This window comes from Nicotiana sylvestris, chromosome 1, assembly GCF_000393655.2.
Source record: "Nicotiana sylvestris chromosome 1, ASM39365v2, whole genome shotgun sequence".
NCBI classification, from domain to species: Eukaryota; Viridiplantae; Streptophyta; class Magnoliopsida; order Solanales; family Solanaceae; genus Nicotiana; species Nicotiana sylvestris.
In genome coordinates, this window is record NC_091057.1 from 185,546,945 (window position 1) to 185,619,033 (window position 72,089).

The window sequence follows — 72,089 nt, forward strand, 5'->3', positions numbered from 1 at the left end:
GTCATTTACGATCAAACTTGCTTATTAAGATTACATGTATTCATAATTGCTGGTATAATTAAAATTGAGACGAATTTTTTGATTGCAAAAATACATCCTTAGTTATATATATTTTCTTATGTGGCTAGGAAAAAATAAATTTAGAGATTCATCATTCATGCATTCCAAGTTAATACTTTGATATGTAATGAATTATATCAGAAGCCAAGTTTTTTTTTTCTCTTTTTATTTTATCACACGTGCGTCTGTTCCTTTCAATATAGTAGGAACAATATAAGTTCTGTTGTAAATAGTGTATGGATGTATTTTCACGATGTAAATAGCATGAAGATAGATTTTCCTACAACATATCTATCTTTACACTATGCAAGATAGATTTAAAAGTTACCTTTTCTTGCCTATAAAAGCATGACAATTTATATTGGTAAAGAACACACCAAGAAAGAGAAAAAAAGAGTTCTGCTACATCTGTTCTTAATCTTGCTTTTCTTATTGTTATTTTATTTTGTTAAATTGCTTTATTTCATAATACGTTATAAGCACGATTACCACCTTCATTTTCACAGTCACATTCTAGTTGTGTTCGATTCTCCTTAAGGTATATCACTGTATATTCTTTTGGTTTATGGTAATAGATATGCACCAGTATGCTATTTATTAAAAGATTCATATATTGTTAAGCATTTATTTTAGTTGATCATGTTACTGAAGTTCTCTTACCTTTCTTATTGTTAAAGAAAATATAAGATATACATCTTAAGCGCGTTAAACTAAAAAAAACAATTTAATAAATATGTGTGAACTTGCGTAGAGCAAAACTTATCTTCAAGACATTTTTACAAAAATAAAATAGTGATAACCAAGGTGACAAAGTAATAATTGTGCATACTAGTTTAAATTACTTTACAATTGGTGGAAAGTAATATTTGAATACATTCACTCTTATTACCGTATATGGTCATTCCTCAAATCCCCGTTTATAATAAGTTGCTTTTCTTTTACCATACTGAATATATCTCTTTGTATTTATTCATATACTCCATAATTCTTATTTATTTGAATATCTTTACATTACTACAATAATGTCTGGTAAGAAATATGTGCTTGAAATGTTACCTGCTCTTTCCTCCTGCTTATACTACACAAGTATTAGCAGGATTGAAACACATGACGTAGTAAACAAAAAGTTTACTAATTAAGATAATTTTATTATATGGCATGACCGGTTAGGCCATCCTGGTTCTAATATGATGCGTAAAATAATTGAGAATTCACATGGACATTCAATAAAAAATCAGAAGATTCTTCAATTTAAGGAATTCTCTTGTGCTGCATGTTCTCAAGGAAAATTAATTATTAAACCATCAACTATTAAAGCTAGGATAGAATCCCCTGCATTTCTGGAACGTATACAGGGTGATATATTGCTATCAACTCGCAATATGGCATTACGAGATTCTTGGCTCAAATAATAAAGCTAAAAGTACAATTTCCAGATTATGCAATTAAGACAATTCGTCTTGATAATGCTGGTGAGTTTACATCCCAAGCCTTTAATGATTATTATATTTCAACTGGGATAACAATTGAGCATCTGATTGCTCATGTTCATACACAAAATGGTCTAGGATGACTGGAGATTTATTTACGGCAAGATTTTCTGATTGCCATTTTGATGAATCAATATACCCAATATTAGGGGGAGAAAATAAGTAGCTGAAAAAGGAGATAGTGTGGAATGCATTATCACTGTCTCATTTAGATCCTCGAACAAATCAATGTGAACAAGAGGTTCAAAAGATTATTCATTTGCAAAATATTGCAAATCAATTGTCAGATGCATTCACTGACCTACCAAGGGTGACTAAGTCACATATTCTAGCTGCTAATGCTCCAATTCAAGTTGATATCCCGGTAGGACAATTAATTAAAGCAAATGAGTCTAAGCCACGCTTGAAATGTGGTAGACCAATCGATTCTAAAGATAAAAATCCTCGAAGTAGAAAAGGAGCAAATGATCAAAGTGATCATAATACGGAGGTAGTGGCTCAAGAAGAGCCCCAAGACGTAACAAATGATAAGACCTTAGGGGAGGTCCAGGTACCTGAAAATAATGAGAATGAAGAGATATCAATAAGTTACGTTGTTGATACCCAATTTTTCTCTATGTATTTCTTTTACATACAAATACTTTCAAATATCATATACATACATATATAAGTATGCCCAAGTATTTTAGTACTTTTCCAATTTTTTAAAAGATTTTTAAATTGATTTATTGCTCAATAATTATTCCCAAAATTATCACTTTGGTGAATAACTTATTTTATTCTCATATTTATACCAAAATATAGGTAGGTTACTTTTCATATATTTTTACAAATTAATTTGGTATTTTAAAAGCTAAATTGCATATAATTGCAATTTTAGCCTGCTTTAAGATTTAATAGCATTTTATAATTATGAAACTGGTTCCAATATTTTTAAATTAATATTTATATACTATTAACGGATCCAGTGCTTTTAATTTGCTTTCAAAATCATTTTTTACTATTTTTATAAAATAAAAAGGGAAAACTGGCTATTTAAATTTTGGCCTCAGTTCGTTTCAATTGTAGCCCCATTACATTTCGATTTTAGCCTAAAATTGACCCAATTTCAAACTCAAATTCGGACCAGCCCAATTCCTTTTGACCCAACCCCTAACCCAACTCAAACGACCCAACCCGGTTCCCCACCTACCTTCTTAAATCTAGGTTGTTGATCATTCGGATCAACGACCACTATTCGCCCTACCATAATTAAACACAGGTGACTACCCTAATCCCTCATTCTCACCTGGCCTGCAGCCTTTGAATCCCAAACCCTCTCAAATCCTCTCAAAAACTCTCCGAAACCCTAGCCTCCTCCTACCCCTTTTTCAACCACCGGTCACCGGAATTTATGGCTTCTCAGGCCATAGATAGTTGGTACTCACCTATCTTCACCAATAAGCCAGGGTTGTTCGAAGCTTCGAGGCCTGACCTCGACGATTCCCTCTCCGATCTTCTCAGACCTTTGATTTCATGGCTCCTCCGGCCATGCTCCGGCATATTCAAGAGTCAGGAGCCTGATTCTTGACCTCTCTGGCTCAAGATCAGACTTGTTTCCAAGCCTTTCTCATTTCTAGGGTTTCTCCGAAACTCTAAGCTATTCAAGGTCCTTTCACCGTTATTTGCTTAGATCTATACTATATCTATTCTTTTCTTGCCATCTAAAGTGTTTTCCCCAAAGGTTTCTTTTCAAAATCCTTTCTCTTCGATTTTAGGGTTTCTGAAAGGATTTTTGGGAAAAATCTTTCTAATTTTTCTTCTTCTTTACGTTATGTGAGTTTGTCCATACCCTGCCGGTGTGATTACTCTTTATTACGCATGTATTGTCTTCTACCTTTTATTTTCTGCTATGCATGTTAATCCCTGCTTAGTTTTCTTTACTCTTTTACTATGTGTGTTTACCGTTAAGTTATTTGATCTTGTTTACTAGACTATGTTCATGTTCTTACTTGCTTCATCTACTTGTGTTCACGTTTGTATTATCTCCTTCTTCTGAACTTGTTTAGCTTCCGAGTTTTCTCAAATATGTTCTTCATGATTTTTCTTCCTTTGTCATTCAAACATGCTATCATATCTGTTTTGTTAAGACTCTAATACAAATGACTTGCTTTCTCACTTCCATGTCTGATTCAATTTTGAAACCCTAGGATTTGGGGGGTTTCCTTTGACGATTTTGATTTTTGTGTTCGAGTTAAGGCTCCACTTTGGGACCCTGAACTCTCAGACTCACTATGAGTCTGCAAATTGAACCTGTATCTTTTTGCTTATGATTCTGAACTTCTCTTCGATTAAACTCTCTTCTAAATAATTTGACAGCCTCTTCTTGATTCACATATTTGTGTGCTTTATATATGAGAACTCTTCTTTCAAAAGGTTTTACCAACTACTAATTGATTCCGAATTCCTTTAATGGTGTTTACTTGATTGTTACTGATTTTCCCTAATTGAACCTTTCTTTACCCTTTTTCTGACTTGGTTCATTCGAACAAAGCTTGCAGCTTTGATTTTACTGGTTGTTTGATTGATTCCTTTTCCTTATTTTTCACAAACCATGTACCATTGGACTTTTGCCTTAAATAAACCCTGTGTGTTTACCCTTATTATATTACTTTGGAACATGTTTTAATCAAATTCTTTCCTTAATTGTCTTATGCCCGTTCGAAATCAGAATCCCTTAACCAAAGGGAAACTTTATGGGATTGATTGCAAACTATTTCCTTACCTTTTCTTACTTGTTTTCTGCATTATAAAAGGGGACGACCCTTCTGCACTTGAACACACTTTGAATTGCACACTCTTACATACACACTCTCAATTACAATACTCTTTCAATTCTCTACTCTCTTTTGAGATCTTTTGTACTACTTGCTTACAATTTGGCTTACAAGACTTCTGCTTTCACTTATTTGTTTTCCTGAAACTGGAATGTCCTAATTTTGATTCCAGCATCATCCCTATGTGATTACTTTACAGCTGCTACACTCTTGGCTACTTTCCTGTTCATGTTCTGTATTGAATATGCTACTCTCTCTTTGCATCTGCTGTTTGTTGTGAATTCCCCATACCCCTACTCCCTTCTATGTGTTTGAGTTAAGGTTTATGGCCTGGTAGTATCCAAATTGCTGTTCAGGTCTGAACCTGATCCTCAATGGATCTTAACTCCCAAAATGTGGCCTAGTAGACTGGTTGGGGTGTGCCAGCACTCCTTATTGTTGGGTATGACCACCAGTTTACGCTGGACTTCCCCTAATTCCCCTCTATTGCACTTGCACTTACTCCTAGCCTCTAAGTTCTGCCATCCCCCTCCTATGAGCCTTGCTTGGGACTTTGAGTTCCCTCTGAGCTTGGACATTTGAGGGTTGGCCCTTCCACACTACACTATAATCTGATTCTGCAATGATATTTGGGGGTGTAAGCATTGCCTGGAGTTCTTGAAGCTCCTTGAAACTTTGACACATCCCAAATACGAGAAAGGATTTGGAAATCTAATCTTTGGAAGTTGGTTTATTTCATATTTCAGACCTGGGGTCTGAATTAGGCTCTCCTTGGTTAGAATCTTTAATTTCTGATATATTTCATATCTTTTTCTTATTCATTCTGGTCTGTAATAATCTTGTAATAAACTGCTGAGGTGTTAGTAAAAAGGGAGGGTCAGTCGTGCATGCAAAGGGGTAGATACCATGTTCATAGGAAATTACTGTACTTCTGAAATTCTGCATCTCATGTAGATACCATGTTCATAGGGAATTCCTATTCTTCTGAAATTCTGCATTTCATGTAGATACCATGCTCATAGGTTTTTCTACACTTCATATAGATACCATGTCTATAAGTCGTTTTTGAAATTTTGCATATCATGTAGGAAATATGCCTATAGGACTTCCTGCATTTTGCATATGCATCTGTCACTAGGCAAACTTGTTTATAAGATTTAAATAACTAATTGCATATAGATGACCTGCCTATAGGATTTCTGCATGACAATAACAGCGTTTAAAATCAGTAACACCTAGAAAGCATGCCTATAGGAGCTGACAACCAAACCTGAATCGTCAACTCGCTTATAAGCCTAAAATCAGTAGCAAAAATGTTTAACGCCTGCAGATCTTTTGTCCCTGTAATTGACAATTCTTTTTCTACAATCAGTTTACTTCTTTATTTCTGAAGCTAATAGATATCATGCCTATAGGTTCCGTTTAACACCTAGGCAAGCTTTAGGGTAAAAACTATAATTGCATTAGTCTTTGATAATTACAACCAGTAGGCAGGCCTAATTCGGACTTCTTATCTGAAAATATGTGATAAATCAGCCTACCTTAATGTTTAAGTTTAATTCAGACCTAATCAGTACGTGTAAGACATGCTAAACTATAAGATTTTCTCTGATTTAAGGAGGTTTATTTGAGCCATATCTGCTTACTTGCTTTCCCAATACTTGTTGTATATGTTTTGAATGTCGCCTTAGAATTTTATCCTTTTTAAAAAACTGCAAAAGCCCCAAATCCCTCCCCTTTAGGATTAGTAGTCCCATATGCCTCCGGGACTGAAACGATACTATTCCGCGCTTTAATACCTTAATGGGGTGGGAAGGGTAGATATAGAGATGATGACCGATGCGTTAATATCACGTGTGACCCCTCTTTTTTGAGGAGTGATTGCTGGGTATTGCATTGAAGTGATCCATATTAATCGTAAACCTAGGACCCCCCTCCCCTTATTTGCTTTCATCTCTTCTCGTGAAACCATTCAAATCTTTTTTTTCATAAATTTCTGTCCTCTCTACTTACCTTCAAAAGTTTTCAACCTAATTGCAATGTTGTATGCAAGTCCTTATTTGAGCCTTGATTGTTTACTTGTAAAGTCACAATTGTAACATGGTCGGGACCACACTAGTGGATCTTGAGGGGTGCCTAACACCTTCCCCTCGAGATAATTTCTAGCCCTTACCCGAACTCTGGTTTTTTCCAACTCAAACCTTTCTTAAAGTGTCCTAATGCACTATAATCATTAGGTGGAGACTCTTCAAAATTCCAAAACCCAATTCTCGAAAGGGAATAGAGTTGTCCTCCCAATGTCGTATACTCGATTTCGACCCATAGAAAAAGGGGGTGTCGACAACATGGCGACTCTGCTGGGGAACTTCTTTATGCTTTTACGATTGCATGTTGCTTGTGACTTTACCATCTCATTAATTGCTTTATTTACTGTCTTTTATTCTTTCACTATGAAACTGACTTGGCTCCTCATGTCTTTTCTTTCCTTTAACTGTTTTCCTTTACTGCTTTATTTCAATACTGTTGTGATTACTGCAATTATTGTAATCATTTATCTTATGAACGTGGAAATACATGTCAATTTGTTTCATTCTTGTAAACTGCATCTTCAACATCATATTCCACTCATGCCAAACAAATACCATAGCGACGCTTATAATGAGTGGTTGCGCTCTTCTAATATTATCATCCTTTAAAGTTGGCAAAGGCGTATTTGCGGTAAAACCAGTCGATCAGCGGTGCAGTCGACGGTTCCGTGCCTTTCCCTCTTGAGTTGTCCGCTCAAGGGTACCTATCTAATACCCCAATAGAAACCTTACTCAATTTAACTGTGCATGCACCATGGTCAAACCTAGCCGAGTCAGTTATATTGTCCACATAATGACTCATTAAGATAGCCTTGTCCGAAGTCCACTAGGTTTCCTTGAAACCCAAACGGACACCACCATATTCTGTACATTTATTTGGAGAACTAAATGCTTTTTATGCTGATTATTGGTATCAAATAGTCGAGTCCGATGGGGGTGAGGTCGTAACCCTTTTGTTTTGCAGAAAATGAATGACAAAGTACCTGACTTCGGTATGGTAAACATACATTCACTCTTGCAGACTTGGTGGAGAAACCTCCCATCGAGCAACCAAATCAACGAATGGAAGGAGAGAGTCATCAAGGCTAGTGAGAAGCTAGAATACCCGGAGTACAGCTTGCTGGAATTGGAAGGGAAAGTGAGGAAAAGAGTCATCGACTGTCAAAATGCTGAGGAAGGCAAAGGAGAATGTCTGGCGATAGCATTTTTTACTGGAAAATCTGCGCGAGCAGGAGGACTTGATCAACGAGAACATTAAACCTGAAGAAGGTCCTTCTGGGACCAAGTAGTTAGGAGTCTTTCTTTTCGCTTTTAATGTAATAAGGTCAATGGTCATTAGTGACATTTTTACTTTCCGCTATTTTAGTGTCGTTTTGGGATTCGTCTTATTTTTGTCAATAAAATGAGGCATTTAACATTATAAGTTCTCCAAATTAACTTGTCGCTAGGACTACCTCAGGCACAACAAGGCACCCAAATTAGGACACGATTTATATTCTTGCACAATATGTTTAAATATTGCAACATTTTTTCCTCATAATCCGCACTAACTTGTTACCTTTTTTGTTTTTCTTTTCTTTTATTATTCCCCTCCCCAAAGGTTAGTTCGTGCATTCTGGCACCATCATCATACAGTACAAGATCCAAGGGCCCTCCACCTCCTCCTCCTCCTCCGAGTCCTATCCGAAACAAGAACAAAGGTAGAATGGGAGATTCAAGCGCCAGAAAGGAAATTGAAAGAATTGAGATTCCTCAGGGTACCCCGATTTCTCAGGAAACTGCTGCCCAACTTGAGCAGAAATTATTGAAGTTTCGAGAAGAACTGGACCAAGTTCGGAACTTGGCAAATTTATCATTCTCTCTCACCGCTCCTGATGTCAACTTTCTAAATGCTCAAAATCCCGCACCTCCATAGAACACCCCACAACCACAGATGCAACCCACTCATGCTCAATACTGAAACACATGCCACACTTCAAACAACACTCCACTACTCATTCCTGAACCACTGAACACCACAAACGACCACCTTCACAACACTCCCATCTACGTAGATACCGTACCCCACTACACTCAACCAATCTCAAGTGCACCTGAGTCTGATGACAAGGACTCTCTTATCAGAAACTTGGCAGCAGAACTCAATAAGTTGACCAGCCGAGTCCAGGGCATGGAAGGAAACAAAGGTATAGAGGGGCTGAATTATGAAGACCTCTGCATTCAGCCAGATGTTGAACTTCCGGAGGGGTACAAACCTCCCAAGTTCGAAATGTTCGATGGCACGGGAGATCCCAGAGTCCATTTGAGGACATATTGTGATAAGCTGGTCGAAGTCGGAAGGAATGAGAAAATCCGTATAAAACTCTTCATAAGAAGTCTGAAGGGGGATGCTTTATCCTGGTACATCAGTCAGGACCCCAAGAAACGGACAAACTGGGTAGGTATGGCATCAGATTTCATGGATAGGTTCCGATTCAATACAGAAAATGCACCGGATGTATTCTACATCCAAAATTTGAAGAAGAAGCCTACCGAGACATTCCGCGAGTATGCTACTCATTGGAGATCAAAGGCTGCTAAGGTCAGGCCGGCCTTAGAAGAGCAACAGATGAACAGATTCTTCGTCCGGGCTCAGGATCCACAATATTATGAGAGGTTGATGCTGATCGAGGGCCAAAAATTCTCCGATATTATCAAGTTGGGAGAAAGAATTGAGGAAGGCATTAAGAATGGTATGGTTACTAATCTTGAAGCATTGCAGGCCACCAACAAGGCTTTACAGTCTGGTGGCACATCCAAAAAGAAGGATGTGAGTGTCGTGATGGTCACACAGGGAGCCAAATCACCACTAAAATACCACATTTACCCGTCACCTCCACTTACATATCAGCCTATCCCGAATTACCAAGCACCCGCACCCTCTTACCAAAATCCACAACCCGTTTACCAATCATCTCCACCTCTCACATATCAACCCACTTCACCCAGATACTCTCAACCTGCACATGTTTACCAAGCTCATAATGCCCAACCCTCTCACTACATATCACCTCCCACTTACCAAAATTTCCCTAGACCCAGACCAAATTTTGACCGCAGACCTCCCAGACAATATACAGTCATCGCTGAGGCAATTGACCAGCCGCATGAGAAATTTAAAGCTTCTGGTTACGACTCCCCTATCCCTGCCTTAACTTTAGAAAATCCTTCCCAGTGGGTCAACCCTAATAAGACCTGTGCATACCACTCCGGCATGAAGGGACATACCATTGATGAGTGCCACTCGTTGAAGGACAAGATTCAAACTCTGATCGACAATAAGGTTATCATAGCAAAGGAGCCTACTCCTAATGTCCGCAACAACCCTCTACCTGATCACAAAGGTGGAGACATTCACATGATCGAGATCGGAGATGACTGGGACACCAAGGGGTCGATAGGATTGATTGCTGAGGGCGATGAGCCAAAGAAACTGGCGGTCACGCTTAACCCAATTGTTGTGCAGAATCATCCCTCCAAGGGCGATGAAGTAAATATGTCTATACCTCTCGAATTTGAAGCACCTTCTTCTGCAAAGGTGCCCGGACCAATTAAGGTTGAGTTTGGAGTCCCGAAGGCACCTGCACCTTTCGAAGTTGCTGTGTTACCACCAAGGGTACCTATTCCTGTAGCAATGTCAGACATAATACCGTTCCACTCAAATGCCATACTATGGGATTACACAGCTGAAGCAAGGAGGAAAGGGAAGACCAAGACGGGAGAAGCAATTGATGCGCAGGGTATAACCAGAACAGGCAGGGTTTACACTCCAGAGCACCTAGCCTAGTCCAGTAAGCAAGCCTCTATATGGACTACTGAAACTGGGCCCGATGATCTTTGGAGGAAAATACAAGCTAAAGAGTATTCGGTCGTTGAGCAGTTGAACAAAACACCAGCGCAGATCTCCATCCTAGCTCTTCTGCAGAGCTCTAACGCACACAAAAATGCCTTGATGAAGATATTGAGCAAAGCTTATGTGCCCAGCAACATAACTGGAGGCGAAATGGCAAATATGGTAGGGCAAATACTGGAAAGTCGCAAAATCACCTTCCACGAAGATGAGTTGCCACCGGAAGGACTGAGTCACAACAAGGCCCTGCACATCACCGTGAAATACGAGGATTACTTCATCACTAGAGTCCTGATCGATGGAGGATCCAACCTCAACATCTGTCCGCTGATCACTCTCAAAACATTGGGAAAGAGCTTGCACGAGATCAAAGATGGATCCATCAATGTTAAAGCCTTCGATGGGTCCCAAAGGTCTACTATTTGAGAGATTATCCTATTCCTGCAAATGAGACCAACTTGGTTCGACGTTGACTTTCAAGTGATAGATGTCCCAGCATCCTACAACTTGCTGTTGGGACGACCATAGATCCACGTCGTTGGAGCTGTAGCATTGACCCTGCATCAGGCAGTGAAGTTCGAATGGAATCACCAAGAGGTGATTATTCATGGAAATAGTAGCAACCCCATATATAGTCGCCAGACCATCCCGATGATTGGAGGCAGAAGGAGAATAGGCGGAGAAACATATCACCACATTGAAAGGGCCAACGCTGTAGACAAGGATAAATGGTGGGATAACAAGATTGGAAGTATCTTGAATTGGTGTGGGTACGAACTTGGAAAGGGACTCGGTAAAAACCTCCAGAGAATCACCAAACCCATCAAGCTGAAGAAACATGGTACTACATTTGGTTTGGGGTATGAATACACTTGGAAGGAGTTCAATGACTGGTCGCCACCATGGCGCGGTCCCTACTATCTACTGGAGCATCCGATACCTCGCCTGGAGCAGACTTTCCAGCCGGCAAACATCATATATGGATCAGAGGAAGATGAAGCATTGACAGCCATGAAGAATCTATTTTTGGAAGACGATGATATGGACTACTGTGTTATTTTTGAGGAGGAAGGGGAGGAAGACCCTTCTATACAAGCTGTGAACCGAGGAGAACGCCTCAACAATTGGTCAATCAGAACCACCAGGGCCCGAAAAGCTTCGGGGTAGCAAGGCTAAACAAAAGCACAATGCATCACATTTTTACTTTTTACTAGCTGATTTTATTTCCGCATTGTCTTTAATTTTGAAAAGAGCTCTGATATTCAAAACAATTATGAATTCAATCGAAGCATTTTAGTTTATTATATATCTCGCTCTTATTATTTTTTCTATCATTCACTTTATTTTACATATCATTACTATTACTTGCCTTGACGATGAACCAACGATTTTGACTTGCAACAAGACAACGCAACAAACGGATATGGATTCAAAAGAGGATGATATACCAGAAGAGGTCGTCAGAGAGGTTAAGAATTTTGTGAATAGGCCTAAGTCTAACTTGGACGAAACTGAGGTCGTTAATCTGGGAGATACAGAGAATGTCAAAGAAACGCGCATCAGTGTTCACCTGTCACCATCAGAAAAGAAAGAGTACACGGAATTCCTAAAGGAATATGAAGACATATTCGCCTGGTCGTATGATGATATGACTGGTGTCAGTACATCCATTGTAGCTCACAAACTGCCAACAGATCCAACATGTCCGCCGGTAAAGTAAAAGCTCAGGAAATTCAAACCCGACATGAGTTTGAAAATCAAAGAAGAGGTTACCAAGCAAGTCAAAGCCAAGGTTCTCAGGGTAGTAGAGTATCTGACATGGTTAGCCAACATCGTGCCAGTGCCAAAAAAAGGATGGGAAAGTTAGAGTTTATGTTGACTACCGGGATCTTAACCGGGCCAGTCCTAAAGACGACTTCCCCTTGCCGAACATACACATTCTAATTGACAACTGCGCCAAGTATGAGTTACAGTCTTTCGTGTATTGTTTTGCTGGATATCATTAGATATGGATGGACGAGGAAGATGTAGAGAAAACGGCTTTCATCACGCCATGGGGAATGTATTGTTACAAAATGATGCCATTCGGTTTGAAGAATGCTGGTGCCACCTACATGAGAGCCATGACTACCATATTTCATGACATGATACACAAGGAGATCGAGGTATATGTGGATGACATCATCATCAAATCCAAGAAAGCCATGGATCACATGGAAGACCTAAGAAAGTTCTTCAACAGACTGAGGAGGTACAATCTGAAATTGGATCCCGCCAAGTGTGCATTCGGGGTTCCTGCTGGTAAATTATTGGGTTTCATCTTGAGTCGTCGAGGAATAGAATTGGATCCGTCAAAGGTCAAAGATATCCAAGAATTGTCGCCGCCAAAGAACAAGAAGGACGTGATGGGTTTCCTGGGGAGACTCAACTATATCAGCCGGTTCATAGCTCAGTCCACAGTCATTTGTGAGCCTATCTTTAAAATGTTGAAAAAGGACACTGCCACCAAGTGGACTGATGATTGTCAGAAAGCTTTTGACAGAATTAAGGAATACCTGTCAATGTCGCCGGTCTTGGTTCCGCCTGAGCCAAGAAGACCCCTATTGCTTTACCTTGTGATATTGGATGGAGCATTTGGTTGTGTTCTGGGACAACATGATGAAACAGTGAGAAAGGAGCAAGCCATCTACTATCTCAGTAAGAAGTTCACATTGTACGAGGCCCGATATTCTCTTTTAGAATGCACTTGTTGTGCTCTGACTTGGGTCGTGCAGAAGTTGAGGCATTACTTCTGTGCTTACACTACTTATCTCATATCTAGAATGAAACCTTTGAAGTATATCTTCCAGAAACCCATGCCCACTGGCAAGCTCGCCAAGTGGCAAATCCTTCTAAGTGAATTCAACATGGTTTATGTGATCCAGAAAGCAATCAAAGGGAAAGCCTTGGCGGATCATCTCGTCGAGAATCCCGTGGACGGAGAATACGAGCCCCTAAAAATGTATTTTCCAGATGAAGAGGTATCTTTCATAGGAGAAGATATTGCAGAATCCTATGATGGTTGGAGGTTGTTTTTCGACGGAGCTGCAAATTTTAAAGGAGTTGGCATAGGAGCAGTCCTAATATCAGAAACCGGCCAGCACTACCTGGTATCCGCCAAGCTCAGGTTCCCTTGCACCAATAATATGGCCGAATATGAAGCCTTCATCTTGGGGCTCAAAATGGCCATTGACATGAACGTTCAGGAGTTGCTAGTGATCGGGGATTCAGACTTGCTCATACATCAAGTTCGAGAAGAGTGGGCAACCAAGAACTCTAAGATACTTCCCTACTTGCATCACATACAGGAGTTGAGGAAAAGGTTCACAAAGACAGAATTCAGCACGTCCCCAGAGTCCAGAACGAGTTTGCTGATGCATTAGCTATTTATCGTCCATGATCCAGCATCTAGATACAAATTTCATTGATCCTATCCCAGTAAAGATTCATGATCAGCCAGCTTATTGCGCCCATGTTGAGGAAGAAGCGGATGTAAAACCATAGTTCCATGACATCAAGGAGTACTTGACAACAAGGGAATATCCAGAACTTGCCAACGCTACTCACAAGCGCACACTTCGTAGGTTATCCAGCAACTTCTTTCACAGTGGAGGAATCCTGTACAGGAGGACTCCCGATTTAGGTTTACTAAGGTATGTCGAAGCAAAAGAAGCATCCAGGCTATTGGACGAAGTGCTTGCAGGGACCTGCGGGCCGCAAATGAATGGTTTTATCTTAGCAAAGAAGATACTCCGAGCAGGGTATTTTTGGATGACTATGGAAACAGAGTGTATCCGGTATGTTCGCAAATGCCATCATTGTCAGATACATGCATATATGATAAAGGTACCTCCAAACGAGCTTACTACAACAAGCTCACCATGGCCATTCGCCTCTTGGAGAATAGATGTTATCGAACCTCCTGCCGCATCAAATGGGCACAAGTTTATCTTAGTGGCAATCGATTATTTTACCAAATGGGTCGAAGCAGCATCATACAAGATGGTCACTAAGAAGGTTGTGGCAGATTTCGTCCGCGACCACATTGTTTGTTGGTTCGAAATTCTGGAATCAATCATCACCGATAATGGTTCCAATCTCAACATCGACTTGATGAAAGCAATGTGTGAAACATTCAAGATCAAACACAAGAACTCTACAGCCTACAGGCCTTAGATGAATGGAGCTATGGAGGCAGCTAACAAGAATATCAAGAAGATACTAAGAAAGATGGTCGAAAGGCACAAACAATGGCATGAGAAATTATCATTCGCCTTATTGGGATACCGCACCATAGTCCGCACATCGACCGGAGCAACTCCCTACATGCTGGTTTATGGTACAGAGGTGGTCATCCCCGCCGAGGTAGAAATTTCCTCCTTAAGGATCATACAAGAAGCAGAGTTGGATGATGCAGAATGGGTAAAAGGTCGCTACGAGCAGTTAACCCTTATAGATGGGAAAAGGATGAATGCAGTTTGCCACGGTCAGTTGTATTAGAACAGAATGTCCAGAGCCTTCAACAAAAGAATTAAGCCAAGGAAGTTTACACCGGGGCAGCTGGTGTTGAAGAAAATATTCCCACATCAAGATGAAGCCAAGGGGAAGTTCTCTCCCAATTGGCAGGGTCCGTACATGGTTCACCGGGTTCTAACTGGATGAGCCCTTATTCTTGCAGAAATGAACGGAGAAGTCTGGCCAAAGCCGATCAATTCAAATGTAGTAAAATGATATTATCTGTAACCACTTATGATTCCCTCTATGATGTAATTTGAACTACGCCTGACCTGATTCCCGTTTAAGAGGGGATACCTAGGCAGCCCTATGGGTTCGATCACAATTTAATAAAAATTCCATTTTTCCCCGCTATTGGAACTGGGGCAGAATTTTGAGGAGGACCCTCAAAATTTCGAAGTTGATTTTAGTCCATGCATAGCCAGAAGCGCCAGCCTAGTAAACTGGGTCAGAATTTTGAGGAGGACCATCAGAAATGTCCGCTCAGCAAACTAGGGCAGAATTTTGAGGAGGACCCTCAAAATTCTGGAGCGAAAGAGGTTGCAATGTCTTGAACCACGTCGCAGTCGTTGGTTCATCTAAAGAAAACTATTTTCAATTATATACTTACGTTATATTTACTAATCATGCATAACTATTATCCTAATTGCTGTTGTTTAGCGACGCTACCCCAATGACACACAACGTCAAGAGCCCGGGGAAGACGAACTAACCTTTTCCCCTTACAGAACTCACGATTTTTCTTTGGATGCAGGCATTCGACTTGCAGTATCGTTAAGTATATTTATGTACGCATACTTTCCCAAGAATGCAACTTCTCAGAATCATCACTTGCCCACAATTGCTATCCGTACACAATCTCCCCAGCAGTTATATTGTCATAATCAGCTATCAGTTAAGAGATCTTATTAGTAATCGTCCTTTTACATTCTTGCACTACATAAGGCTACTTATCTGCCTTTCGAGACTAAGCTCTGTCTCCAACTGCATTTTGCATAAGGCTATTTTTCTGCCTTCCGAGGTTAAGCTCTACCTCCCTCATCATCTGCATAAGGCTACTTATCTGCCTTTCGAGACTAAGCTCTGTCTCCATCTGCATTTTGCATAAGGCTAATTTTCTGCCTTCCGAGGTTAAGCTCTACCTCCATCATCATCTGCATAAGGCTACTTATTTGCCTTTCGAGACTAAGCTATGTCTCCATCTACATTTTGCATAAGGCTACTTTTCTGCCTTCCGAGGTTAAGCTCTACCTCCATCATCATTTGCATAAGGCTACTCTATCTGCCTTTCGAGACTAAGCGTTAATTCCATCCTGCATGGCTGAAATATCACCTTTTTACTTTTCTCGCACGGTTGCAACATCGCCACCTTCATTTAAATTCTGTACCGGCTGAAAGATCGCCACCTTTTGCATTTCATGGGCTGAAAGATCGCCAACCTATTCAAAGGCATTATAGTTCGAATGCACCATCTACATGGCCCGAGAACATCATTTCATGGCTTGCGAATTTTTATTTACGCTCTTCATAGCCCGGGACGTCATGGTCCAAGGACGTCATCCTAACCGTCCAAAGACAACATTCATGGTCCAATAGGAACTTGCATCACGTTTAAATTTATGTACAATCTACGCTGTATTGCCCACTTGCAGGTACACCGGCTAGCAAACGACTGTCTCAGTAGTAGCGATCCCGCTCCGGTTCTCGCAGCCTATCAGACTTCAACTATACTTCTCAACTTAGGCATCACATCCGTTCCTTTCAATAACTCTATCGGCATATTTCGCCGATGGATCCTGAACTATATATGGCCTGATTCCTGTAAGACCAGGGATATGTAGGAAGCTCAAGAGCCAAAGCTCGGTCAGAATTCTTTGCAAATCGTCTCTTTCGGTCAAAATTGGCCATCATATCTTTACCCGACAACTCTTTCATCCGTCCCGGGTAAAGAGGGGCAGCTGTTGATACCCAATTTTCCCTATGTATTTCTTTTACATGCAAATACTTTCAAATATCATATACATACATATATAAGTATGCCCAAGTGTTTTAGTATTTTTCCAATTTTTTAAAAGATTTTTAAATTGATTTATTGCTCAATAATTATTCCCAAAATTATCACTTTGGTGAATAACTTATTTTATTCTCATATTTATACCAAAATATAGGTAGGTTACTTTTCATATATTTTTACAAATTAATTTGGTATTTTAAAAGCTAAATTGCATATAATTGCAATTTTAGCCTGCTTTAAGATTTAATAGCATTTTATAATTATGAAACTGGTTCCAATATTTTTAAATTAATATTTATATACTATTAACGGAATCCAGTGCTTTTAATTTGCTTTCAAAATCATTTTTTACTATTTTTATAAAATAAAAAGGGAAAACTGGCTATTTAAATTTTGGCCTCAGTTCGTTTCAATTGTAGCCCCATTACATTTCGATTTTAGCCTAAAATTGACCCAATTTCAAACTCAAATTCGGACCAGCCCAATTCCTTTTGACCCAACCCCTAACCCAACTCAAACGACCCAACCCGGTTCCCCACCTACCTTCTTAAATCTAGGCCGTTGATCATTCGGATCAACGACCACTATTCGCCCTACCATAATTAAACACAGGTGACTACCCTAATCCCTCATTCTCACGTGGCCCGCCGCCTTTGAATCCCAAACCCTCTCAAATACTCTCAAAAACTCTCCGAAACCCTAGCCTCCTCCTACCCCTTTTTCAACCACCGGTCACCGGAATCTATGGTTTCTCAGGCCATGGATAGTTGGTACTCACCTATCTTCACCAGTAAGTCAGGGTTGTTCGAAGCTTCGAGGCCTGACCTCGACGATTCCCTCTCCATCTTCTCAGACCTTTGATTTCATGGCTCCTGCGGCCATGCTTCGGCATATTCAAGACTTAGGAGCCTGATTCTTGACCTCTCCGACTCAAGATCAGACCTGTTTCCAAGCCTTTCTCATTTCTAGGGTTTCTCCGAAACTCTAAGCTATTCAAGGTCCTTTCACCGTTATTTGCTTAGATCTATACTATATCTATGCTTTTCTTGACATCTAAAGTGTTTTCCCCAAAAGTTTCTTTTCAAAATCCTTTCTCTTCGATTTTAGGGAATTTGAAAGGATTTTTGGGAAAAATCTTTCTGATTTTTCTTCTTCTTTACTTTATGTGTGTTTGTCCATACCCTGCTGGTGTGATTACTCTTTATTACGCATGTATTGTTTTCTACATTTTCTTTTCTGCTATGCATGTTAATTCCTGCTTAGTTTTCTTTACTCTTTTACTATGTGTGTTTACCGTTAAGTTATTTGATCTTGTTTACTAGACTCTGTTCATGTTCTTACATGCTTCATCTACTTGTGTTCACATTTGTATTATCTCCTTCTTCTGAACTTGTTTAGCTTCCCAGTTTTCTCAAATATGTTCTTCATGATTTTTCTTCCTTTGTCATTCAAACATGCTATCATATCTGCTTTGTTAAGACTCTAAAACAAATGACTTGCTTTCTCACTTCCATGTCTGATTCAATTTTGAAACCCTAGGATTTGGGGGGTTTCCTTTGACGATTTTGATTTTTGTGTTCGAGTTAAGACTCCACTTTGGGACCTTGAACTCCCAGACTCACTATGAGTCTGCAAATTGAACCTGTATCTTTTTGCTTATGATTCTGAACTTCTCTTCGATTAAACTCTCTTCTAAATAATTTGACAGCCTCTTCTTGATTCACATATTTGTGTGCTTTATATATGAGAACTCTTCTTTCAAAAGGTTTTGCCAACTACTAATTGATTCCGAATTCCTTTAATGGTGTTTACTTGATTGTTACTGATTTTCCCTAATTGAACCTTTCTTTACCCTTTTTTTGACTTGGTTCATTCGAACAAAGCTTGCAGCTTTGATTTTACTGGTTGTTTGATTGATTCCTTTTCCTTATTTTTCACAAACCATGTACCATTGGACTTTTGCCTTAAATAAACGCTGTGTATTTACCCTTATTATATTACTTTGGAAAAGGTTTTAATCAAATTCTTTCCTTAATTGTCTTATGCCCGTTCGAAATCAGAATCCCTTAACCAAAGGGAGACTTTATGGGATTGATTGCAAACTATTTCCTTACCTTTTCTTACTTGTTTTCTGCACTATAAAAGGGGACTACCCTTCTGCACTTGAACACACTTTGAATTGCACACTCTTACACACACACTCTCAATTACAATACTCTTTCAATTCTCTACTCTCTTTTGAGATCTTTTGTATTGCTTGCTTGTAATTTGGCTTACAAGACTTCTGCTTTCATTTATTTGTTTCCCTGAAACTGGTATGTCCTAATTTTGATTCCAGCATCATCCCTATGTGTTTACTTTACAGTTGCTACACTCTTGGCTACTTTCCTGTTCATGTTCTGTATTGAATATGCTACTCTCTCTTTGCATATGCTGTTTGTTGTGAATTCCCCATACCCCTACTCCCTTCTATGTGTTTGAGTTAAGGTTTATGGCCTGGCAGTATCCAAATTGCTGTTCAGGTCTGAACCTGATCCTCAATGGATCTTAACTCCCAAAATGTGGCCTAGTAGACTGGTTGGGGTGTGCCAGCACTCCTTATTGTTGGGTATGACCACCAGTTTACGCTGGACTTCCCCTAATTCCCCTCTATTGCACTTTCACTTACTCCTAGCCTCTAAGTTCTGCCATCCCCCTCCTATGAGCCTTGCCTTGGGACTTTGAGTTCCCTCTGAGCTTGGACATTTGAGGGCTGGCCCTTCCACACTGCACTATAATTTGATTCTGCAATGATATTTGGGGGTGTAAGCATTGCCTAGAGTTCTTGAAGCTCCTTGGAACTTTGACACATCCCAAATACGAGAAAGGCTTTGGAAATCTGATCTTTGGAAGTTGGTTTATTTCATATTTCAGACCTGGGGTCTGAATTAGGCTCTCCTTAGTTGGAATCTTTAATTTCTGATATATTTCTTATCTTTTTCTTATTCATTCTAGTCTGTAATAATCTTGTAATAAACTGCTGGGGTGTTAGTAAAAAAGGGAGGTCAGTCCTGCATGCAAAGGGGTAGATATCATGTTCATAAGGAATTACTATACTTCTGAAATTCTGCATCTCATGTAGATACCATGTTCATAGGGAATTCCTATACTTCTGAAATTCTGCATTTCATGTAGATACCATGTTCATAGGTTTTTCTGCACTTCATATAGATACCATGTCTATAAGTCGTTTTTGAAATTCTTCATATTATATAGGTAATATGCCTATAGGACTTCCTGCATTTTGCATATGCATCTGTCACTAGGCAAACCTGTTTATAAGATTTAAATAACTAACTGCATATAGATGACCTGCCTATAGGATTTCTGCATGACAATAACAAAGCTTAAAATCAGTAACGCTTAGAAAGCATGCCTATAGGAGCTGTCAACCAAACCTGAATCGTCAACTCGCTTATAAGCCTAAAATCAGTAGCAATAATGTTTAACGCCTGCAGATCTTTTGTCCCTGTAATTGACAATTCTTTTTTCTACAATCAGTTTACTTCTTTATTTCTGAAGCTAATAGATATCATGCCTATAGGTTCCGTTTAACACCTAGGCAAGCTTTAGGGTAAAAACTATAATTGCATCAGTCTTTGATAATTACAACCAACAGTCAGGCCTAATTCAGACTTCTTATCTGAAAATATGTGATAAATCAGCCTGCCTTAATGTTTAAGTTTAATTCAGACCTAATCAGTACGTGTAAGACATGCTAAACTATATGATTTTCTCTGATTTAAGGAGGTTTATTTGAGTCATATCTGCTTACTTGCTTTCCCAATACTTGTTGTATATGTTTTGAATGTCGCCTTAGAATTTTATCCTTTTTAAAAAACTACAAAAGCCCCAGCTCCCTCCCCTTTAGGATTAGTAGTCCCATATGCCTCCGGTACTGATAGGATTGGGACGGGCAATAGCATGAAATAAGTAACGATACTATTCCGCACTTTAATACCTTAACGAGGTGGGAATGGTAGATATGGAGATGATGACCGATGCGCTAATATCACGTGCGACCCCTCTTTTTGAGGAGTGATTGCTGGGTATTGCATTGAAGTGATCCATATTAATCGTAAACCTAGGACCCCCCTCCCCTTATTTGCTTTCATTTCTTCTCGTGAAACCATTCAAATCTTTTTTTTTTCCATAAATTCCTGTCCTCTCTACTTACCTTCAAAAGTTTTCAACCTAATTGCAATGTTGTATGCAAGTCCTTATTTGAGCCTTGATTGTTTACTTGTAAAGTCACAATTGTAACATGGCCGGGACCACACTAGTGGATCTTGAGAGGTGCCTAACACCTTCCCCTCGAGATAATTTCTAGCCCTTACCCGAACTCTGGTTTTTCCAACTCAAAACTTTCTTAAAGTGTCCTAATGCACTATAATCATTAGGTGGCGACTCTTCAAAATTCCAAAACCCAATTCTCGAAAGGGAATAGAGTTGTCCTCCCAATGTCGTATACCCGATTTCGACCCATAGAAAAAGGGGGCGTCGACATACGTCTCAATGGGAAAAAGATGGAATTGAAAAAATATTGTTATCGATAACATTTTTGGTTATAATGTTACTGTTGAAATAATGCAACAAGATGAGGATCTTGAACCAAAATCTGTCGATGAATGTAGACAGATAAATGATTGGCCAAAATGGAAAGACGCTATACAGGAAGAGTTAACTTCACTTGGAAAACGTAAAGTCTTCGGTCCCATAGTCTGAACACCTGAAGGTATAAAGCCAGTAGGGTACAAATGGGTTTTTGTGCGAAAACGAAATGATAAAAATGAAGTCGTTAAATATAAAACACAACTTGTGGCACAAGGATTTTCGCAAAGATCCGGCATTGATTATATGGAGACATATTCTCCTGTGGTGGATGCTATTAGGTTCAGGTATCTTATAAATCTGGCAATGCATGAAAAACTTGATATGCATCTAATGGATGTTGTCACAGCCTATTTGTATGGCTCATTAGACAATGAAATCTTTATGAAAATTTCTGAAGGATTTAAAGTGCCTGAAGCATATAAAAGTTTTTGAGATGTTCAATAAAGCTTCAGAAATCCTTATATGGATTGAAACAATTAGGGCGCATGTGGCATAATCGCCTAAGTGAGTACCTGTTGAAAGAAGGGTACAAAAATGATCCAATTTGTCCTTGTGTCTTTATAAAAAGGTCTGGATCTGAATTTGTTATAATCGTCGTGTATGTTGATGATTTAAATATCACTGGAACTCCTGGAGAGCTTCCAAAAGCAGTAGGCTGTTTGAAGAAAGAATTTGAAATAAAAGATCTTGGAAAGACAAGATTTTGTCTTGGTATACAAATTGAGTATATGAAAAATGGAATATTTGTCCATCAATTAACATACACCGAAAAGATTTTAAAGCGATTCTATATGAATAAAGCATATCCATTGAGTACCCCGATGGTTGTGAGATCACTTGATATAAAGAAAGATCCATTCCGACCTCATGAAAATGATGAAGAGCTTCTTGGTGCTGAAGTACCTTATCTTATTGCAATTGGAGCATTGATGTATCTTGCCAATAATTCCCGACCAGATATAACTTTCTCAGTAAGCTTATTGGCAAGATTTAATTCTTCGCCAACACAAAGACACTAGAACGGTATTAAGCATATATTCAGATACCTTTATTTTATTCAAATGAATCCAAGTCATCATTGATTGGTTATGCGGATGCACGATATTTCTCTGATCCACACAAAGGTCGATCTCAGACATGCTATTTATTTACAAGTGGAGGTACAACCATATCATGACGTTCGACAAAACAAACTATGGTTGCTACTTCTTCAAATCATGCACAGATAATAGCCATTCACGAGGCAAGTCGAGAATGTGTTTGGTTGAGATCGATAACTCAACGCATTCAACAAAAATGTGGTATTTCTTCGAAAGAGAATATTCCAACAATATTGTATGAAGACAATGATGCATGCATAGCTCAATTGAAAGGCGGATATATCAAAGGAGATAGAACAAAATACATTTCACCCAAATTCTTTTTCACTCATGATCTTTAGAAGAATGGTGAAATAGATGTCAACAAGTTCGTTCAAGTGATAATTTAACTGATGTGTTCACTAAGGCATGACCAATCTCAATATTTGAAAAGCTGATATATAAGATTGGAATGCGCCGTCTTCGAGACATTAAGTGATTTTTTCATCGGGGTGGTAAAATATGTGTTGCACTCTTTTTTCCTTAACCAAGGTTTTATCCCACTAGGTTTTCCTGGTAAGGTTTTTAATGAGACATAAAGTAATGCATATTGAAAATAATTATGTACTCTTTTCTTTTATTAGGATTTTTTCGCAATGGATTTTTTCCTAGTGAGGTCTATGAGTCATTTTTTTCGTTTTACATGAAAAATCCAAGGGGATTGTTGTAAATAGTGTATGGATATATTTCCATGATGTAAATAGTGTGAAGATAGATTTTCCTACAACATATCTATCTTTACACTATGCAAGATAGATTTTAAGTTACCTTTTCTTTCCTATAAAAGCATGACAATTTATATTGGTAAAGAACACACCAAGAAAAAGAAAAGAAAGAATTCTACTACATTTGTTCTTAACCTAACTTTTCTTATTGTTATTTTATTTTATTAAATTGCTTTATTTCATAACAAGTTCAAAAATAAGAGGTCACAACCTTTAGACATTTTTCTCTTATTTCTCTTAAAAAGCTTCTTCTTACTTCCTTTGGGTGGGGTAGGGGGTTGGGGGGGGGGGATTGAAGGATTACAATTGGCTAGCTTCACGAGAATAACTTGTACTAGTAATTAAATGAAATGAACAGTTTCTGTGATCAAAGGAGGACAACAACCATTGACGGCTATAACACCAAATAAGAATTGATTTTTTTTTTTTTGGAACTTGCTCCTTTTGGACATTGCCAGAAAGCTAGGGCAGCGGCGGTCGGAGGAAAAAAATGAGAAAAACGACAGTCGAACAATAGGTAAGAACTATTTAATATCACAATTTGAATATTAAATATGATGGAGGTCTTTGTCCTAGTCGTTGAGGTTAACTACAATAGTACAATCCTTAATCTTATACTAACAATAGTAAAATGAATTTATCCAGAAAGTGACACTCCAAAACTAGCAAAAATGCAATAACATATTCACATCCACATATAAAGATATCAAACAAGACCTTGGTTTAGTATAATGAGATTAATCCACCTAATAACCCTCATTTTTAATGAAAAGATTACCTCAAATTTCAACTCCATCTATTAAACTTGTGCCGGAGAACACAAAAACCTTAGACCATGTCAAAGCTCTAGACCATACATATATATATATATATATATATAGGGATACAAGATTTAAAGTTTATGGTTTCCTATAACGACTTTAAATAAATATACAATAAGTAACTGAGTTCACAATCAAATGTTTATGAATAGTTAGTGAATCATATATTGGACTCGTGAATGCAGGTTTGGGGTGTGGCTTGTATACGAGTCCTTCAGAAGGAGACATCACAGGTATTAACCATTGGTGCCCCCAAGATTGATTGAAGAGTAATGGGGTATATGCAAAAGTTATTGGATTCACGGGAACCCATATTCAATAGGCTAGATCCGTCCTGCACACACTTTTTGGCTAAAAAATGCAATTAGTTTCAACAGACCGATCAATTTTGTATTTTAGGCCTAAACCAAATGCTAGAGCTGTAAGAGAAAGACGTGGATCTATTGGGCCTATGAATCTGGGCCGTCCAAATCAAATCTACCCTCACGCCCAAACATAAAAAAAATTAAAAAATCTTTTGGTGTTTCAGGTATTTGTTTATAACTTTCAAGTATTAAAATCTGTTTGATTTTTTTTAAAAAAAATAAAAAACCATAATAAACAGTGAGAAATAAAGAAAGAAGATGTCCTGTAATGAGGCAGAAAAATCCTTGCTTTCATCTGAAACATCTGTGCAAATCCCAGAAGCCTTAAATCTTGCTCACAAGCTCTCTCCTTGAGGCAATTTTGTAAGTTTTTTCTTTTGAAAATGGAATCCAATTAATTCTTTTTTGCTATATTGTTAATTCCATAAGCGTCCTTATTGGACATTGTTTATGATAGTGGATGACACTTTATATGAATTAGTAAATCACAGTACTAAAAAGAAATTTATGCTGAAGAAATTGGCATATGTTGTACTTGTGTTTCACTTTATCAGAGAGATTGATTTGGCCTCAAGTCTTACTTGACTTATTGTTTTTAAGAAAATATGAAAACTCAAATCATTAGGAGAATATTTAGGCTGTGTTGCTCTTCTAGTTGGATTGAAACCAAGGTGCAATAGTTTTCTGTTAATCTGTTCCTATAAAAAGAAGAATATTTTCCTTAATAATGACTGATAAGTGTAGAACACTGACAGTGTATGCTAGTTTTGCAGTTGCAAAAATTGAAATTCCAAAGTATCAGTTCATCTTAAACTAATGAATAAATAGCGGGTGCAATAGTGTTCCTAAATTGTATCTGTTATTTTGGGAATTTTGACAGATGTGGTTGCCACCTCGCCTTCATGTAGCTTTTTCGTTTATTCTTTTATATGTGCTAAATTGTTCATGAGTCTGAGCATTTTGGATCATTGTGAATGCTGAGTTTTCGAGCCAATCCTCAATTATAGGTCCCTTAAATAGTTTGCTTTTAGAAGTTGTCTCATAATTTAAATTATATCTCCCTATGCAACTCTAATACTTTATCCACTTCTTTATAGTCTTGGAGTCAGCAGCCAATTCTAGGAATCGGCGTACATTTGGGGAATAAACAGCTCTTGTAGTTAGAAACCAATTCTAGATGGACGAGCCTGGTCCATTGGAGCTTCTGAATCAATTAGAGGGCATATTGGAGTCTGATCCTCTAATGTAAGTCTCATCCTCTCTGTATATGGACGCAATTTTGATGGTTATTTCAATGATAATATTCCATTATTTTCTTTGTTTTGTTGAATCAATAATCAATAAGACCATGGTTGGAGTGTCTACTGTAGCGTCATATAAACCTGGTACAACTGTCTCTTAACTTCTATTTCTGAACAATATGGCTAGTGGAGTGATGTAATTTTTGGAGAACTGTCTCATGAGCTACCAACGATGGTCCAACAATGGAAGCCCATGAGTCATCTGAGTGTGATAAACCATTTGTTGTTCAGAGCTGTAGATTTCTAGGCTATACAAACATTTTCAGACATTAGCGTACTTTTGTTGTACTATACATCTTTTTGAAACGTAGTGCGGTGTTTTCTTTATTTTTGAAGCACTTAAATCATTTCAACTTGTACATTTGGATAGGATGTCATTGCTTAAATGTAGTATTACGATAAGGAATTTTCCTCTTTTCTCAAAGAAAGCTCTATTGCTTAAAAATCATAACAAGAAAGAAGGAACTGCTGTTTTTGTAATGATGATGATATGAGTTGAGCTCACAGAAAGAAATGAGGATCTATATCGTCAACCCCAACTTGTTTGGGACTAAGGCATAATTGTTGTTGTTGTTGTAAGATATCTCTATTTAAGAATGTTCCCAAATAGTCACTCAATTATTCCTTTCAGATAAGGTGATAAACTTTTGTTCTTGTACTCTTCTCCCTAGCATTTTTTTAACTATACATATTACATCTGCATATTTCTTATTATTTATTTTTACTCTTATTGAGATGTTGAGTTCAAGAGTGATGCTGTCATTAGCAATCTGACATGCATCTCCTGTTTCCAGTGATGAAATAGGGTTCATTCACCCATCCCAATTTTCTGCATTAAATGAGGATATTGGGACTCCTTCAACATCTGTTGGTTCTGTGCCAAAGTCAAGTTTTGAGACAATTTTCTGGGCTAGGGATCATAAGCTGGGCATCTCAACTAGGGTTCTCTTTCCGCTTTATGTTGCGGCTAAAAATGCATTTGTGGATGCATATAAAAGTTATAAAGTGTACCATAGCATTTACAACGAGAGAGATGATAAAAGTGCTTCAACTTGTCCCTCATCTTCTCCACTTAGTCTCGAAAGTGAATTGATGAAGCACAGCAGGGCACTTTTGCTTCTAAGTAGTGATTTTGGCTCAGCGTGGAATTCCAGGTTTGTTTTGAACACATAAAAGTTTTGTTTTTTCAGTTCGTTGTAAATGGTGACAGCTGTCAATAGCTTTTTGACCAGATACATACCTTCTATGGATATCTGATCTTGAAAATGTAGCTCCGGAGCAGAATGTATTTTTTTTAGTCTGAAGGACAATACAAGACTCCACGATAATGGAAATAGCGAGCGTTAATGGTTTGAGTTTTTTTAACAAAAGCGAAATTTAATGGTTGACTCATAGAGCTATGGTGTCTGTTTAACATCCTTAAAGAAGTCTTTCTTTTGTGAGTTAAAGCGCATGATATATATCGGCAAAAGATCAGTAGAAACTTTTTAGTCCTGACCATATAAAGTTTTTTCCCCCAGGAAGCTAGTTTTGTCAAAGAAGCAGTCTTTGTCCATGTTCATGAATGAGCTTATCTTTTCAGCTGCGGTTCTCTCGCATTCACCTAAAAGTGAACAAACGTGGAGCCAAAGGTAACATACCTCTCTTCTCATATGTAAAAAGGGCAGCCCGGTGCAATAAGCGCCTGCTGTGCGCAAATTCTTTTTAATTATTGGTTTGTGTGTCCATTCTGTTACATGGATGAACCTCTCAATTCACTCTCTTTTGCTATCTCTGGTCGCTCAAGATTGTTTTTATCGTATCGAACTTTGAAAACCTGTTTACAATAAGCTCATGCTTGGATGTTAATGATGAAGCATGGTAATGGCATATGATGAATTGGCATATCTGCGGTCTCAAATCCCCTTTTTGTGATTATGATTTTTGGGGAATGTTTAGAGTCACATGCTCCAGTTGTATGTAAATTTAGGTATGAAAGAAAAAAATTGAATTTTAAGAGCGAAGGGGCGTTTTTTTTTTTTGGGGGGGGGGGGGATTAAGGTTCAATTTGCCCAATGCTACTTGGATCGGAACATAAGCTAGTGAGGCATCATAGAAAAAGAAACAAGAAAATAATGACGCACATAATACAACTGTTTTTCGGTCGTTTCTTGGAAGTTGGTGACTTGATGTTTGTCTTTTCTGGGAGTTAGTTTGAAATGAATTTTTATCTTACCCTTTCAATGATCAGTCATCCGCGGAGAAAAATACGCTACTTGGATTTGAACATAAGCTAGTAAGGCATCACAGAAAAAGAAAAAAGAAAGTAGTGACACACATATTTCTCTAATTGAGGTTAATACAACTTTTTTTAATCGTTTCTTGGAAGTTGGTGTTTGTCTTTTCTGGGAGTTAATTTGAAATGAATTTTTATTTTACCCTTTCAATGATCAGTAGTTCGAGATGCTTATTACTGTTAATTACTGATAGGAGGTGGGTGATCAAGATGATTGCTGGAAATTGTTCAAATCTGCAAGAGATTATGGAAAGAGAATCCGAGTTAGTGAAAAAACTGGCTGAGGTCTTATTTTGGATCATACCGTGAAAACTGCATACATATAGACTATTGGTGGATCAATATTTGAGTGTTATATTACAAGGTGGCTATCATTGATACTAGGAATGTTTCCACGGATTCTCTCGAGAATTACTGGTTCATATTTATATCTGTTCTTGAAGTACTTTGGTTCTATCATAGAAAACGTATGATAATTTTCTGACAGATGGGTCTTTAAAAAAAAAAAAAAGCTTTATCATTCCCGGAAATCTACTTTTTTTGTGTGGAATATTTGTGCTGTCTGAACCAATGTGCACATGTTGACAACTTGTTCAGTTCACAAGCTTCACTGAGATAATTCTGCCCACTGAGGCCGGAATAGGTGGGCTCATACCAAGTGTTGTAGTTGAATGACTTGGATGTATTAATGTCCAAGTTGTTCCTACTAATGTCATAATTCAATTATTTTGGTAATTCTAATACCTGAAGTTCCTTTCAAATAATTGAGAGAAGCTCTTTCTCTCTCTCTCTTTTTTTTTTTTTTTGGGGGGGGGGGGGGTTATGTGGTAGTTTGGACTTTGGCTTTGTTAGGTGCGACCTCTGGTTAAACTTGAAGAACAATTACTGGCTCACTTGTATTCATCCACTCTGACTTGGATTAATCTATTTCCAATGTTTGTACTCATTACTGCAAGTTAGTCCCTGAGATCTAAGTTGGCTCTCATTGTTGTTACAGAGATCAAAAATGAACTATCGTGCATGGAATCACCGTTGCTGGTTAGTTTCCTACATGTCAGCGGAACAGGTGAGTGAAAGGTTCGTGGTATTTTTTCTTTTGCGACTTCCTGCCATTTCACTGGCTATGCAGAGAAGGCAAAGTTTTGTCAGTGGTCATAGTCTCTTATAGATTTGTGATAAAGTGTCTTACATATTCCTGATCTTCCATTGAAGATGGGCTCATTTTCTTAAGCCCCAACCAATCATCTCCGCGGCACTCATCTCTTTGAATTATTATATATACATTATGGTATATATAATTCTTAACAAATGGATTTCAATTCATGCATCCAGGTGCTGCAGGAGTTTGACAAGTCACGGCACTGGGCTGTGCTCCATGTTGCTGATAATTCTTGCTTTCATTACCGTGCGGTGAGTTTCCATCACGGAGCTATTATTTTCGTCTTAGCTTTTGGCAAATGCTGCTGGCTGGTTGTGAACTAATCGTGTAATTGCCCTTTGCTTATAGAGGGTGAAAAGCTTTACTGATGTCCATTTGTAATATATGTTAGAATTTTTTCCATCAGAATCTTGATTTGCTTGTCTCTTTTGCTTGGTAACACTGAAAGAACCTATCAAACCTAGTCCCATAAAATATATAACGGTTTCTGAAACTGCTTGTTCCATTCAAAGTTCAAATAGAGGAAGGCATGGAGGTATAATGTTGTTTATTTTGGTACATTGGTCTACACAGCGGTTGATGCTTCGTCTGTTTGAAGAATCACAGCATAACAAGGGTCGAGATGCTAGCTTTCATCCAGAACTTCATGAATTGTTGAAGGTATGCTTTTGCTCATGTGGTTGTTTCCTCAAAATTGAATGGCATTTGTCGGGGAATCTTAGTAGTTCAGTTGGTTGGTTACTTGAACTTTCACCTTGTTGGTGAGGGTTCGATTCTCCACCATGTAATCCCCTCCCCCATTTCCCCTTCTCCTACACCCTATATATAATTATAATAATTTAAAAAAGAATGGCATTTGTCATTTGTGTAAAGATTCTATTTTAACAATGAACTCAGAAGATGCTTATAGGAGAAGCCTTGAAAACTACATGCTTTTCACTAAAAAATTTCATAATAATCTCCTCAGAAAATCACAGAGGCTCAACCTTAATTAGCCAACTATGAGTTCCACTAAAATGCCTTTATCTAGTAAACTGCATTACGGTGTTGCAGGAATGATCAGTGTGAAAAAAAGGATCGAAAATTAAAGTTCCTGATGTGGAGGTGGGGAAGTTCTAGTAAAATGCTCAACTAGTTCTGAAGCTTTTAGTGTTAAATGCCAAAATCCTGAAGTAATATCTGGATTGAAAATGTGTTAACTTTTCATTCTTGTTGGTTCTGAAAACAGTAAATCATCTAGTGACAAATACGAAGCCGCGTCTTGCAATTTGCTAATTTTTTTCTTTTTGGGTTCAATGTCTGCTGGTAGGATGAGTTCAACTGGGTGGAGAAGCTGATAAAACGTTATGTGGGGAGAGAGGTATGTATATCACACTGGTTTTCACAATAACAATTTTTTTGGTTATATGACTTAGTGATGTTTGAAAGTTTCCTGAAGTCTTGGCAGACAGTTCTTTGGTGCATGTAGAGTCGTGGCATTCCTGTCAATCATCTAATGTTGCACACTAAGTTATGTAGGTTTACAAAAGTAAGTGAAACGTCTAATTTGACAGTAAGGTGTTGGAGTGGATATACACACATCTCTTGGAAATTTATGGAGATTATCTTCATTTGAATCGTCTTCTGTTTCATCTATAATACTCCTTAATGAGATCAATAGAATGTTCATGTTGATGTTTTGTTATAGATTCCCAAATCTGATGCCTCAATGTAAAAAATATGATCAGTTCCATGCACAAAATTTGATTGCATCTGTCCTAAGTGCTTTATCTGTTATCTGTATCTCGATTTTCTTTAATTTGCTTCATGAAGATATTCTGAATTCTGACAAGCTTGAAAGCTTGAAAGAAACCCGTCTCATGTTATTGTTTTCCTGTCAGGCATTGTGGCTTCATCGCCGTTTCCTCTTGACATGCTGGATAAGATATTTTGCATGCGGTGATGATGATAGATCCTTGTCTTCTAACCAGAGAAACATTAGGACAGTTGACATTGACATACTTATAGATAATGAATTAGAACTATTCCGTTCCTGCACAAATGTATATGATAGTGACTTTGAGGACTATCAAGCTCAAGCAACCTTTGCTGCAACTTATATGATGTGGCTCAAAAAGGTATTATGCTTCTTCATATTAGTTTCAAGTTTCCAGTAATTTCTAAGCTTTTCACGCAGTTGATTTTATTTGTTTGTTATCAGCAACTATCGATGACTCTGGCAATTGATATTCAAAAGGTGGAAACGAGCAGATTGAAGTCAGTCCTAACTAATGTATACCCAGAAAAGAGCTTCCTTTGGAATTCTTTGCTTGAATAAGAGAAGATGAGGAAATTATAGCATCGTTGTTGTCTCTACTTCATGGATTTAGAATCCTGGTGTTGCTTCATATTTGTTTCAACTTGATGTTATTTGTACTTTTTCTCTCCAAACCACACCGTGCTCTAGCGAAATTCGATTAACAAACAATCAATCGATCAAATGCAATTTCATCCAATTACTATCATTCATTTAGTCTTTAGTGTTTTTAGACTTTTTACTCGTTTTCTTTATCGCACTTATTTATAGCTATCTTAAACTTTAAATTGGCCAATGGCGGTGTCCGTTTTCCACACAGAAGCTTAATCCAGAATTCATTTAACCATGATGCTTCATTGAGCAAGTCTCGGAACCTATAGAGGAGAAGTAGAGCCTCAATCTCCATGTTAATCGTCTGATTATAAATTGGAAATCATATCAAAGTGAAGAGTTGAACTACTTATAAGTCCAATTCAATTTTCAACTACAACTATGTGCAATGATAGATTAGTGAACCATTTAATATCACAAGATGAATATTAAATTTGACGGAAGTCTTTGTCCTCGTCGTAGAGATCAAATTACAATCCATAATCCTATTGTGTATTTATATTAGACGGTTAATATTGTAAGTAACATTAATTAATTCAAAAGTCAAAACAACCACACACACACCAAAATAAAAAGAGGTTCTTTGGGGTGGTCTTTGCAAATTTGAAAAGTATAGGGTACGTCCATATCATTTTCCTACTTCTTGTTCATATAGCACAACGGGGTTTTAGCCGGGGTTTTGTAGTTTCTTCAGCCTCAACCTCAAAAAATCCCAATGGAGTCTCCTCCACCCTCCTCCGCCGCCACCGCCGCCGCCACAGTGAGCCGCGCCACCATAGAGAAGGCAGTAGACGCCCTTCTCAAATGGAAAAATTCCAAATCAAAAATCCAAAAACCCCAATTACTCCCACAAGATGACTTCATCTACCTTAACCTCACTCTCAAGAAAATCCCACCAAAACCTCGTACGTTGCTTTCAAAATCCCTTTTCCTCACCCTATTCACGACCCTTTTTCCTCTGAGCTTTGCCTCATCATTGATGACAGACCCAATTCAAAACTCACTTCAGATGATGCAAAAAAGATCATTAAATCCCAAAACATACCTATTACTAAAGTCATCAAAATTTCAAAGCTTAAGTCTAACTACAAGCCCTTTGAAGCGTAAAGAAAACTTTGTGATTCATATGATCTTTTGTTGGTTGACAGAAGGATTGTTCATTTGCTTCCTAAGCTACTTGGTAAGCAATTTTTCAAGAAAAAGAAGCTGCCTTTACCTTTGGATTTGACGCACAAGAATTGGAAAGAGCAAGTGGAAAGAGCTTGTGGGTGTGGGTTGTTTTACTTAAAGACTGGAACTTTTTGTGTAATGAAGGTTGGTAAGGTTTCAATGGAAAGTGCATTAATTGTTGAGAATGTGGAGGAAGCAATAAAGGGTGTTGTTGAAGTGGTGCCTAAGAAATGGGGTGGTGTGAGAAGCTTGCATTTGAGACTTAGTGATTCTTTAGCATTGCCTTTGTATCAAGCGTTGCCCGAGATCAAACTCAAGATTCAGGGGTTTAAGGTGAAAGAAGTTGCTGAGGAGAGTGATGGAAAAGTGATTGGTGGTTTGGTTGAGGTTAAGGAGACTAGTAGCAGGAAAGTCGAGGGGACGGATAAAAAGAACGGGAAGACTAAAGGGAGGATTCATGAAGTTAGGTATATGGACTTTGACACTGGTGTAGTAGATGAATTGGGAAGTGATTGTGATGTCGTTGGTAGTAATGCAGAAGAGGAAAGCAGTGATGAAGACATTGAGGAGAGTGAGGATTATGGAGTTAAGAAAGTAAAAAAGGGGAAAACTGAGAAGGGTAGTATATTTTTTAGTGCGTCGAATGGTGAGAAGAAGGCGAAGAAGCTGAGAAAAGCTGAGCAACAAAACAAAAGTAAGTTGTCTTTGAAAGATGGAAAGAAGAACAAGAGTACTAAGCTTGGGAAAAAGCTGAAAGATGGGTCACTTAAGGCAAAGAGTAAGAGAAGCAAATAAGAGCATAAGAATAATTAGTGTTGTTGAGAGCTTTACTGATAACAGATTCTTTCAATTTTGAAGTATTCAGCAGGCTGTGCCTTAAAGACTTTGTTTTGAAGCAAATCTTGCATCACCTGTTTTTATTTGGATATTATTGATGTTTTTTGTTTTCCTATCTCTCAATTTTGATTTTTTAGGAATTCATAGTTCAGATTTTTGATGTGCTTGTTGTCCTTTTTTGTTTACCCTATTATTCTCTTTGGAAAGCATCACTCTTTGAACAGATTTGCTATCAAAGTTTAATCCTTTTTGCCTCTGAAAGCTGGTTACAACAGCTCCTCATGATCTGAAGTTGCATAAGTTTATTCATTCATGAGAATTGAGATGACCTGATTTGGATTCGACCAACGTGCTATAGATTTCCAGTGAGAATGCTGAATCCTGGATCTTTAATCAGTTTCTCAGTCTCCATGCTCAACCTCAAGGCTTCTGCATCCTGAAATCTCCCAACCGATGCATAAAGATTTGAGAGTAACACAAGCTGACCAGAATCTTTTTGAATCAGCTCATCAAACTTTTTCGCGGCAAATTCTGCTAATCTTAGATCACCATTATGCACGCATCCGTTTAATATAGCCCTCCAAATAGCCTTACCTTCTCCATCCTTGAACTTACTTACATCAGGTAAATACCCTGCCCGGGCAAGCAAATTAGCTACACAGCTATAATGTTCTGCACCAACTCTGATTCTATTTTCTTCTATTATTTGGCTGAAAATCAACAACCCTTCGCTAACCAATCCTGAATGACTACAAGCACTCAAAATGATCAAGTAAGTAGCAATATCAGGTATTCCTCCCGTCTTTTTGAACTCATAGAAAAGGGAGAGAGCAGTTTCTCCGTGGCCATTGATACCATATCCGTTTATAATAGCATTCCATGATACAATATCGCGAAAAGATGCCATTTGCACGAAAACATTGTTTGCAGGTTCAACATCCCCACACTTTGAGTAGGTTGATATGAGACAGTTCTGAATACTTGTATAATTTGTAAGCCCAGCTTTTATAGTATGGCAATGAAGCTGCATGCAGAGTTCCAAATCAACCATTTCACCACCAGCAGCTAGTGCACTCACCAGAACTACCGAATCAGTGATTATGTTTTCTTCAATTCTAACGCGAACGAACATATCTAGTGCCTCTCTCGGCCTTCCATTATGGAGAAGTCCTGAAATGATAGATGTCCATGATACCATACTCTTCATAGTTGATCGATAGAAAACAGTTTTTGAAGAATTCAAGTCCTCACATCTTGCATACATAGTAATCATTGTATTAAGTAGAGGAAGATCTGATCCAAAACCATGAGTTATTACTTGAGCATGGACAGATTTTCCCATCTTCAAGTTCCCTAAAGTTCCACAAGCTGAAATCAGATTCATTAGGACGAGCTTGTCATACTCATTCCCTGAATCTCTCATATGGAAGAAAAGCTTTATAGCGTCCGAAGCATATTCAAGGTGAACCAGTAAACTCATCACTGTTGACCAACTGATAACATCTTTCTCTTCCATTGGATTGAAAATTTCCCAAACAGCAGGTAACTCCATCAAACTTGAGTACAGAAAAAGAAGTGAGTTATTCACCTGTACATGAGATACAAGACCAAATTTTAAAACCATAGCATGAACCGATTCACAAAGACATTTAGATTCCATAGCCACACAGCTCTGTATCAATGCCAATGCTGTCATTGAATCAGGAAATAAACCAGACTTCCGAGACCTATTGCATAACAAGAAAGCCTCTTCATAGAGTTCATTATGTACAAATGCACTGATCATTGCATTCCATGGAACAAGACCTTGACCTTTTAAGTTCTCAAAGATCTTACTACAGTCAATGATATTTCCACATTTTGCATAAACCTCAAGAAGGGAAGTGCCAACAAATGAATAATCTTCCCACCCTAACTTCACTATCAGTCCATGAACTGATTGACCAAGTATTAAGTCCCTCAATTCTGAGACCCCCACAAGAATACCTACAATGGTGAATGAATTTGGCATTAAACCAATATTTCTCATTGAGATGAAGCATTCAACTGATTTTTTGTGTAGCCCATTTTTAGAATAACCATGGACCATGATTGACCAAATAACTACATTCTTCTCAGGCATTTTCTCAAACAGATTATCTGCATGTTTAACTCTTCCCATTTTCATATACTCACTTAGGATTCTTGACGATTCATATAAATCATACTTCCTAGCAGAACAGAAACACTCACTTCTGCATAATGGAATAATCCTTTTAATTACCCGGGAATATTTTTTAACTGAATCAAGAAACATCAGTAAATATTCTTTAGCAAAAAAGAAAAGAAAAGGGTGTTTTAGTCAAACCTCAGTTAACTTAACGTCCTCAAGTGACATTTGCTTTACAGTACAGAACACGGCGGAAAAAATTATTCCTTAATTCTTACCACAAAAAAAGGCTAAGAATCTCCACGGCTTCCACACTGGCTTTACATATAAAGCCACGTCGCATGCCACGTCAACTCGTCTTCAACCTTAGAACCGCCTTTTTTCCATTTTCTTATACCTTAAGTTAAATCTTGCATAAATCTTCGAAACCAATCTCAAATTTTTATAAAGTTCATTCCTTTTTAAGCTAATACTTAGAAATCTTCAAACCCCATCTCAGATTTTCCACAAATTTCATTCCTTTCTGTGTTTCCAAACTGGGAAATCAAGAATCCAAAAAAACTACTATGTCTTCTCAAAATTCAAATCCCCCAAAACTATACCCACAAGTCATTGATTCAAACCCAGAATCAACTTCTCCATTTCTTTCCCAAAAGAATCCCTCAACTTCTTCTAATTCTTCTTTGTACCCCACTATTGACATGAAAGATCTAGCAGAAAATCTATTTCCAGAAACTGAAACCAATCAGCCTGATAATAATTCCAACTTTGTTTCGTTAGAACAAGTGATTGTCAAAATCCCAGGTACAATAATCCATCTGATTGACAAAGAACGTAGTATTGAACTCGCTAGTGGTGAATTCGAAATTGTTCAACTTAAACAAGGTGACAACGTTGTTGCTGTTCTTGCACGTGTCGGTGATCAAATCCAATGGCCTTTAGCCAAAGATGAGGCTGCTGTAAAACTTGATGAATCTCACTATTTCTTCACTCTTAGAACACCTTCTGAAGCAAATGATGAAGATAATTTACTCAACTATGGGTTAACTATAGCATCAAAAGGACAAGAAAGGGTACTAAAGGAGTTGGATTTAGTATTGGAAAAGTACAGTGCTTTTAGAGTGGAGAAAGTGAAGAAGGATAATAAAGGAGTTGAAGAAAAATGGTGGATGTCAGCAAAGGATGTTTCACCAGAAGAAATGGAGAAGAAAAAAGAGGATATGGAGAGGAGTTCTGCTGCTTATTGGACTACTTTGGCTCCGAATGTTGAAGATTATAGTAGTAGTATTGCAAGAATGATTGCAGCCGGGTCGGGTCAATTGGTGAAGGGGATATTGTGGTGTGGTGATGTTACTGTAGATAGGCTGAATTGGGGAAATGATGTGTTGATGAAGAGGATGGGAAAGGGGAGTAACTCTGAGATTAGCCCTGAGGCTATGAGAAGGATGAAAAGGTAGTCTTTTTTGCATTTCTCTGTTGAATTTTACTCTTTAATGAGCATTGATTTGAACCGAACTTGGTTATATTTCATGTCTTCAACAAGTTTAGTAATGAGCATAATAACCTTATTGTTTCGATATAGAAATGAACCTATCATTGGCTTTGGGGGAAATTTATAAATGAACAATTTAAAAATCTTCCAATTTCGTGTTTATCATGTCAAATGGACCATATCGAGGAACAATTAAAAAAAATCACCTTTTATCACAAAAATGTTTCACTAGAAAGTTTTAAGGAGAGGTAATAAATAGGAGTTATGCTACCTTTCTGCCGAATGAATACCAAGAATTTGAACAAAAAGGGGATACTGTTGATAAAAGACCGAGATCAACTGAAATTGACAAGTTCTGTTCAAATGGAGTTGGATGAATAGTGAGGATTGACATAGCTTAGCTCATCTAATTTGGAACTCAGGCATAGTAGTTGTTATAGACTTGTAATGCATTTTACTCTCTTGATCAATTTTTCGTGTTGCTTTGCTAAGTTTGTTCTAGTGACACATTGCAAGAGCTTTCTTGCCTTATTTTTATGCATATTTTGATTTTGTTCCTTTTAGGGTGAAGAAGATGACAAAAATGTCGGAGCAAGTGGCAACTGGCTTACTCTCAGGAGTAGTGAAGGTTTCTGGATTCTTTACAAGTTCCATTGCAAACTCTAAAGCTGGTCAGAAATTCTTTAGCCTTCTTCCTGGAGAGATTGTTCTTGCCTCCTTGGATGGATTCAGTATGTATTTCTATTCGATCTCTCTCTCTTTTTTAATTAGTTAAGCATTTTCTTAAGAAGCACATAAACTGTATTATTTTCTTTCTAGACTCCTGATATTATTGGTTCTGCTACATTATAACAGATAAAGTTTGCGATGCTGTTGAAGTCGCTGGAAAGAATGTGATGTCAACAACCTCAACTGTGACAACTGGGCTTGTTCAACAGAGGTATATTTTGCTTTTGCACTCAACACCATTTCGTATGTTGGTACTTCCCTTATTAACCTAATTGTGAGGCGGAGTTACTCTTTGTTTTGTTGATTTGTATTCCTAAATGTGGAGGTTATGCGCAAACTTGTGTTACAAGAGTATCCTACTCTGTATTTACTTGAGTGATGTTCTAGATCTTCACCCAAGTGCTTTTTTTTTTTAGAAGAGTTTACCTAAATAGCCGTCCACCCATCTGTTTAAACTAAAAATAGTAGTCGGAAGAGTGAGTGAGTGTATGTGCGTATTATATGTATATATATATATATATATATTCATATATATATATATGTAATCAGCGTATAATCTATGTATACCGCATAGGTAAAGTAAACAGTATATCCGACTGGATATTTGGGTAAAGATCCCTTCTTTTTATTATTAAACTACTTGAACTCGAGTCATTTGCTTCCTTAAGCCATGTTCACACTAAAAGAGTTAAATTGGATGATGATAAGATTCACTTTCTAGCAGGGTTCTTTTGTCTCACATAGCAATAAACCTCAAAAGGTATGGTTCTTTCTTGGATCAGTAGATGCTTAATGGTGGAACTTATCTTGTTACAGGCATGGTGACCAGGCTGCAGAGATGACACGTGACGGATTCGGTGCTGCAGGACATGCTATAGGAACTGCTTGGGCTGTGTTTAAGATAAGAAAAGCTCTCAATCCAAAGAGTGCAGTGAAACCTACAACAGTTGCAAAAGCTGCTGCTCAAGCTAATCTTGCTAAGATGAAGAGCAAGCAGAAGTGATATGTCGACATCAATGTTCCATCTCCCATTCTCTTAACTGCTGCTAACTTCCTCAATTTTCTTAAGAGAGTGATACTTGTATTATCTATTACTATATCAGTTTAGAATTTGTCTTTGCATGAGAGATACTTTAAGTGAATTAAGGATGTAATATATATCTGAAGTTTGAATTTGCATGAATGAAGTAGTATCAGTTTTCTGTTGTGTTTTACTCTGTAGGAGCTTTCTTGAAATAAATTTATTCCTCTCAAGAATATGATGTTTTGTCTCCTTGAGCCGAGAGTCTATCGAAAACAGTCTCTCTACCCCTTCGGGGTAGATAAGGTCTGCGTACACACTATCTTTCCGGAACCCACTTGTGAGATTTTACTCGGTCGTTATTCTTGTTGTTGTCAAGAATATGATGTTCTTTTTCAGAAATTCCTATCTTAAGAAGGATATTAGGTTGTGCCATTATTCTAGTCCATTATTATACTCCCATGTCTTTTTCCTTTAACAGCGTATCCTTGATATATTTAGATAGGTGGCATCTCTATGATTAAAAATACCTATACCTGCTACAAAACCATTGGTTTGTCCATCTCCCAATCTTCTTTTGCATGGATAATATATATTTTAAAATGTAAAAATACTGATATTCCTTTAGTTGGAAATAATTGTCTGAGTGAATGTTTTAGTTCTGCCCTATAGGTTAGTGCCGAAAATCCTAATGCTCCTATTAATCCCACAATGTCGTTGAAGATAAGGCATAGGCATGCTACTATAGCAAATATGGATCTTCAAACTATAGGGATATTATAACGCAAAATAACAATGTTTGATGACACCAGAGTCTGCCACAGAAAGGTTCAGTCTTCAAGAGTTTTATGGATTTGTCTTGCCAGGAATGGGAAATTGGAAATCTTGCGGTGACTTTTCTCTTGTATTCTCAAAAAGATTCTGTCACTTTATCCCCTAGGGGCCAGGAGCACAGAACTTGTTGCTGTCGCGGCTATGTTAGAAGTGCGTTTGATTGATTCAATATTCATGAATTTATAAAAGAGTGTCGAGGGTTGGGACAAATTTATGACAACCAACAACAACAATAATAAGTTCAGTCATTTCTCACAAGTGGGGTCTAGAGAGGGTAAAATGTACGTAATCTTACTCCTACCCTAAAAGAGCAAAGAAGTTGTTTCCGATAGATCCTTGGGACAAATTTATGACAAAAATTCTTTCTATGGGATTCTTTTGATGGCGATGAGCTAACTATAGCGCAAAGCCGTGCTTCCACTAAAATGAAAATGAAAATTTGCGCTGCTGAATCCTGATATATTACCATTTTGTTCTTTCTTTATACTTGCATCCGAAATCTATTTTTCCTCAATGTATAGTCAAATTCACGTCTTAGATGTCTAAATAGAAACACAGATGTATACGATATCAATAGCATCTTTAGTTTTACCAGTTGACTGTTGAGTATGTAGAAATTCTTTTTTAATAATGTATGGTAGAGAGAAGTAACCCCAAAAATTTATGTGTGCTTTGGTTTCATGTCAAATGTATGATCATATATATTTGAGAAAATATATTTTTATGTACTTAATTATGTTCCTAACCGTACTAGAATAAATCATAATATCCTGCCTCTTCTCAAATGATGGTGTTAGAAATCAGTTTGAATCAAATCTCTGATTAATGAAGACCTATTTGACTATGAATAATCAATTTATATATCCTTTTCTAAAGCAAGCTAATTTTTTTTTTCAATATAGGGCGGCTTCTTTACCCTTTTTTTACATAATCATTTAGTGAGTGTTTGGACATAAGAATTGTAAATTTTTTTTTTTAAAAAAGTGAATTTTTCTTTTAAGTGAAATGGTATTTGAAAATTAGAGTTGTGTTTGGACATGAATATAATTTTGGGTTGTTTTTGAAGTTTTGTGAGCGATCTGAGTGAAAATTTTGAAAAATAATTTTTTGGATTTTTTTAAATTTTCGGAAAATTCTAAAATATATTTTTAAGTGAAAACTGAAAATTTTATGAACAAATGCTGATTTCGAAAAAAAATAAATTTTTTTTGAAAAAAAAGAAAAAAAATTCTTATGTCAAATAATATCTGGTGTTTGCTATCCCTACTAATTTACGTTCGATTGGCATAAGATCTATTTTAAAAAAAATTATTTCTGCTTAAGATTTCTCTTATTCTCAAAGTTCGAACTCGATAATAACTTCTTTACCCAAAAGAACTAGAGGTAAAAAAGTAAAAATGATATTCTAATAATATTAAAGTGAACTAAACAAACAAGAAAAAAAGAAAAAAGCATGGTGGTTGCTACGACGTCGTGCCAAGTTTGACGTCTGATTCAATTAGCTTGTCGCCCAAGAAGTGTGTATTGCTTTTTATCAGTGAGGCAATACCAAATAATTTGAAGGAAAGAGCATTCAGTAGCAACACTCAGAGATCGGAAGAAACTTCAACACACAGAGCCCAAAGTTTCCGATAGCTTTTACTTATAGCCATGGCTAGATATGATAGAGCGATCACGGTGTTCTCGCCGGACGGCCACCTATTCCAAGTGGAATACGCCCTCGAAGCCGTACGCAAAGGTAACGCCGCCGTTGGTGTACGTGGCACTGACACTGTTGTCCTTGGCGTTGAGAAGAAGTCTACTCCCAAGCTTCAGGACTCTAGGTATATTTTTTTTATTTTTTTTTTGCAATTTATTTGGTTTGAAGATCTAAAAATGCAATCTTTAGGTTTACTTATCAAAAAATGTAATTTTAAGGTTTACTCTGTAATTCCGCGAGATTTAGGGTTTAATGATTTTCTGGGTTTTGACCTCTTACTTTTATTACTTCTTTTATCATTTTTATGGGTGTGCACATGTAGTCGTTAAGAGAGTGCCCATTTGTTGTTAAACTTTTGGTTTCTGGGTAGTGCAACTGGAAGGAGAAAGATTATCATTTTTTAGTTTCTCAATGGAAGGTTCAGTATTTGGAGGTTGCAAGTGGTTTAGCTGACTGCTTTAATTACTGAACTTAATGGTGTGTAATGTAATGTACAGATTGCTGTTGGGAAATGATAGAGTTTATGAATTCAAAGGCGGAACTAGAGTACAAATATGGCCACGGGAACCAGTAACTTTTGCCGAAACCCTGAATATATACTATGAAACCCACAAAATATCTATATGACTGGGAACCTAGTTACTACTGTATATTAACTTGAGGTTTTTTTTAGGAACCCATAAACTTCAACTCCTGAATCCACCTCTATTTATGAAGGGCTTGTTGGTTAAAATATACTTGCATTGTTATTGATATCAGCATCCCGCAACGTTGGATTGGGGATAGGGAGAGTGGCGAAACAACCCATACAATAGTAGAGAATTAAGGCCCATCGAGGAGAGTAAAGACTTTATTTTGGTCAAATAAGGAGCTGTCACTAAGTGGATTGTCTCAAAGTGACATCTTCCATGAAGTTAATAAAAAGTAGCAGAAAAGGGTGTCTCCTCTCTTGTGGTTGAAAGAGAGGTGTTTGAGCACTTATTTCCATATCTGTTGTATGTATAATTTGCTGAATTATTTACTCTGTTTATTGCTTATTAGGTGATGTGTGCTGTTAAATACATAACACCTAGTTCTCTTTATTTCCTTGGTCTTGTGTTCTCATTGATAGATATTCCTCTTGCATTTAATTTAGTTTTCTGCCTGCTTTGAAATCCTAAGCTAATTAATCTCTTTTTTTCTCTCTCTCTTTTTGCAGGTCAGTAAGAAAGATAGTAAATCTGGATGATCACATTGCATTGGCCTGTGCTGGGCTGAAAGCAGATGCACGAGTTCTTGTAAACAGGGCACGCATTGAATGTCAGAGTCATAGGCTTACTGTTGAGGATCCTGTTACTGTTGAGTACATAACTCGTTACATTGCTGGTCTTCAGCAAAAGTACACTCAAAGTGGTGGTGTAAGGCCATTTGGCCTATCTACCTTGATCATTGGTTTCGACCCATACACCGGTGTGCCCGCGCTTTATCAAACAGATCCATCGGGTACATTCTCAGCTTGGAAAGCCAATGCGACTGGTAGAAACTCCAACTCTCTTCGGGAGTTTTTGGAGAAGAACTACAAAGAAACATCTGGCCAGGAAACTGTGAAACTAGCAATACGTGCTTTGCTTGAAGTAAGTAATCTCTGTCTTGGTTATTTTGAGTATCTCTGAACTTGCGTTTCTTTTCTATCGGCCCTTAATTTTAAATTTTCAGAACATAAGGGATCATTTTAAACTCCTCTCGTCATAGTTCAGTCAATCAACTATGCCTCGATTTCTAAGTCCTGCAAAATTAGTGCTCTAAATGTTGATCTGTTAAGAGGTAAGGAGATTGACTTAAGATTTTAGCCTTCTTTGCCTAGACCAGATATGAAGTCACATTGACTTCACTATGGATTCTTCAGTTCACCATATGATGACTAACTTTTGGCACTGTTACACAGTTCTTTCACTAATGAGCTAGGTTCAAAAACAAATAGATAAAATTTTGAAGGAAGGGTAGTAATGAACAAACATGTGAAATTCGATGGCTGAATGCAGCTTCAACTATAATTGCTAGAAGTTAAAACTTATATCTAGGGAATGAAATGTATTTATGTAGTGTATTTCTGTTTGCTTGTATAACTGGAGGTAGTGTGGAATTTTGCTCGATCTAAACGGTGGATAGGCCAAGGTTTATGTTAGTATGTTGGTAAATATATGCTTTCTGTATACGAATTATGTCCTCAAGACGCGTTTTTAATACTCTGTCCATTCCGTTTTATGGGACATATTTTGAAACAATCGTAGTTTTGTAAGGTAAATGTGAGTTCTGAATTATATTTGTAAGATTATAGAATTATTACAAGGGTTTACTTCCTGTTCTAAATTAATTTTTACTTCACATTATTTTTAAGCGGTCAAGGCATACTCTATATATACATTTTATCTTAGAAAGAAAAAAGATTATTTAATCTATATATACATATTATCTTAGAAAAAAAAGTTTATTTAAGCAGTTCCTAGTACCTTAACGAAAAGAATAATGCATGCAGTTCCTAGTATGTGCTAGTATTGTTATGGGACAGGAGTTTTGGAAATGTCGGATTTGGGGCCAGTGGCATAGAATATTCAGTTATGTGGGAATTTCTGGCTCGTTACCCGGTAGAAGTACAATTTCAGTTGATTCTTGACATTTACTGAAAGACTGCCTTAAAATAGGCACTTGGTACTATGTAACGCCATAATCCAAGGTTAATAATGTCATTTTGAACTTAGATCACCAATGATATCTTGGGTGTTTGAATTCTTTTCAAGAGGAAGATTTCGATGACTGAAAACTATTGTAGGTATGGTTCAGATTTCTAGTGACTGCCAAGTTGACTAGCTACCTTATCATGGAGTGGGATCTGGATAGATCTTATGTAATGCATTTGTTTATTTCAGTAGAACCTTTTTCTGTTTCCAAGCGGGGCTCTCTTGTTTGCATCTTTGTTCCTATGGCTAGAGGAAAACCCTGCAAATGTATTCCTAATGACTTTTATGCTGACCAGGTTGGTTCGAAATCACATGGTTGTTATTTCTTTGGCCCTGTGGAAATTGTTTGTTTAAAAGTGATAAGCTCTCTTGCTTTTTTCTTTGATCCTGTCCTGGCATCCTCTAGAAAATGCGTACGTCGCTATTGCTGATAATGTGATGCCTAAGGACTTTGTATGCTGAAAAGGTTGGTCCGAATGTATGCGGAAGTCATTTTTAGATGTTGGAGGTGACTGCCAAGTCGTAACCCACCTCAACCCAACATACAGCAAAAATAAGCATGAATGCAATTTGGTAGTTTCTAAACCTATAGACAAACTCTCTTTTGGATGTAAGGATGCCCGAGGATGTGAAAAGTCATTTAAGATGAAGCATGATGTGTAGTTAGGCCTCAAATAGCTATCTCAAAAACATTAACTTTTCATATATTTGCTGTAAAGTACTTACCTTTAGAAACTTATGAGGAAATAATCTTCATCACCTTAGAGATTGGTGAAAGTTCCATACTTTAGATTTATAATGTGTCTAGAAATTCTGACACATTAATTGTTACCATCCTAGTATTATGTTGTGTTGTGGTCCACCAGAGAATCAACTAGTGGATAGGACCTAGGACTAACAACCAGAAGATCTAAGGTTCAAAACCAGCTATTACACTTAGGGGTCGTTTGGTAGGGTGCATAAGAATAATGCTGAATATGGTGTATTAGTAATGTTGGTATTAGTTATGCTTGCATTAGTTATGCTGACATATTTCTTATCCATTGTTTGGTTTGATGTATTAAAGTATTGCACAATTTCTAAAAGAATTATTTGTTTACAAAAATGCTCTCAAATCTAGTCCACACTCTAACTTTTTAAAAGAAACATATGTTGAGAAATGTTTTTATATGAAAAAGTTTTTAAAAAATTATTTTATTTGTCTACATATATTGTAAAATAAAATTAAATATTTATTTATAAAAAAGGAAATATGCTAAGTATTTTTTATTTACTAGGGATATAATTTTATTTCTCACTATTTGAATTATTTTGAACTTGCATTAATATACTAACTAGCATGTTTTAATAAAACATAAATTTTGAAGGATAATTTTGTCTTTAACTAAGCTAATGCATGCATTAAAATCCATTGCATTGCTAATACCATTGTTTTCTATGCATTAGTTATGCATAGGATAATACCAAATAGGATGTATAACTAATGCCTGCATAACTAATGCATAGGTTCAAAATGTCTACCAAACAATGTATTATTAATACACAAAGCTAATGCATGCATTAATTTATCTAATGCATCATACCAAACGATCCCTTAGTGTTTATGAGCTTATTTGCTCAACCTTAGTGGGTGGGGTGTCCGGCACTTGTGCTTGTGGGCTGTAGTGTAGCAGGTAGTCAAACGCGAGGTGTGTGCAAACAGGCGCATGTACCACCGTTTTTTTTTAAAGTTATGTTGTGGGTGTGCTGAAGCACTGAAGCAGCTAACGAAATTGGTGAGGACTGGCCAGTTGAATACTACAGACAGGCATACATTTGAAGAATGTCTTCGTATGAATGTCCATAGATGTCAAAAGTTCTGTCTATTGCAATATTTGGGCTTTCTTAAACTGCCTCAAGAGTACCTCATTAAATGCTCATTTGCTGGGAGTAATTACCTCTTCAACTAAGCGGTAACAAGACCTACATTATAGATATATTTATGGTGTTCATATGACTGACATATGCCAAGCTATTTACTTTGCCTTGGACGTGACTCTTTGTGATTCAAGTTGTAGACAAATTACATTTTAGTTTAAGCGAATTAATACATGATAGTTTCCCGTCAACATAAGCCTTGGCAGTTAGAGATATCTGGTACCTGTGCTAGTGGGAGGTAGCAGGTATCTGGTCAAATAGTCAAGGTGTGCGCAAGGTGGCCTGAAATCGCTGTCGTAAAAAAATAAACCATGATTGTTTCCTGTTGACATTTCGGTATTGTACTTTGCTGAGGGACTAGTTGGCTGTATGCATTTGTTTGGACTGTGATGAATCTTAAACTTGTGTTCCCTATGAATCAGGTTGTTGAAAGTGGTGGAAAGAACATAGAAGTTGCTGTAATGACAAAAGAGCATGGGCTTAAGCAACTTGAGGAAGCTGAGATTGATGCCATTGTTGCTGAGATCGAGGCAGAGAAAGCAGCTGCAGAAGCTGCCAAAAAGGCCCCCAAAGAAACCTAGTTCTGCTGAAATTCATATCTGAATGTGTTCCCTGAACTTTTTCAATTTGATCAAAAAGTGTTAAGTGTTCGCTAAATTTTAACTTGTTGCTCTGACTAATATTTTGTGCTTCTAAGACTGATCTTGTAGTCGGGCAAGACATTTGTTAATATTGTTTAATGGGGCAAAAGAAGTCATCGTCTGCTATCTTCATTTATTCTTTTCATGCAAAGAAATAATCTGTTTCTGCCCTTTTTGGGCATTGCTTGATATACTTTAAAGGTTCACCGTGTTAGTTATGTACCCTTTCTGAGCAGAGGGTCTATTGGAAATAGTCTCTCTACCTTCACTAGGTAGGAGTAACGTCTGCGTATACGATACCCTTCCCAGACTTCACTTGTGAGATTATACTGGGTCCGTTGTTGTTGATGTTGTACCGTGTTATTCGGTACTGGCTAGACGTAAGTGAAATATCAGCCAAAAAAATAATTTGTTTGTGCTCTTTCCCAAGGTTTATTGTGGATTAATAGCTGCAACATAGGAGCGGAAAAGGCTTGTTTTCCCGTGCTTTCTGAAGATTTTGATCCACTTCCAGCTTCTCTCTCATTGGGCTTTTTTGGGCCTTGAAAGTCATAAACATTTTGGTCTTATCAATGGAATGATCACTAGAGTTTATGCTGTTATTATGTGGGCTTGCAGAATAGAGGCCCCCTCCTAGTGAGATTTTTACATACTTGCTCCCTTTTTAAAAACTATTCTCATAAATTATAGTAGACTTCGTTTATTTCAAAAACAACACATTTTTTTTTTACCTTTTAGCACTTTTACGCTGATAACTCCATTAACTAAGGGATCCCGCTATATTAATACATTTTTACAACATTTCATTTTCCCTCATTCTTCCATAATTTCTTTTTTCTCTTCCATAAATAACGCTTACCCAAATATATCAAAGATTCTGAAAGAAGAATATCTCAAAAATAATTCCCTCTGCACAACGAGAATTTTAGTAATTTTTTTTTCTTTTTTGAGTTTTAAACTTTTCTCTATACATTTTATTTTATATCAAAATATACCTTTAATATATTTCAAGTATATTATATCATGATAATTTACAATGTAAATATTTCATCAATATGTCATATATTTTTTATATGTATTTATATCACATATATAATTTATATATATACATCATAATACATTATTATATTGATATTATTCAATGTATATTACTAGCATATACCATACATAAAATTTTATCTAAAATATTAACATGCCTCTAATATGTATATAGAAGAAAAAAATATGTCACATATACTGTTTTTATACAAATAATTTATACAAATATGCATGTTATATTATTGCAAAATGTAAATGGCATATTAATAATATCTATTTAAATATAAATAAGTGTATAAATAAGTAATAACATATGCATATATACATGATTTTTCCTAAAAAAATACATAATTTATAATGTATATATACCACAGACATACATTATGTTTTTTTTTCATAAAATATATATATATATTATTTCATCAGAATATAAAGAGTATAGTTTTGCTACATTACATTATATAAAAAGGTTCATGTATGGAAAGAAAAAAATATATTATGGAATGGATTGGTTTCTAACGAAAACATAAAACATGTTATGGTATGGAGGATGTTAAATACTTGAACTGCCTTTTTAAGCAGCTTGATTCTTGCTGATTTGAATTGAATTAAATATGCTATATGTATAAATATTTTACTGCTATATTTGTTAATCATTAATTAATGCTAATCTTTTGTATTATGTTTTTAATAGTGTGCTATTAATGAAAGTAGCCCATACATAGGCAAAGTATGGATCTGCCAACGGGAGGGAAATAATTTGCCCACTGTATAAACTAATCATAGTTATTACATGCTGCAACCTCAATTTTATTAGTAAATCGTCAAGTAAATAGTTTGACGTAAACACAACTGTCACCGTTTGTATTGGCATTTGAAAAGCTAAAACATGTGTGTGGCATAGGCTATTGACATAATCTTTATTCTTTTTTTTTTATATCATTTTAATTTTAATTGTCAAGTAAATAGTTTTGACATCATGATCATTTTCTAAATAATTTTCCATTCTTCTTTACTTGACGTGCAATATCCGATGCTATTTCATCCACCTTATCACTGGATTACTAACATAATTCTTTCCTCAACGCCCACGTTATTGGTAAAGAAAAATCCTGTTGAGTTGAGAAGCTACAATTCCAAGTTGAAAGGCTGTTGGAAAAAGAAGTGAAGCAATCGTGAATTTTTCAAAATCTGTAAATTTTATCCCCTTTTAATTGTGGTTAAAGATAAAAATGATAATTGTAGGCATATAAATTTTATTAAAATTAAATCCGTAAAATAATCGGGACTATATTTTAAAATTCAAGATATATTAATTCATATAAATTTATTGGGCTAATATAATTGGATTAATTATAAGTCCAATATGTATGGATTAAATAAATAAATCTTAATCCATTGGGCTAGCCCATTTAATTGGGCTAAATTGATGAGCCTACTCCATTAAGTCCAAGATGTCATCTTCCTAGAGGCCCAGTTTGGTGTCACGTGTCAAATGACGTGGCGCGCCAAGTCAAACAGAAGAGTCAATAGGATCATGCCACGTGTCAAAATGACAAGGAATGCCACGTCACACTAAAAAGCCAATGAAATCGCACCACGTGTGCAAGTGACATGTTCTGGCCAATCAAATGCGGCCATGTCACACTGCAATTTGATTGGTCGGAAAGAGTTTGTACTTATCACAATTCTTCCCTTCCACAACTATAAATAGGAATCTTCATAACTCTGAAAAGGGACCAGAAGTTACAACAAGAAGCAAGAAAGAGCTCATGGATCAAACGCTGCAAATTCCTCCACAAGTTTCAAGCTTCAAGTTCAAGTTCAAGAAATCAAGTGCAAGTTCAAGAACGAAGAACAAATCAAGGTCAAGGTCAAGCAATCAAGCTCAAGCTCAAGAACAAGATCATCGTTCGTGGCAGCACACATAGATTCAAGATCAAGCTCAAAGGCCCTTGATTTATTTACTATTGAAAAGAAGAATCAGAGGATTCATAGAGATTGTACACTCAAATATTCGAAATAAAATACTACGATTGTTGCGATATTTTCGGTCTTGATTTTATTTTCTCGAACCAAATTTATTGTCTACAAATTCTGGCACGCCCAGTGGGACAATCTCTACCTCTCATCTCAACTTTTCAATCACCAAAGTTCAAGAACATTGAAATGGCTTCGAAGAAAATCAACTCCAAATCAACATCCACCAAGGCTGCTAACTCCAGGTTCTATGCTGATGTGGAAAGCATCCTCGATGTCACCTTTGGAAGCTTCGGACCAGTTACGAGGAGCAAAGCAAGCTCTTTCGGACAACAAGCACCCCAAGTGCCGTCCGCATCAACCCCTGTTTCGGATCTTCATCCTCAAAAGGAGCAAGATCTTCTACAAATGCATCTGAAAGAGGAAGCGATGTTGCTGAAAAGATCAAGAAAACTCTTGCTCTGCTTGACCTCTCTGGCTCCAAGCACTCTGCTGTGAAGGAAGATGATGATGCTTCAAGCAATGGATCCTCCCCACTTACACCACATAGCGTGAGCCAGTCAAGGATCAATTTGTGTGAAAATCCATGCTACTCTCCATCATCGATGACAATCATGCAAGCCATGGTGACAAACACTTCATCTATGGAGGAGCAGTTGGCAAACTTGATGGAAGCAATCGTTGGCTTGACCAAATGCATGCAAAATCAAAAGGCTAGAATTGATAAGCTAACAGATAGGGTGGGAATCTTGATGGAAGAAGAATCTACCCATACACCCGGCAAGCTCCCAGAAGTTCTAGAGAGTGACTCTCCCCAAGACAAGTAGCATCCACTAAGGCTATCCCTGTCTCATCTGAAGGGATGATTCCAATCGATCAACTAAAGGATTTCATCGAAGGAACCATTAAGAACAAATATGAAGTTGCTGCCAAATCCTTCCTTACATATGCAAAGTCATACACTGCAAGGGTCGATATGTTGAAGATGCCTACTGGCTATCAACCTCCGAAGTTTCAACAATTTGATGGTAAAGGTAACCCAAAGCAACATATTGCGCACTTCATTGAGACGTGCAACAATGCTGGGACTTATGGAGATTACCTCATCAAGCAGTTTGTTCGCTCGCTAAAAGGAAATGCTTTTGACTGGTACACAGACCTCGAGGCTAGATCTATCGACAATTGGGATCAATTAGAGCAAGAGTTCCTCAATCGCTTTTATAGCACAAGACGCACGGTGAGTATGACAGAGCTTACAAATACTCGTCAACGAAAGGGGGAACCAGTTATCGACTTTATCAATCGTTGGAGGAATGCAAGCCTCAACTGCAAAGACAGGCTTAGTGAAGCTTCAGGCATAGAGATGTTCATCCAAGGCATGCATTGGGGATTGCGCTACATCTTGCAAGGTATCAAGCCTAGCACATTTGAAGAACTTGCAACTCGTTCCCATGACATGGAATTGAGCATGGCTTCCACTAGAAATGAAAGGCTACCCATCTATGAACCTCGCAAAGTGAATGACAAGCAAGAAGTCAGGAAGTGGGGCAAGTTCGTACCCAAGTCTGAAAGCAAAGAAGCTATGAATGTCAATACGTCACTTGTGAAGTTCACGACGAAGGAGAGCAAGAAGCAGAGTATGAAATCCACTTCGTTTCAAGATAAGCCAAGTGGAAAGTTGACTCTAAAAGAAATGCAGGAAAAAGAGTACCCATTCCTGGATTCTGATGTGCCAGCCATTTTCGAAGAACTCCTCGAGTTAAATCTCATTGAGCTTCCGGAGATGAAGCGACCAAATGAAGCTGGGAAAACAAATGACCCGAACTACTGCAAATATCACCGACTTGTAAGCCACCCTCTGGAGAAGTGCTTTGTCTTCAAGGATAAAGTCATGGACTTGGCTCGCGAAAAGAAGATCGTGCTTGAAGATGAGAAAGCAAGCGCAAACCAAGTCTCTATCACCTTTGGATCACTCAGTCCGGATGACTTATGTGGTTTTAAAGAAAGTAAAGATGAAGAATTACTGGAGAGCGACAAAGCTAAAGTCAATCAACCTGATGACGATGAAGGTTGGACATTGGTGACTCATCGTAGGCACCACAAAAGGAGCCCACAAAAAGAATCAATAGAACAACCAACAAGGAAGATGATGGTAAAAAGACCAACGAAAAAGAATCCAGTTAGGCATTTGAAGAAAGCAAAAGTGGAGATGCACCATCCTCAAAAGCCACGGAATCCAGTGACCTTGGAGGAGTTTTTACCAAGTTGGTTCCGCACGAAGATTTCCCATGAGGGCATTGATGCCTCTTGTTTCCATGCTGACAAAGGGGAAGAAAATATTGATGACCTACCGTTGGCACCACCTTCGGAAAAGCCCATTGAGTCCACTCCTCAAGAAGTTAATGCTTGTGAGGAAAAGGTCATGTTCACAAATGACGATCTTTTGCTAGGTGACACTCCTCATAACCGCCCATTGTACCTGGTTGGCTATATGGGTGATGAAAGGGTAAATCGAATTTTGGTTGATAGAGGATCCTCAGTGAACATTTTGCCAATCCATACTGTGAAAGAACTTGGTATTCCCATGAACGAACTCTCAGAAAGTCATGTGATGATCCAAGGATTCAACCAAGAGGGGCAAAGAGCCATAGGCGCGATCAGGCTGGGAATCACTATTGAAGATATGCGATCAAGTGCATGGTTGTATGTGATCGACGTGAAGACTTCATACAATGTTTTGCTTGGGAGGCCTTGGATACATGAGAATAAAGTTGTTCCATCTACCTACCATCAATGTTTGAAATACTACGAGGGCGAAGTCGAGAAGACGGTAGTTGCTGATGATGAGCCATTCACCGAGGCTGAGTCACACTTCGCCGATGCAAAGTTCTACTTGAAGAACCGCATTGTGAAGGAGTTGAAAGTTGATGATGGTATGAAAAGCAAGAATGACGAACCCATAACTAAAAGAGCTGAGGTGACTATTGGTAAAGCCAAAGTTGTTACTGAGGAGGTACCCGCCAACGTGAATAAATCTCATAAAGGGGGTATTTCGTCTTATGGAAAGAAAGTAAGTCCCGCGCTCCAATATGTCCCTAAAAGGAAGAAAGACGAGGGTGAATCATATAATCTCCAAACCAAGACGCTAAGGGAGTTAACTCTTCCGTAAAACGATTTGAGGCAGTAAAGTTTCCCTCAAAGTCGCTTGCGGGGTTTGTAGCCCATAATCGTTTGCAGAATGTGGTACTCCATACAAAGCGAACAGATGAAGGTTTTGATCCTAACGCTTACAAGCTATTTGCAAAAGCTGGATACAATCCCAATGAGCCGTCAAGTTAGGGACACTCCCATCTGAAGCTGCAACGAGGCAACGACGTGAAGGTTTGGGATACAAGCAACCGTCACCAGTGCGCATCTCAATAAGAAGGGCGAGTATCAACTATATCAGTGTAGAAGATGAATTTGCCGCTTCTAACAGGCCTTCTGTCTTTGATAGGCTTGGAAAATCAACTGTGAGAACTTCTGTATTTGAGAGATTGGGTCCATTAAAAAATGGGAATAAGTTCCAGAGAAATCATCAAAATATAAGAACACTCGCTTCACCCAAAATTCAGGAGATCTCTAAGGATTTCCAAAGTTTGGTTCCTTCCAGAATGAGGCGACAAACAAAACTGGTGGTTTCATGTGAAGAAGTACTGAAGGTAAATCCATATACTGTGGTCTACACTAAGGAACGTGACGAAGATGAAGAAAGTGTAGGTTCTTCGTATCATGTCACTATACAAGGCGAGAATGGTGTTTCATCTTCAATGGAAGATAATGCGGAATTGGAGGATGTTTCGCCGTGTTATCACATATCCTTCAATGATGGGGACCCTCAAGAAGATGAAGAAAGATGCTCCACCTGAACTTGAAGAAGGAGTGAAGACGACAGTTGATGCCTTAAAAGAAGTTAACCTTGGCACCGATGAGGAACCAAGACCCACCTACCTAAGTGCTTTACTAGAAGCTGACGAAGAGAGCACTTATATTGAGTTACTCAAAGAATTCAGAGATGTCTTTGCTTGGAGTTACAAAGAGATGCCTGGCTTGGACCCAAAAGTAGTAGTCCATCACCTTGCAGTCAAAAATGGTGCTCGCCCTGTTAAACAAGCTTAAAGACGTTTTAGGCCGGACTTGGTTCCCCTAATTGAAACTGAAGTTAACAAGCTCATTGAAGCTGGATTTATTCGGGAAGTTAAATGCCCAACATGGGTTTCAAGTATTGTCCCTGTAAGGAAGAAGAATGGCTAGATTCGAGTATGCGTCGACTTCAGGGACCTCAATAATGCATGTCCCAAAGATGAATTCCCACTTCTTATTCCAGAGCTGATAATCGATGCTACTACTGGTTACGAGGCAATGTCTTTCATAGATGGTTCGTCGAGCTATAACCAAATTCGCATGGCACCAAAAGATGAAGAGCTTACTGCGTTTCGCACCCCCAAGGGTATTTATTGCTACAAGGTAATGCCTTTTGGCTTGAAGAATGCTGGTGCTACTTACCAAAGGGCTATGTAGAATATTTTCGACGATCTTCTCCACAAGAATGTCGAATGCTATGTTGATGACTTGGTGGTGAAATCAAGAGAGAAGGGCGACCGCATGAAAGACTTGAGGATGGTATTTGAATTGCTCCGAAGGTACCAACTTAGGATGAATCCGTTGAAATATGCCTTTGGAGTTACTTCTGGAAAGTTCCTTGGTTTCATTGTCCGACATCGAGGGATCGAAATTGATCAAGCCAAAGTGGATGCCATTTTGAAAATGGCTGAGCCTCGAGATATCCATGAATTGAAAAGTCTGCAAGGAAAGCTAACATACCTTAGAAGATTCATATCAAACCTGGCTGGGAGGTGCCAACCGTTTAGTCGCCTCATGAAGAAAGGTGTTCCTTTCAAGTGGGACCCAGCTTGTAGCAATGCCTTCGAAAGTATCAAAACCTACTTGATGAAGCCTCCGATTTTAGCAGCTCCTATACCTGGAAAGTCGTTGATACTATACATTGCGGCGCAGGAAAGGTCTATTAGAGTACTGTTGGCCCAAGAAAATAGTGAGGGGAAAGAAAACTCTCTTTGCTACTTGAGCAGGATGATGACACCTAACGAGTTGAACTACTCGCCAATTGAAAAGTTGTGTTTGGCGCTAGTCTTCTCAATTCAAAAGTTGAAGCACTACTTTCAAGCTCATGTTGTCCGTCTTGTTTCTAAAGCAAATCCCATCAAGTTCGTGATGTCAAAACATGTTCTTAGTGATCGACTAGCGAGATGGTACCTCCAATTTCAACAATTCGAGATTTTGTACATCCCTCAAAAGGCTGTAAAAGGACAAGCATTGGCAGACTTCTTGGCAGCTCATTCGATACCTGATGACTGGGAGCTAACTGATGAACTACCTGATGAGGACGCAACGGTCGTTGAAGTTCAACCTCCATGGAAGATGTACTTGTAAGCACGTGATTTTTGCCCTATATGAGAATTACTCCCAAAAATTTAAAATAAAATGATTTTCCTTGGGGTGCAATTTTGAGAATTTTTGTGACATTTTTGATAATTATTTGTATTTCTGTCTGTGCGTGTTTATTGATTAAATTAATAAAAAATTACAAAAATATGTCGCATTTGCATTTAGTATTTATTTAAGTTTGTTTTACAAAATCATAAAAATAATGTATGTTGCATTTTTAGCATTTAACGTCTAAATTGTGTGATTTTTATAGTTAATTGCTATTTAAATGTGCGATAATTGTTATTTGGACAGATTTTTGAAGTTATAACAGGTTTTGAATCAGGGCAGTAATAGTAGTTTTAAGAGTAATACAGGAATTAACCAATTGCAGATTATTTAATTATGGTGGGGGACAAGACGTAATGATAAAAGCAAAAAGGAAAAGGTGGATAATGATGTCTTCTTTTCAAAAAGAGGGAACAAGGGGCCCCACTTTGACTACTTTTCAAAAAGAGGGAACATGAGGGCCCACTTTGACTACTTTTCAAAAAGAGGGAACACGGGGGCCCATGTTGACTACTTTTACTAAAGTAAAAGTGTGGGTAATAATAAAAGTTAAAGGGGAAAGAGGTAAAAGGGGGTCTTGCTTTGTATATAAGGGGGGATGAGAGGAGGATGATGAGGAAGATTTTTTTTTAGAGAGATTTTTGGGGAGAATATTTTTTGAGAGTAATACATTCTGAAAATCTGAAGAAGTGTGGTAGAGTTTTGAAAATAGAAAGACAATTTGAACTTTCACTTGAATAATTTCCGTTTGCCTTTCCTCGAGTGTTATTCAAAATCAGTAAACTACTGCATCTTGTATCCGTCTCTCTTCTGCTTTGACTGCGATTGCACTTTGGTATTGCTGAGTTTTCAATCTGTTACTGGGTTATTCTACTGGTCGTTACTGGTTTTGCGGTGTTGCTGAATCTGCTGTTGCTGTGTTATTACTGCTGCTGACTCCTCCTTCTTTTCTTCTTGTACTGCTATTTCCAGGTACACATTTGTACACTCTCGGCTTGAAGTGAAATGAAATATTAATCCGGCTCTGTTCCGGTTGAATTCCTCCTGTTTAGATTTGTGCTTGAATAGAATTTTCCTTTCTTTGTATAAAAATGTAGTTGACTGATTAATGAGTAATGGGGTTGCATATGTATAACTTCTTCATCTAATAATGTTAGTTTAAATTAATCAAAGACTAGTTAATTTGTTTTGATATTATGGTGTGTCAATCTCATGTTCTAGTATTATTAAATAATAGAATATAGAATGAAAGCAGTCTTTCTTTGTACAAACTCGATCGCAATTTTCCATTCGTATTAGCCGTAAACTAATAACTAATAAGTTACGTTTTTCAGCATGTAATTAATTGGGAGATTTTATTTTATTTTAGAGACAAACTTAATAGAACAAATGTAGTCACTGTAGGTTTATCCTTTAAAATAAAAAATGAGACGAGCCTCGCCAAATAAATCGCACATCGCTGGGGCCCTCAATAAATACATAACCATTACTAGACTTTGGATTTGGCCGTTTAGTGAATTTTTCACGGCCTTTTTCTAAAACAACAATACGTAGTTTCTTTAGGACGCGTCTTAATTAGTCTTACCTTCTTAAATACGGGTGTGTATTTATGTGACCCAAATCCAAATCTCAACGGAGTCGAAATGTGTCTCTAATCACGGGTACATTGATTGTGACGTGGTTCGAGATGCGTGTCCATGACGTTGCAAATTCCTTTTAAAAAAATAAGAATGAGATGAGCCTCGCCGAACAAAAATACAAAAATTGCGGGGCCCTCAGTAAATATGTGCTTTAAAATTGCTTAGACTTCGGGATGGACCGTTTAGTAAAATCCCACGCCCTACCCAAAGTAAATGATACGCTAGTCACTTTAGGCGCGTATTTAATAATGTTATCTTCCTAAACTCGGGTGCACATTTATGTGACCTAAATCCCAATCTCAACAGAGTTGAAATGTAGCTCTAACCACGGGTACATTGATTGTGACGTGGTTCGAGATGTGTTTCCACGATGTTGCAATTCTTGATAAAAATAACAGTAAATGATAAAAGCGGTTAAAAGTTAAATTTTGCACATAGGTTCAACATGTATTAAATCAAATAATCAAGCCAAATATGACAGTTGAGCGACCGTGCTAGAACCACGGAACTCGGGAATGCCTAACACCTTCTCCCGGGCTAACAGGATTCCTTATCCGGATTTCTGGTGCGCAGACTGTAATATGGAGTCATTCTTTTCCTCGATTCGGGATTAAATTGGTGACTTGGGACACCCTAAATCTCCCAAGTGGCGACTCTGAAATAAATAAATAAATCCCGTTTCGATTGTCCTTTAATTGGAAAAACTCCTACGCCCTCGCGGGGGCGGAAAAAGGAGGTGTGACAGTACTTTGATGGTGTTGTGCATCGTGGGGGAGCCGGGGTTGGCGTAGTATTTGTCACTCCTCAAGGCGAAGTTTTGCCCTACTCCTTCACCTTGACACAACTCTGTTCCAACAATGTTGCTGAATATCAAGCATTAATACTTGGGCTTGAAATGGCCATTGATATGAAGCAATTGCAATTGCAAGTCTTTGGTGACTCCCAGTTAGTGGTCAATCAGATTTTGGGTAGTTACGAGGTCAAGAAGCCTGAACTACGCCCATATCATGATTACGCGAAAAAGTTGATGGGGTGGCTCAGCGATGTGACTATTCTGTATGTACCAAGGAAAGAAAATAAGAAGGCTGATGCTTTAGCTGCTCTAGCTTCATCATTAGCCCTGCCTGACCAAGCGCAAGTTACTGTCTGCCAAAAATGGGTAGTACCGCCGCCAAATGAGGTCGAAGGTGAAGAAAACGAACTCAAGCAGCTTGTTGCTGTTTCTGAAGTTGAGAAAGAAGAATGGCGACAACCCATTATCGACTACTTATTCTATGGGATACTTCCAGAAAATCCGAGGAGAAGGACTGAAATTCGTCGTCGTGCACCTCGCTTCCTTTACTATAAGGATACTCTATACAGAAGGTCGTTCGAGGGAGTACTCTTGCGATGCCTAGGAGAAGAAGAAGCTCTCCAAGCTTTGCAAGAGGCACATTCTGGGGTATGTGGGTCATACCAGTCCGGACAAAGCTCCACTTCCATATAAAAAGGATGGGATATTATTGGCCAACGATGGTAAAAGATTGCTTGGACTACGCTCGAAGATGCAAGGCTTGTCAATTCCATGCGAATTTTATTCATCAACCTCCTGAAATATTGCACCCGACTGTTGCATCCTGGCCATTTGACAGTCGGGGATTGGATGTTGTTGGACCACTGCCAAAGTCCTCTGGTGGGCCCCTATACATCTTGGCTGCAACTGACTACTTCTCAAAATGGGCTGAAGCTGTTGCTCTTAAGGAAGTAAAAAAGGAAAATGTTGCAAGTTTCATCTGAGTAAACATTATTTATTGCTTTGGCATTCCTCGTTATCTAATAACGGATAATAGAAAGCCATTCGATAATAGGTTGATGAACAGGATTTGTGATCTCTTTGGCTTCAAGCAACGTAACTCTTCGATGTACAATGCTGCCGCCAATGGTCTAGCTGAGGCATTCAACAAGACTCTATGCAACTTGTTAAAGAAAGTTGTCTCCAAATCCAAACGAGATTGGAATGACCGTATGGAAGAAGCTCTATGGGCATATAGAACGAATCATCGCATGCCAACACAGGCGACTCCTTATTCACTCGTTTATGGAGTCGAAGTCGTCTTGCCACTTGAGCGTCAAATACCTTCGTTACGACTGGCTATTCAAGAAGGGATCACTTATGAAGAAAATGCTCGACTTCGATTAGCAGAGTTGGAAGCTCTTGATGAAAAGAGATTGGAAGCTCAACAGAGTCTTGAATGTTATCAAGTTCGATTGTCTCGCGCCTTCAATAAAAGAGTTCGTCCGAGATCCTTTCAAGTAGGAGATCAAGTCCTTGCCGTACGAAGACCCATAATTACTTCCCATAAACCTGTAGGGAAGTTCACTTCAAAATGGGATGGGTCATATGTTGTACAAGAAGCTTATTCAAATGGGGCTTACAAGCTGGTTGATGCAGATGGTATGGGGATCGGCCCTATCAATGGCAAGTTTTTGAAGAAGTATTATCCTTGAAGTTGCCACGATCTTTGACGCACGAGCCTAAACTGCATGTTGATATACTCCTGGCCCGCAAGAGTATAAACTGTGTACGGCCCAAAAAAAAGTCCGCTAGGTTGAAAATCTCGAAAGAGGCGGCCTAGGCAAAAGTTAGGACGTGAAAAAAAAATCTACCCAGTCTGAACTTCGGTATGACTTGATCCTCTTCACCGAGGTACGTAGGAAGCTTAGAGTTTCATTCTAAGTCCAGTCGCACAAGTTCAAAAGATACATATTGCCCCAATTGTTGTTCGAGTGAAGTATGGAGGAATGCAAAATCAAGCTGAAATGTCATCCTCTTGTGGAACTTTGATCTCATTTGATTTAAAAAGGGCAACCCTCCATGGTAAATTGATATCTTCAAGTCCGTCGGTACTCAAGTTGAAGTCCCCAATTTGAAATCTTCAACTCCGTCGGTCTTCAAGTTGAAGTCTTCAAATCCGCCAATCTTCAAGTTGAAATGTTTAGGCCCTCCAAGTCTCAGAGTTGAAGTCTTCAAGTCCTTCGGTCTTCAAGTTGAAGTTTTCAAATTCGCCGGTCTTAAAGTTGAAATATTTAACCCCCCCCCCGAGTTGAAATCTTCAACTCCGTCGATACTCAAGTTGAAGTCCCCAAGTTGAAATCTTCAACTCCATCGGTCTTCAAGTTGAAGTCTTCAAATCCGCCGATCTTCAAGTTGAAATATTTAGGCCCTCCAAGTCTCAGAGTTGAAGTATTTAAGTCTGTCGGTTTTCAAGTTGAAGTCTTCAAGTTCGTCGGTCTTCAAGTTTTAGTCTTCAAATTCGCCGATCTTAAAGTTGAATTGTTTAAGCGCTCTGAATCTTCGAGTTGAAGTCTGCAAAGTCCGCCAAATCTTCAAAGTTTTCCAAGTGTTCAAGTCGATGTCGTCTTCAAGTTAAAACTTTATAACTTTCCAATCTTAAGGTGGACATATAAGTCCCTTTGCACCTTAAGTTGGCCTCTTCGTGGGTTTGTCCTTAAAAGGAACTATAACTTTCCAATCTTAAGGTGGACAATAAGTCCCTTTGCACCTTAAGTTGGCCTCTTCGTGGGTTTGTCCTTAAAAGGAACTATAACTTTCCAATCTTAAGGTGGATATATAAGTCCCTTTGCACCTTAAGTTGGCCTCTTCGTGGGTTTGTCCTTAAAAGGGACTATAACTTTCCAATCTTAAGGTGGACATATGAGTCCCTTTGCACCTTACGTTGGCCTCTCCAAGAATTGAACCATTTTGAGAGTAATCTCTCCAAGAACCGGGCCACATTAAGAGTAATCTCTCCAAGAATCAGGCCATTTTGAGAGTAATCTCTCCATGAATTGGGCCACATTGAGAGTAATCTCTCCAAGAATCGGACCATTTTGAGAGTAATCTCTCCAAGAACCAGGCCACATTGAGAGTAATCTCTCCAAGAATCGGGCCATTTTGAGAGTAATCTCTCCAAGAATTGGGCCACATTGAGAGTAATCTCTCCAAGAATCGGACCATTTTGAGAGTAATCTCTCCAAGGATCGGGCCATTTTGAGAGTAATCTCTCCAAGAATCGGGCCACATTGAGAGTAATCTCTCCAAGAATCGGGCAAGGATGAATACTCATCCCCTCACACCCCAAGATTATCTTCTTCATGCGTGGATCATCTTGTTGAACAAGAACATATCTTTCTCGCTTGACCTACCAAAAAAAAAGGAAAAAAAGACAACAAAAAAGAGAGCACGAAAAAAAAAGAAATTACCTTCACTTTAATGCTTCCAAGTCCACAAAAATAAACTCAAGTGGCTCACAAATACTGCGAATTAATGCTCAACAAGTACGAGCACACGGGTTTATATAGATGGCAAAAGAGAACATTGGGAAGTCTGTTTCTCGATGTGGGAACGAGTACTAGGCAGACTTCGAAACGGATTCAAATAGGAATGATAAGCTTCAAATCTGTACAAAAAATATGGAATCCATTTTTTTTTGTTTGAAAAGTGTCCAATTCCAGGGAATCTGCACGAGTTCAAGGGAAAGTGTCCAAGTCCTACGTGTACTGTGATAAAGGAATTGAGTACTTTGATTTTTTGAAAAATACTAGGAAGTGCTATGAAGTCCAATTCCTACGTATACTGCGATGAAGTGTCCAATAACAACTCTAAGACTATTTTGAATTCCAAGTGAAATGCGTTTTACTGAATAGCCTTCTTCAACCTCTACAAATTATGCCTTCCTTGAAAGTGGCATATTGATTGGCATTGAAGTAATTTCTTACCATCACTTCAAGTCTAGTCTTCAAAAGTTTAAATGCTGACAAGTCTTGAAGTAGGGGCATTTGTAGGCATATAAATTTTATTAAAATTAAATCCGTAAAATAATCGGGACTATATTTTAAAATTCAAGATATATTAATTCAAATAAATTTATTGGGCTAATATAATTGGATTAATTATAAGTCTAATATATATGGATTAAATAAATAAATCTTAATCCATTGGGCTAGCCCATTTAATTGGGCTAAAGTGACGAGCCTACTCCATTAAGCCCAAGATGTCATCTTCCTAGAGGCCCAGTTTGGTGCCACGTGTCAAATGACGTGGCGCGCCAAGTCAAACAGAAGAGCCAATAGGATCATGCCACGTGTCAAAATGACAAGGAATGCCAAGTCACACTAAAAGGCCAATGAAATCGCGCCACGTGTGCAAGTGACATGTTCTGGCCAATCAAATGCGGCCATGTCACACTGCAATTTGATTGGTCGGAAAGAGTTTGTTCTTATCGCAACTCTTCCCTTCCACAACTATAAATAGGGGTCTTCATAACTCATAAAAGGGACCAAAAGTTACAACAAGAAGCAAGAAAGAGCTCGTGGATCAAACGCTGCAAATTCCTCCACAAGTTTCAAGCTTCAAGTTCAAGTTCAAGAAATCAAGTGCAAGTTCAAGAACGAAGAACAAATCAAGGTCAAGTTCAAGCAATCAAGCTCAAGCTCAAGAACAAGATCATCGTTCGTGGCAACAAACATAGATTCAAGATCAAGCTCAAAAGCCCTTGATTTATTTACTATTGAAAAGAAGAATCAGAGGATTCATAGAGATTGTACACTCAAATATTCGAAATAAAATACTACGATTGTTGCGATATTTTCGGTCTTGATTTTATTTTCTCGAACCAAATTTATTGTCTACAATAACCAAGACAATTCTCGAGAAAATTGATACAAGATTGGCCTTTATGATTTTGAGTAGGGGTGTACATAGATTGGGTTGGTTCGAATTTTACCATTACCAAACCAAATCAATTGTGTTGGGTTATTAAATCTAAAGACCAAACCAAACCAATAAAATTCTGGGTTTTCACTCTCGGCTTTCTCGGGTTTTTGGGTTATTCGGGTTTTTTTCCGGTAAAATCTTCGTAGAACAAAACATATAAATTGTGCTTAAAATATTTCTTTAATTCTAGTAAGATAAAACTATATAAAGTATTTTCCAAGAAAATAATACAAAATATGAGATATGTCATGGCATTATCTTAAAATATTCAACAATAAAGACAATAAAATTATGTAATATAAATATTGCTAATTAAAAAGCGATAATAAAGATAAACATAATCTAAAAGTACTAAGTCATTCTAAAATAAGTAGACTAATAAGGGATTATTAATTATAGGACTAGACGCTAAAGAAAAAATAAAAATAGGTTATGCATTTTTATCTAAAATATTGCAAAACAAAAAATAGATATTCAATACATTCTCATTCGTAGTATTGAATTGAATGTCTTTTGTTAGCAACTTAGCATTAGTATTGATTTGATTTTGGTTTGGGCTTTTGTTAGCATTATTTAATTTACAAATATTAATGGCTATAAAACTTATTGGAACATTCAAAAGTTATAAGTCCAACCTTGAAATAATACCTTGAAAGATAAAATTATGAAATTTTTTAAGAAATATTTATAAATTACATCACAATAGTATATTTATATATTAAATATATCTAAAAAATTTATATATATAATATCGGGTTGGTTTGGTTTCAGGTTGACTTTCTTTAGTTAAAACAAAATCAAACCAATTATGGTCGGGTTCTTTTTTCCAACACCAAACCAAATCAAACCAAACCATAGTCAAGTTTTTTTTTTTCCGATTTAACTCGGATTATCGGATTGGTGCGATTTGTCGGTTTCTTTTATACACCCCTAATTTTGAGATATTTGTTCCTTCACATTGTGGTTTCCCAATGTATTATGCATTAAATTAAGACCAACCTTACTATTGTTTGGTAGAGTTGACTTAAGGAATTAGTTACAGAAGTTATGATAACTTCAATTCCAAATTAATTTTCATCAGTCAAGTGGGAGAGGAAGATTTTTTTTTTTTTTTTGATTAAAAAAAGTGGAAGAATGGCCAAAAAATAAACGAAAGAAGTCAAGATATAGTATCACTTGATTTTTATCTATATAAACTTGACTTTGAAAAAGCTACATTAAAAAGGGCAACCCTGGATGTTACAACTTGCAACCATCACTAGCATCTCATTAATTGTGCACTTCAATTTCCACACTCATATCTGCATGGATTTCTAACTATGAAATCATGAGAGACAATTATATACAAAATTATTGTCTAGTTTTCAACGAGATAATGCTAAATATTTGGACACAATCCAACTAGAACCAATAATTGATTAGAGAAATTAGAGTTATACAATTTATATTGTTTACTTTATTTTTGGTAGAGGGGTCCGAAAATAAATGAAGGCCGGCAAAAACATGTATAAAAAAAGAAGAACTAACCTAAATAGTCATTCAACCAATCATTTAAACTAAAAATAATTAGCAAAAATATAATATAGATACTATATACGTATAATCGTATATAATCAATATAATGTGTGTATCGAATAGGAAAAGTAAATCGTGAATCCATGTTTACCTAAAAATCACTATAAAACTAATAATAATATAAAGAGTTAGGTCGTGGGCCAATCTATAATGCAGGAAGGAAGAAGGTTGGTACCAACCATCGACAAGAGTGATAGTACCAATATCTATCTTTAATATATACTTATCCTTACATATTGTGGCGAAGTCAGAATTATCTTTAAGGAAAGTTAAAATATTAATAAATAAGTATATGAAAAAGTTACTGAAAGTCAACATATAATATATATACATAAAAATAAAATATTTAATCTATCTACGCGGTATAATTTCCCGACGAACGAGTTTCAATTGATTTCCCTTCCCAATGAGTGGCTCCGCCACTGTTTACGGATAACAGTTTCCACAAATGGGCCAATCTTGCTTTAATTGGTATGAGATCTATATCTCACCAAACTCTTTTCCTAACTTCCTTCACCTGCCATATTTATGCTAATTGCTAGATATTTAGGTCGCCTCTCCATTCAAAACCTTGGCAAATGCTCCATTAAAACCAGTATTTTAAAAGGCGTCGTCCCGAGGCGATGGTGTGGGGCGAAAATTATAAGAGGCGTATGCCCAGCAATTCGGGGCGTATGCCCAGTAATTCGGGGCGTACACCCGCTCAGGCGTAAGCCCCAAAGGCTTTCAAATTAAAACGAAATTTCTTGAATAAGTCCTTCATGTAATACCCGAATTCTCAAAATTCAACTTGGTAATTATTCAAAAGTTTAAAAAAGGAACTGAAATGTATTAAATTTAAATGTCAAGACATTTTTTACTGGTTGAAGCCCTAATTTATGATCTTTCCCAATTCTTTATCTTGTCTGCTAGTCTGCTAATATCTCCCAAAAACAACGAATATTCATTTTTTTTATAAATACAAAAAAGAACTTCATTCTCCTTCATAGTAGCAAGTTCAAAGCTGTTAGTCATCATTTTTGTTCCTCCATGTAGAAGACTCAAGTTACTTGTGCTTCAAAGTAGCGTATAGTAGATTGTTTTGACTAGTTTTTTGTGGGGATGGAGCGCGCGCGCATACACACATATATATATATCACATATTTATAGTTTTCTTCAATTTTATGCAATTTTACTTGTTTATAAATATTTACTGTAATTATATTATTTTATAAAATATTAAAAATTAAATATCTATGGGAATTACACCTCGCTGAGGCATATGTAAAACGCCTCATCTACGCCCACGCCTTTTAAAACACCGATTAAAACTATCATATTATATAATGATAAGCGTGGATGAGAGAATGAATGAATCTAATCCAACGAACAAGACAACTCCACGTCTTATCTCGCTTTTATAGTTCTAAAACTACGAAATTATTTTGGATTACATTTAAGGAAACAAAGGTAGTACAACATTACATCTAGGGGTGTCAATGGTTCGGTTCGACCGATTATTTTATAAAATTTATACCATACCAATTTTTTGGTTATTCTATTATATATAACCAAAATTAGACTTTTCGAAACCATCCTAATCATGTCGGTTTCTCTTCGGTATCGATACGGTTCGGTTAATTTTCGGTATTTTTTTTATATCATGTAAAATTCACCAGTAGAAGTAGAATGCAATAACATACGTTCTTTTATAAGACTTAGCAAAACTCTCTAGACATTTTTACTGGTTAAAGGGTGATGAATTAAAAAAAAAGATGGCTAGAGAGTAGATCCATCAACTATTCTACAACAGCGTAAAAGAAATCAAACAAAGGCAAAGAAAATATAAATCAGACGAGTTGAAAGATATACCAAGCTGGGACTCAAGAATAAAGTCTATAGAAGATTAAATATTCAAAAAGATAAATTCAAATTATATGAAAGGAAACATATTTAGTACATTGTAGTTTGCTACTCATAATCGCTAGAATACTTTGTGTCTTGCTAATAAAGATACTTGAAATAACTTAGTTTAAGTAGAAGTAGCATAATAGGTTTTAAGAATTAGTATTTTGAGTTTAATTACTTGTTGGCTTGTAATAGTTTTCATAATTTCAAGGCCCAAAGAAAATTTAAAATATTATTACTTTTAAACTTACTAAATAAATATATTTTCTACATGTAAAATTTATTCGGTACGGTTCGGTATTTTTTCGGTTTATTTTTATAAAATAAAAAACCTATCCTAATTATCGGTGCGGTTATTAATTTATATAAAAACCTACGGTTTCTTAAAAAGAAACCTAAAAATCGGTTCGATACGGTACGGTTAGATCGATTTAGTCGGTTTTCAAATATCCATTGACACCCCTAATTACATCCACTATTCATAACATCTACGGCGCCAAACTTCAATGCATCCTCTCTAGCCCTGCCTTCTTGCCGTGAAATATTTAAACAAAGAGATTCATACGTAACAAATAATTAAGGAAAAAAAGCAAAGAAAATGTGAAACCAAGTACTGCTTTTGTGGAAAATGTGTAGAAGAATTAAAACTCAGACAGATACAAAATCTTCTCGCGGTTCATATGGAAATGTCTAAACTAATTAAGCCAATGGCCCAATAATAAATTAGTTAGTAGTCATAATTTGTAAATTGATGGGAAGTACTAGAAGTGGTCCATTGATTTGACCCCGTCTTTAACCAAATTGTGACTCCAAAAGGTCTCCCAAAAAATATCTAACGTTCTCATTATAAGCGAGAAACTTTATCCTGTTAATTATCGAAAAGAATTATGGTAGAGCGGTAAGTGCTCTTTCATTTATAACCAGAAGTTCGAAAACGAGCTATAAGTATAAATTTGTCTTTGTTAAAAAGTATTCCTTAATATAGAACTTTTTTTTATGCAATTTTATGTTTAGTCGGGCTCTATTGCAAGAACCGGATACCAAAACAAGGAAAACTTTCTCCTGTTCCCAAGCCTTTTCGTCACTTCTTATTTTTACCTATGCCTTTGCTCTTTAAAGTTCCCGAATTTATAGATTGGGTAATTAGTACTAACGTAATTAGAGCTATTTTAACTTTGTACAATATTTTTTATCATCGTTGACACGCAACGCGTCCATAATATACAGTCTGATCCCTTGTTCTTCTTATAGAAGTTGGAAAAATAAGAAAGACGTAACTATATAAAGCAATAGTGGTAATTAAGAACTTCTTGTAAAACTAGAAAAAATTCATCGACCATTTATTGTTCGAAAATCTTTCGCAATAACTACCTGGTAGGGGGCGTGTTTTTGTTTTTTTAAATCTTTACTTTGCACTTTAATTTAATACTTAATCAGCTAATTAAGATTATTTGGGAACTTGTATAGTTTACCCTGTTTGGTTCTACCCATGAATTATTCAGCTTTGTGAAAACGAACCTCGTATTTTATATGAGTCAGTTGACTTCGATTAGACCAGACCACCCCAGAGAGGAATGTGCCCACGAGGGCACCACTGAATGCCAATCAATGAGATGTGCCTATGAAGGATTTAATGAAAAGTATCACGACCATAAAGAGAAGAAAAAGGAAAATGTGCAACCAACCTTTCCTTCCCGTAATTGTGCAGACCTGTAAAAATCTCAAATATGACAACAGCCGATTAATTAGATTAAGGAAAATATGAGGCTATTGTTCATCCTTGACCTCCTGTTTAAGGTGCTTATTCTCTATATTTTTTCGTAAAGCAGAAATTTTTCAAAGTTACTCTTCGTCGAATCTAACAGAATTTTCTTATCAACAGTCCAATTCTGTTCAAAAGCAAATTGGCCTTCATCGTTTTTGGCATTTCTAATTCTGAAATAGTTCGCTAATTTAATGCTTTATTTGTCGTGTCAATCTTCCTGGAGAGAAAAAGAGAATGGTGGCTCCTTTCGCCCGGGGGACATAGCCGGAGAACAATGTCGGGGACAAAGTGAGAACAATCCGATGGTTATGATGTTTTATACTTCAATGCCACAAAAGAGGAGGAGGGTGATTTGTGTGGCGTCCAATTTTTGCGTGCACAGATTATAGAAGGACCTGGTTCTTCTATGTATTCCTTAACCTACTATTGCGAAAATAATAAATGCGGAAAGTAAAGAACACAAGTATTTTTATGTGAAAAATACCCGGCTCAAAAGATGAAAAAACTACGACCTACTACTCAGTAGGACTTTTTCCAACACTTCAATAAATTACTGAGCCAAAACAACATTTACAAAAACTCTTTGTAAACCTAAGGATTACCTCTAATCCCGTTGTAGCAACCAGCCTCTAACTGTTGCAACAACTTCAAGTTAACTATAACTTGAATACTCAGAGTACTCAATACAATTGCTTCTAAATAAAGCTGAAAGGTACAAATTGAAAACATCTGCTACAATTGAGCTAGAATAAAAGACAGACACTTGAAACTGGTTCTTCTATCTGGTTCATGTAGCTTCAGGTTTGCACACTTGAATCATACAAGAATTGCTTGCAAAATGCCTTGCTATTTTGCTCTCAACTCACGTTTAACATCATCGTTTGTGCATCCCTGTAAAATGAGAATATCCTATAATTTATAGAGTTAGTAGAATAGAAAATAACTAGAGTCTCAATGCTATACTCTTCCTTGGTGGAAGAGTTTTTGTTAACTCCTTCCTTATCTTGGATAGTGTTCTTTTTGAGTAAGGATCCCCTCTCCTTATCAATTCTGCAACATTTTCGATATGGAGGTATAAGATAAAACAAGTTAAGCTTATCTCTCTCACGTGTATTCCTTATTCTTGAATTACTAGTGTCTGTGTACACTGTGGAGGGACCTGGTTCATGCTTGAGTTCCTTTGTCAATTTTCAAAACCAACTTCACTTGGGCCAATAAATTCTCCCTTTTTGATGATGACAAACTCTGTGCTTTTCATAAGCTTAGTCCCTGTTTCAACTCAACTCAACATCAATACGAAGTTAGAACATTTTACCTTTTTAAAGTCACTAATCATTAAGGACTAGGTTCATTAGGTTATAAATATCACAGTCCAAAGTAAAAGCACAACCTAATTGTCCCTTTTGGCATTATCGAAAAGTTGCATAATTATGTGAGATAACCAGATTTTAATAGAAATTATGTAGACATGTGATTTTTGACATTCCCTAAGATTTTACATATTTTAGCCTTTAGATATTTAGTTTAGGCCTAATATCGTTATTTGTGACGACCCGACCAGTCGTCTCATGAGTTACTGCTCTGTTTTCCCCTATTTTAGCATTTTTACGCTTCGTTATCCGTGTTTTATGTGATCGGGTTGATTAGTTCGAGTTCGGAGAGGATTTGGTAAGAAATGAGACACTTTGTCTCTTTTAAGAAGGCTTAAGTTGAAAAAGTCAACCGGATGTTGAATTATGTGTTAGAAGACTCGAAAGTGAGTTCCGATGGTTCGGTTAGCTTCGGTAAGTGATTTGTGACTTAGGAGCGCGATCGAAATGAGTTTTGGAGTTGTAGAGAAGATTTAGGCTTAAATTGACGAAGTTGATATTTTGGTGGTTCCGGTTGATAGGCGAGATTTTTATATAGGGGTAGAAATGGAATTCCGAGAGTGACAGTAGCTTCGTTGTGTCATTTGGTATGTGTGTTCCAAATTTTAGGTCATTCAGACGAGATTTGATGGACTTTTTGATCGAAAGCATAATTTAAGAGTGCTTGAAGTTCTTAGGCTTGAATCCTATGTTAAATTGGTGATTGATACTGTTGTGAGCGTTTCGAAGTTTTGAACAAGTTTGAGAGATGTCATGGGATGTGTTGGTACACTTAGTTTGAAGTTCCTGGAGTTTCGGGTAGGTTCCGGGATGTTTTAAGCCGAAAATCATTGTTGTAGCAGATCCATAAGGGTTGCAGGCCTCGGAACTCACCCGCGCGGTCCGCACAAAAAGGAGTGCGGCCGCAGTATGTGCTATGCGAACCGAACAAAATGAAGTGCGGCCGCGGTGGTTTTGTGCGGACCGCGGTGCTTTTGCGCGAACCGCGGTGGTTCTGTGCGGACCGCGGAGGCTGAAATCTGAGGGTTACTCTATAAATATGAGGTTTTGGGTTTTATTTAATATTTTGACTTAGAGAGCTCGGATTTTAGCGATTTTTCGAAGGTTTTTCAAGAAATTTATCAGGGTAAGTGATTCTAACTCAGATTTGGCTAGAGTACATGAATCTATCATTGAATTCATTATTTAATTCACGATTTGGGATGGAATTTGGGAAGAAAATTGTGAAACCTTTCAAAAATATAAAATGATGATTTGAAGGACAAAATGGTATCGGAATTGGGTAATATTGGTATGGTTAGACTCGTGAGGGTATGGGGATTCTGAAAATGTAAATTTTACCTGATTCCTAGACATGGGCCCGGGGCTCGGGTTTTGCTAATTTCGGGATTTTTGATATTTTTTGAATATTTTCGCTTGGCCTTTGTTCCCTTAGCATATTGTGACGTATTCGTTCTGATTTTGGATAGATTCGACGTGCGTAGAGGCCAATTCGAGGGGAAAAAGTGTCGCGAGCTAGAGAATTAGCTGGTTCGAGTTGAGTAATGAATGTAAATGATGTCCTGAGGGTTTGAAACCCCGGATTTGCACATCATAGTGCTATATTGAGGTGAGACACGCGCTTGATGATGAGCGTGGGGTCGTTCACTACTGGGGATTATGACTTGGTTTGTCCCGAGTGATGCTTTTACCGCGTATTTGAGGTGAGACACGCGCTTGATGTTTGAACTGACTGCCATATTTGGGCTTCGTGCCAATTATTTGAACCATCCGGGGAGTTTTATCACTGTTTCCTCACTGTTTTGACTTACTACTTGAACTCAGTCGTACCGTTTATCAATGTTTTACAACTCAACTACTTTTTACTCGGTGTTGAAACTAAAATGATATATTAAATGATGTTTTGGGCTGAGAACTACTGTTTTACTAATGCCCGATGGGCTTATATGATTTCTGGACTGAGTACGGCCAAGGGCCAGATGTGAGGATACTATAGGATCGGGCTGCGCGCCGCAGCAGTGTTATACTGATATTGATATGAGGCCGAGGGCCTAGATTTGATGCCACGAGATGGCTTGATATTGCGTTTGGGCCGTAAGAGGCCCCTCCCGGAGTCTGCGCACCCCCAGTGAGCGTCGTCGACGATAAATGTATGGATCGGGCTGCACGCCGCAGCGGATACTATAGGGTACCATTCTATGTGTTGATTTTCTTTATATGTCTGTCACTTAACTGCTTATTTGTTGTAGCATTTCCATATTTCGTTTTCATTGGTTTATTGCTTTCATATTACTTGTTTAAAATGCCGCATTATAGATTACTCTGTGTTTCTCCGTAATTTCTTATTCTCAGTCATTATTTATGCTTATTACTCACTAGGTCGGAGTACTCACATTACTCCCTACACCTTGCGTGCAGATCCAGGTGCATCTGAGGCTGATTGAGGATTTTCAGTTGAGTAGCGCATATCTGGGAGCATCGAAGTAGCTACATGGCGTCCGCAGCCCTGATCTCTCCTTTCTATCCTTTTGTTTTATCTGTATTCCCTAGATTGATATGTATTAG

At 37.5% G+C, this 72,089-nt stretch overlaps 4 protein-coding genes and 1 pseudogene across 5 annotated transcripts; 4 read left to right on the top strand and 1 right to left on the bottom strand.

Moving 5' to 3' along the window:
• The first annotated feature begins 24,808 nt into the window (after positions 1–24,808).
• Positions 24,809–31,843, top strand: LOC104210179 (uncharacterized). 2 transcript variants are annotated; one of them, XM_070172235.1, is made up of 11 exons: positions 24,809–24,976; positions 25,711–25,858; positions 26,709–27,068; positions 27,435–27,545; positions 28,387–28,474; positions 29,187–29,255; positions 29,522–29,599; positions 29,922–30,008; positions 30,658–30,708; positions 31,229–31,465; positions 31,549–31,843. In XM_070172235.1, exons 2-11 carry the CDS (start codon positions 25,791–25,793, stop codon positions 31,663–31,665), a joined length of 1,266 nt encoding a protein of 421 aa, XP_070028336.1. In that variant the 5' UTR covers positions 24,809–24,976; positions 25,711–25,790; the 3' UTR covers positions 31,666–31,843. The 2 variants fall into 2 exon arrangements, with proteins under 2 accessions (XP_070028336.1, XP_009757301.1); XM_009758999.2 differs by having other exon boundaries at positions 24,811–24,976; positions 28,384–28,474.
• A 473-nt stretch (positions 31,844–32,316) lies between these two features.
• Positions 32,317–33,919, top strand: LOC104210176 (putative ribosome biogenesis protein C8F11.04; annotated as a pseudogene).
• A 176-nt stretch (positions 33,920–34,095) lies between these two features.
• LOC104210177 (pentatricopeptide repeat-containing protein At4g13650-like) lies at positions 34,096–36,144 on the bottom strand. Its single transcript, XM_009758997.2, has 2 exons — positions 36,110–36,144; positions 34,096–35,350 (listed from the first exon to the last, which is right to left on the bottom strand). Exons 1-2 carry the CDS (start codon positions 36,137–36,139, stop codon positions 34,115–34,117), a joined length of 1,266 nt encoding a protein of 421 aa, XP_009757299.1. The 5' UTR covers positions 36,140–36,144; the 3' UTR covers positions 34,096–34,114.
• A 12-nt stretch (positions 36,145–36,156) lies between these two features.
• On the top strand, positions 36,157–39,346 carry LOC104210178 (protein EARLY-RESPONSIVE TO DEHYDRATION 7, chloroplastic-like). The gene is made up of 4 exons (XM_009758998.2): positions 36,157–37,364; positions 37,968–38,134; positions 38,259–38,343; positions 38,949–39,346. Exons 1-4 carry the CDS (start codon positions 36,478–36,480, stop codon positions 39,133–39,135), a joined length of 1,326 nt encoding a protein of 441 aa, XP_009757300.1. The 5' UTR covers positions 36,157–36,477; the 3' UTR covers positions 39,136–39,346.
• Positions 39,347–41,432: 2,086 nt separating this feature from the next.
• On the top strand, positions 41,433–47,087 carry LOC104210175 (proteasome subunit alpha type-7). The gene is made up of 3 exons (XM_009758994.2): positions 41,433–41,810; positions 42,885–43,299; positions 46,743–47,087. Exons 1-3 carry the CDS (start codon positions 41,638–41,640, stop codon positions 46,899–46,901), a joined length of 747 nt encoding a protein of 248 aa, XP_009757296.1. The 5' UTR covers positions 41,433–41,637; the 3' UTR covers positions 46,902–47,087.
• Positions 47,088–72,089: the final 25,002 nt, after the last annotated feature.

Excerpts from the sequence above, each read along its gene's own strand:
- LOC104210178 (XM_009758998.2), top strand. The coding sequence starts at position 36,478 with ATGTCTTCTCAAAATTCAAATCCCCCAAAACTATACCCACAAGTCATT. Across the intron at positions 37,365-37,967 it reads GCTATGAGAAGGATGAAAAG|GGTGAAGAAGATGACAAAAA; the intron begins GTAGTCTTTTTT and ends TGTTCCTTTTAG. Across the intron at positions 38,135-38,258 it reads TGCCTCCTTGGATGGATTCA|ATAAAGTTTGCGATGCTGTT; the intron begins GTATGTATTTCT and ends ACATTATAACAG.
- LOC104210175 (XM_009758994.2), top strand. The coding sequence starts at position 41,638 with ATGGCTAGATATGATAGAGCGATCACGGTGTTCTCGCCGGACGGCCAC. Across the intron at positions 41,811-42,884 it reads CCCAAGCTTCAGGACTCTAG|GTCAGTAAGAAAGATAGTAA; the intron begins GTATATTTTTTT and ends CTCTTTTTGCAG. Across the intron at positions 43,300-46,742 it reads CAATACGTGCTTTGCTTGAA|GTTGTTGAAAGTGGTGGAAA; the intron begins GTAAGTAATCTC and ends CCTATGAATCAG.
- LOC104210179 (XM_009758999.2), top strand. The coding sequence starts at position 25,791 with ATGGACGAGCCTGGTCCATTGGAGCTTCTGAATCAATTAGAGGGCATA. Across the intron at positions 28,475-29,186 it reads TAGTGAAAAAACTGGCTGAG|AGATCAAAAATGAACTATCG; the intron begins GTCTTATTTTGG and ends TTGTTGTTACAG. Across the intron at positions 30,009-30,657 it reads AACTTCATGAATTGTTGAAG|GATGAGTTCAACTGGGTGGA; the intron begins GTATGCTTTTGC and ends GTCTGCTGGTAG.
- LOC104210177 (XM_009758997.2), bottom strand. The coding sequence starts at position 36,139 with ATGTCACTTGAGGACGTTAAGTTAACTGAG. Across the intron at positions 35,351-36,109 it reads AGGACGTTAAGTTAACTGAG|GTGAATAACTCACTTCTTTT; the intron begins GTTTGACTAAAA and ends TCTCATGTACAG.